This window comes from Azolla caroliniana, unplaced genomic scaffold (assembly GCF_043228905.1).
Source record: "Azolla caroliniana isolate FFs.n. ecotype wild unplaced genomic scaffold, voAzoCaro1.0.p SCAF_1, whole genome shotgun sequence".
In the NCBI taxonomy this organism is placed as follows: domain Eukaryota; kingdom Viridiplantae; phylum Streptophyta; class Polypodiopsida; order Salviniales; family Salviniaceae; genus Azolla; species Azolla caroliniana.
The window spans coordinates 29,184,998-29,255,644 of NW_028230436.1; the positions used below are offsets into that span (position 1 = coordinate 29,184,998).

The following is a 70,647-nucleotide window of genomic DNA, read 5'->3' on the forward strand; positions in this document are numbered from 1 at the left end:
GAAATCTCATCACTTTTGGCTGGTTGATGAGTTGTAAACTATGTTGGAAATCAGTTTCATGTCATCAGTGAGTTCTTGGATAAATATACTTGTATCTTTTTGGGATAGGATCAGGTGAATGCTCAATAGGATCTTATAAGTGCTCCAAGGTGATGATGCTGAAGGAATAAGAAGGGGGGAAATAAAATATATATGCAAAAAAGAACAGAGTTTAAAATTCCAGACCTTATTATGTGAAACCGCTTTGTGAAATGTCCCGACAAATTTAGATGGAAATTTTGAGTCAAGCAACACAAGTCCAAAGCATGCAATGGTTTGAATGTGAGAATCATAATTAGGATATATTAGGGGTAGAAAAAGAACTAACATTGGTTCTTCATACAACAAGATATTGCACTTGCCACATGATAATGCTGTGATTCGCATAACCAGAAAGATGAATTGTGTGGTCATTGACATCAGTCTCTACAACATTATGTAGTTGGTTCCAGTTATCTTCAAATATGATGAAAGCATTATCCAAGAACAAGCTTTCCTAATGAAATCACCTCTAGAATGTGGACTGTAAATTCTCATTTAAAGTAACATGAAAAGTTGACAACAGACAACACTTCTGTATTAGCTTCACTTCTATATACAAAGAGAAAATGCTACAAATAGAGAGAGCCAAAAGATGAAAATCTGCAAAGAGCGAATCCTTCCTATACTTTCCCTAAAGCTACCCACCACCCTGTTCTATATATGTAGTAATATATTACAATGACATTCCTAGTATGATAAGAAGCTCTTGATGGTATGTGATGAACTTTGTACGCAGGGACATCTTGCCAAAAACAAATGATGAACTTTGTATGGAAACATCCTACACCTTGGGGAACTATCATTGCTGAGAAAAAAATGGGATTGATGAAAAGCAGTCCATATCTAGCTAGAGGATCCACTCAGACGAACATTTTCACCACCAGAAGGTAGGATGATCTGTAGGCAATCCCCACAGAGGTGATCTGAAAGGATCTAACCAAAATTTAGGCTCTTTTCTCTTAATCAGCTCATCGTGGAAGTTGAGGAAGGTCTATCCTGGATCTCGATGCATGCCACCATCTCTAACATCTGATACATCGGGACCATGAGTTCAAATCTAGACTAGGTCGTGGCCAAGAGACAATAGAATAGGATATGCCGGGTATGGCATAGCAGCTGGTGCAGAATTCATTGCAGAATACCAAGGAGTCCAATAAATTCAGTGGTTCTAGATTTACTCTCCTCCCAGGTATGACAGGTGTGCTAGAGCTCAGAAACTTTCTTGTGAGAATAGACATTTTACATTACCCTGCTTCTTCAGGATTCAGTCCAGCATTCAAGTCAAAGTCTGCAATACTTCTGGGACAATTGATGGAAAGCTACAGGAAGTTTTCTGGTACCACATCTGGATTATTTGATGTTGGCAGCAAGGGACAAGTGTCCTTATCGCACTCATCAAACAGTGTTCAGATCCATCCAGAGCCAATTCCAGTTTTTCTGATGCCTGAAGCCTATTGTTTGCATTTGAATGATCCATAGCCCGAACTGTGGATACTCACAGACAGATCCCACCGCATGGCTTGGAAGCATACCTGAATCTTCAACCACCCTAATATCAGACACATTTAAGCCTATATCAACAATTGGTTACCACCAGTACTGAGGACAGTGCCTGTAGTAGCACAAATGTTGAGAGATTTTTCAGAAATTGGAGCGACATCTGTTGAAGGTATACTAGCAATCGGAACTACTAATGAGCTTTGCATGGACAGCGAGGGATCTAAGAGTGCATAAACACTGTGGTTGGTTGATAGGGACATCACACAGAGACAAATCCTTCCTTCAGACCCGAAGGTTTGGCCATTGAATATCTTTGATCTCACTCCTCTCAACTGTCAGCTAATGTGGTTTCGTAAACTGGTAAATCTGTTTCTTTAAATGGAGTAACGGAAGCTGCAGTCGGCCCCAGTTGCATCTGTAAATGGAGTGATTGAAACTGCAATAGTCACAGGATTGATCTGTAACTGTAGCATCCAAGAGCTCTTCATCTACCCTGACTTTCTTCATTGCTGAAACAGAATTCAAAGGGGCTTTTATGAAATGCCCCTTACTTTGACTTTAATTTTGATTTTGATTGTACGTGTTTCATCATCACATCGGTGTGAGAAAATCAGCATCGTTATATATTTGTGTACCCCCCAAAAAATTACAATCATGGAGTGGAAGAGTGGTATAATAACGAACTTGATTAGGTCCTGACTCCTAATTATAAGACCCAATTAGCAAAACCCCACCTGCTTAACCATATGATGGCATATACAAAAAAATTTAACAATCGAAGACTTCAAAATAAAGTTGCTTGCCCACCTATTCAAAAGGTGCACCCACCAAAATTTCTCATGCTTCCTCAATGATGGATCCTGCCATTCGACCAATAATTAGTATAATTAATAACTACTCCATATCCTCCCGAGATTGGCTACCCCCCTTCATTACAAGCAACTAAATTCTATTGGTAAGGCCAAGTTCTCCTATTCAGATCCCTTATTCAACAACAACCATCCCCTTGTATAGCCCAACATCTAAGGCACCATGTGGTCTCACGTGTAGTAGATCCTTATGGATTTGATTCAATTCTTATGATAACTGGTTTCCCAAGTTATCGATCCAGTGGTGATATGCCCTCGAGGTGAATTTCATGGAAACTCGTAGAATTTAAATCTTCACAAGTAGGATTAGAAGATTTAATCATCTACTTTCCTAACCAATCCTTCGTTAAGAAGCCAGAAATTTTGATTATTGATGAGCCTGTGGGATGGACAACTATTAGTGAAAAATAAGGTGAAAGGGGGATAACAAGAAGTATGTGATGGCTGGCAATAAATGAATTTAACTAAAAATAGAAACTTATATACCCAAACACCCAATTCAAAATGATTAAGAAAATTAAAGGAGAAAATAAAGAAATGAGAGATGAACTTAGAAGCACGATCGTAATCAATGGCTCAAAAGAAAATAGCAATGTTCTCTAACAAACTTCAATAGAATCATAATCATAATCACAAACATGTAGATTATAGTATTGCCCTTGGAGATCAAATACAGCACATGCGGTGTGTAAGAGGGATGGAGACACAGATTTACATGAAATTCAAAATAAAACATGGATAATTTCTAGTGTGAATTAACTTCAGTCGATTAATTAATTGTGATGTGATATTGGCACGACTCAATTGGATCATTGCGTTTTCTTTGAAGAAAATGCACATATTCCAATTGAGCCAATCCAACATCACACCCAAGCATCTGTGTGTGTGTGTCAATAGTATGACAATTATTCATTTGTCCATTAGAGAGATGCAATAGATAGATTTTAGTATACTCTTGGAGATAAAGGATTATGATCTATGACAGAACCACCATCACGTACATAGATAGAACATTTACCAAGAGACCAATACCATGGTTTGCAGAATGGGCACAAGCCCATGATGTCAATGTTAAGTCCCAAGTTCTCTTGAGACTTTTATGAGAGAGAGAGAGAGAGAGAGAGAGAGAGAGAGAGAGAGTAGTTCCATGAACAACTTATAAACTAATGGAGTAGGTTTAATGTGTGTGAGAGAAAATGAGAGAGTGAGACGTCTTTGTGTGATTTTCTTAAATAGAGAAAGATAAGTATTTCAACAACTTACAAGTTACAATTTAGTGTCCCCCCTTGTGTTGTGTGTGTGCACAGAGTGCATGCGCATTGCACCCAGTTGTGTGTTTGTGAATGCATCTTCTACGATTCAATTGTTTTTTAGGTTTCCCACCGCCAACATATTGTGGTGCTAAAAAAGAAGCATGTGTCTATGTGTGATGATTCCCACCAATATTTTAATATAATGTTCTCATGAAAAGGCTCTCATCCCAGATGTCCTGGAATGCAGTAAATCGGGATGTCGTTCAGTCTCTTGTCCCCAAGAGGATGGGTAATGTGCCTTCATGCAATGGTTGCTCCAATCCGATCTGGCCGGCAAGCAATCCCAGCTGGCAGAAAACAAGACAGCGTACATTGTTCTCTCTGTTAATAGTATGCCAAGAACCAGACTTGAACTGGTGACACGAGGATTTTCAGTCCTCTGCTCTACCAACTGAGCTATCCCGGCCCTTTAAAAGAATATGCTCGAAAAACAGAAGAAGGGAGACTTTTACTAGAATTTCCGTTCCGAACCTATGGGAATCACAACCCCAGCGACCGAGCCCGAAACGGGACAAAATCATGCTACAGTTGATGCCAGCAAATCAGATGTTATCGCTCGTCCCGATACCAGTCCTATTGGCAAAGATTTCTGCGAAGGTTAAGTCCGAAAGAAAGGCCACTGCCTCCGCCGAGCGGTAGAAAACTAGAATTTTCGATGAGAATTCCATCTACAAGGGCTCAATGGACCTTTTTAAGCTGCTATTGACTGAGAAAAGCAAAGATAGTATGAGGGACAAATTGATCGTTCAGTACAAGAAGAATAATAAGGAAATAATATGTGCCTTGTCGGCTCTTGACACCTATACCGTTGAAATATTAATCATCTATGTCTTAGGGCAATTCTCTAACAAACGGGGTATCCGCCTCATAGCCCTTTGGAATAAGCATGTGTAATCAAATGAAATAAAGGTAGGTGTGTGTGTGTGAGAGAGATGAGAGGATAGATAGACTGACTCAGAAATCTTCAACTTACAAAGTAACGTGGTTTCCTCGAGTGTTTAGAGTGGTGGTCAAGTGTTCTCTCCCTCTCTCAAGTAATCATGAATGTCAATTTAGGAGGTGAGGTCCCTCGTCTTATCATCGTCCCTCAACATACATATTCTGAATAAAGCTCATTACAATTACAAAGCTCTTTATAGTGTCTTGGAATGAAAGGCTAAAATTTGAGCCTATTATAATAAAGTCTTAGGGTTTTTTTTATATCTACCCACATGGCAGAGGGACACTTTTTAATATCAACCCTTAATTGAGGACGATATCTTTCCATATCTACCCACCAAGAGACTTTCATTCTTGCATTATGTAGGTGGCAATGCTAATAAAGAACCCATTTACTTCCAATCAAAAGAGCTTATGATCTATGTTTTTAGAGGTAGTTTTGGATATGAATGGAGTTTTATACACAAAAAAATGTCTTGAAAACCTAGTACACACACACACACACATATCAAAAAAACAATGTTTACATATTCGAGATAGGGGTAACTAGTTTGGAATGCTAGTATTATAGTTTCAAAAAGTAAGATTATAATCTACCTATTGTTATTGTTATTGTTAATATGTGTACGACGCTCCACGCGAAACTCTCATAATAACTAATATCCATACAATCAATGATACAACGGTGGGTTGCCTTACCCCATTATAGTCGAACACATCGAGTATCATGTGTATTGCTCCCTTAGATTGCCATAAGAATCAATGTTCAATCAATCCACAAAATCTTAATGATGGTGGTCTACATCACATGTCTTTTGTTTTAAAGTATGAACTCATTGAATACCAATTAAAAAAGACAATCAAAAGGAAACTTTTAAGCTCTTAGATGACGCAACTTCGAAGAAATATTGCGAATTTGGATGCATTACACTTACTTCATTTTGCTTTAGTACATACCTTATGTAATGGGATTATTATTTTTTGATGGCACTGATGAATCCTAAGTCAAGGGAAAAACAACGGATCAAGTTTCATGCCTTATATCACATATATTGAGAACAAAATTGTCGTCTTGTTCTGAAAAAATATCCAACTTCATATGTATTGTCAATATTAAGGTTCCTCGAAGCGGAACTACAAAATAAAGGATCCTCTTTCCCTAATAAACTTTTTAGCTTGATTTACTTATGTCAACTCCACAATCAGTCGACTATGTGCAATGTATTGAAACAATCGACAATCTCATCGTAGGAATTGAAAGTGATTTTTTTACAAGGTCCAATTCACCAATTTGGCTAGAAATTGAGATTTTAAGTAGTAACGTTGGAGCAATTTCTTGCCCCACCTTCTTGAAATGTGTTTTTGTTTATATTGAACATGATTTTAATGCACATGTCTAATTAAGAGAATTCCAAAGGTTGGGGGAATCCAAGCGTGGTCTGGATGAATGGGGCTACATAATGGAAGTTAAGACAAGAAAGTCTCTAGAAAAGGTTATCACTTCTCAACAAATTAGATGTATAAGGGAACTTAGAAGCAAAGATGGCAAAGTACATGTGGAATTTTTCGATTATCTAAGTCGCGATTTTCGGAGAACGAGGACATGCTTGCTCTCTGAAGACTTGATCCTGGATAACTGAAATTAAGTACCAAATTAAGCTCTACTCATCGATCGTGCAACATACATACATACATACTTCTGATAACCTTACAAAAATAACAACAATTCATATACATATTTTGTTGTTAAAACGTTTTTCAACGTTTTGTTTTATGTGATTCTTGAGTAGGTAGGGGCATATATATATATATGTATGTAAATTTGGAGCGAAGAATATTTGTATGTGTGTTGTGTGTATCCTAAATCTTGAAGGTGAAACATGATGAGCGCACGCCCGTGTTCGTGTTCGTGTTCGTGTGTCTTGCAGACCGCAGAGAGAAGATTTTATGAAATCGATGATGCAGAAGAGAAGTGAAAAAGCGCTCGTTTGACAGGTTTAGATCACCCCCCAACAGGTATGCCGCATGGTTCTTCTCTTCTAATTTAAATCTTCAGGAGGAGACCACCCCCACCCCCCATCCCCCGCCAAAAAGAAAAAAAAAAGGAAGTTTTACTATTTTCATGTGTCTGTATGTATAGATACACCTGTCTGTATACATACATACATACGTGTACATGCATATATATACATACACACATATACCCACATACATGTTTATACAACCACTCTTCCCTACGAGGTAGAAAATTGGCACAAAAACGGAGAGACCTTTAATCTTGATGATTTCCAGCATGATAATGAGCAAATCATTGGTATCCCATGATATTATCTGGGCTGGGATGGGAGCAGCTATGGTAGCAACTGAGACATGTATTCAATCAGTGATTAGTATCCAACAAAAATTGGGAGCTCTCAAAGAAAAGGTATACAAGACTGGCAGTGATGTCATCAAAACGGTTGGCGGAGCATGGATATAACCATTATTGGTAGTTTGAAGTGCAAGAATGGTTCCAATCACACGGTATAAGCATAACGCATTACCTCTATTCCAATATGGCTTGGATTGTCCACACTTGGACATGAACAAAGAGGAAAATATTAGCGTTTTCTGATCTGATCTGATATCATTATAGTGGATAGTAAAAATATGTTGATCATCCCCACAATCGGGGTAACTAGTTTGGATTGTCCACACTTGGACATGAACAAAGTGGAAAAGATTAGTGTTTTCTGATCTGATCTGATATCATTATAGTGGATAGTAAAAATATGTTGATCATCCCCACAATTACCCTCGACTAGGAAGATATAGCCCACTATAAGGCGCTCTTTCTACACATATTGCATGATGGATTTGTCAATAGTCTCTCTTATGTGGATACACGTCTATCTCATGCACTCCATTGTGTGATAGGGCAGTTCAATACCCCTACACATCAGCCAGAGATTAAGATAGGTACATATGCACGCAGATTGATGAAAGGACAGATGTACTAAATTTGCAATCAAGTTGTGGAATTAGAGGAACACTATGTTTGTCATTGTACTATTTTTTATGAAACAAGGTGGAGACACCATTACTACATGATGCTAACATGTATTCTAAATTCAAGAAGAATGCTTGCTTAGTTTTCAAATCACCCATATATGCTTGGGTTGAATTTGTCTCCTAATTACATGAAAATTAAAATTAAGCACATGAATACTTGAAAGAAGTATGTATGTGTTTGTGTAGGTTAATTTAGAATGATTAGGAAATCAGTTCACGACTTGATTACTAATTGCTCTCTAATTAGACTGAGCATGAAGCATTATTTGATTATCATGCATCTCATTTGACAGTGGTCATTATTTGCTTGAAATCTAAATTGTCTTTTCTTATTAGGTGTATTATCCGTAGTTATGATTTGTAAGCTCATTAGGTATATGATCTCAATATATATCATGTGTCCTATGTCGATCAAATGTTTTCTTAAAATATTTTTGATTTTAATTTTCACGTTATTAGGAACTCAAGGCTGACCAAGTATGTATAGGCCATTACATGTAAGCATATTTGCACAAATTTCCCTAATTGATTGTCAAAACTTTAATAGTGATTTTCCAGGTTTCTAAGCTTCATGTACATAGTTCCGGTTTAATTAATCTTCTATTTTGTACATGTCAGTGGAAATGGCCCGGAGAAAGCAGAGGCAACCATCTCAAAACATATCAAAAAAGGTGAAATCAGATGTTGAATCTCCCTCCAAGGAGGTCAGTGCAGTCTCTACAGAAGATGTAAACGCCACACATAATGAAGATGGTGCAATACTCTACTCACCGATTGATGCCTTTGATTCTGTAATTGAAATAGCAGAAGTGGGCTTGCAAGCTATTGTGTATGAACATCCCTTGCCATTTAATGAATTCAAGAGGCAGCATGGCAATAAAGATGATTTAGGAGTGAGACTTTGTTTACCAAAGTTAGAGAAGGATTTTATCATGGGTCTCCGTGCTCTTTCACATGAGGATATTAGAGTGCAAGTCTTCCAGAAACAGGGCAACAAGTATCAGTGCTCAGAGTCGGACATGGCAGTAGATGAAATATTTCGAGTTTCAGTGTCAGGCTATTTAGATGGCCCTAAAGATTCTATTTCTGGGATTGCATACTTGTTTAAGGCTGGCTTTGTAAGTATGAAGCCTTACATTGAAGATGACAGTGGAGATAACATGGATAGTAACGTCGTCTGTTTCAGACTACGAATAGGTCTTACTGAGAAAGCTTTTGACAATAATGATGGACTCCTGGATAGTGGGAAGTCATTATGGAGTAAATGCATGTTGAAGATGATGAAGTGGCTGCGGCCGGAGTTGCATACCAATGAAGCCATTTATGGAATTTCAGCGAATAGAGTAAGCTCTGAGAACTCTTTGCAGGACTGTGAAGGTTCTCCTTCTGGTCCAGATTATGCATCCCAGCAGGAATTTGATTCCTCATCTTTGTACGAGGCGATAAAACCAGACCAGTAAGCTCAATGTGTCTTTATTTGAGCAGTTGTATGTCTTTGTGCATGTGTGGCATTTGTTCTTGCATGCAACACACAATTCATCTGCTCATTGCTCATTATACCCATTTCTATGGAGTTTAGGCTTGGTTATGCTTCTGATTTTGACATGGAATGTTAATAAAAAGCCGTTGTTTAAGTCTCAGATACATATTAGTTATCATGATTCATTTATATTGCTTTCATACAGGAATGGGCCAGTTTTGTCTACAGCTCCTGGACAACTGCGTGCAAAACTGAGGCCTTATCAGAGTAGGGCTGCAAATTGGATGATCGGCCGTGAAAACCTAGGTGGCAGTCAGCTTGTTAGTGACACTATGAAATGGCCTTTTTGTTCGCAAGTTGTATCATTAGATAAAAAATCGGTCTTTTACTATAACCCTCTCAGGTTTGTTTATTCTTTATCAGCAGTTTTCTCTTTCATGATTGTCATCTTTCAAATAACGGAGTTTGGAAATTTGCCTACTTCACTCATCTTCAGATGTCATGATTGAATACTATGATTTCTGCTCATCATCCTGCCTCCCTGAGACGCATAATTAGCATTCATATCTCCAAATGACATTAGCGTTCATTATCTCTGGTGAAACTCTAGAAATAGGATATTTACCTTGACCATCCAAAATGGATCACTTATATATGATTGTAAGTGGTAAGTAATCCCATTAGCCATCTAAATTGTATGGTCTAAGTCAACGAAGAATCACAAATAGTGATGTCATTTAGAATTTTGCATCTTTATTCTTTACTCAGAGTTGGGTGATGCCCTTTAAAATTTCTCATCTTTGTTCTTTACCCTGAATTTCTGGAAAAGGAATCCCATTAGCCATTTAAATAGCATGATCAAGTTAACAGAAAATCTCAAATAGTGATGTCATTTAGATTTGTTAGTTAAATATTCAAATGAATAGATGCAGGTTGGTGTAAACTCTCATGTATATATCAACCTACACCTACTCATCTGAATATCAAACTTCAGATTTTTGCCCTCAAATTCCTTGTTCATATAACTGTCTATGTTCATGAAGTATTTGGAATGATTAGGATCTAATATATTGCATCTTGTTCATTTCCTAGTGGTGTTGTTTCACGAACTCCATTTGAGGGCTTTCCTGACATTCGAGGGGGCATCCTTGCAGGTCAATCTCCTTGTTGCCATGTAGTACAAATAGTATTAGATGAATGCTGGCTATGCCGGCAACATTCTGACTTATATAAATGTGTTTTATGAATGTTCCATTGCTTTCAACTCTCTTTTAAGGTTTAGATTCATTCACTTCTTAATTCCTATTTTGGTCTTATAAACACCACTTTATTTAAATGTATGATTCTCCAAGTGGTTTTCCTGTGTACATGCGTTTTTCTCACTTGTTGATATTTTAGACCTGGTATAGGGGGTTTGTCATATCTGTGTATCTTCGTCTTTCCCGTTTGCACCAGGCTCTGAAGTATAGAAAGATACTATCATTATTGGTTCTCTTTATCTTATCACAACTATTCTTGTGATGAAAAAGTTTCCATGGAGGTGATCATCCCCTGATTTATGCGAGTTGTTGAGATGGATTTTCTAATTAGTTTCTGGCTTGCTGTTCTTGGTACACGCATTCATGTATTGGTTGCAGAAAGTAAGAAATCATACAAATAAGAAATTCAGATCTAAATCTGCAGTTTTACTTAAAGTTTTAACTAGTTTGAACAAATCATTACAGACAGCTTCAAATGAGCTTTTTAGTGGGGCGTCAACTAATCCTTATTTCCATTTTAGATGAGATGGGTTTGGGCAAAACTGTTGAACTTCTTGCATGCATTATGTCCAACTCCTACACATCGTTGAACTCTGAGCCAGATCAAGCCGCACAAAATGCTGCCAAAGAGCTGGAGGAAAAACTAAGGAAGCGGAAACAAGAACGAATTGATTGTCCATGTGGAGCATATGATAAAGAATCTTATGATGGGATATGGGTGCAGTGTGATTGCTGTGATGTTTGGCAGCATGCATCTTGTGTTGGATTTGGCATGGAGTTTGAGTATGTAAAGAACTTTGAACGAGAAATTTATTCAAAAGGCCGAAAGTCAAAGTTGCACTCAGCAAGAGAAAAGTCAAAGAGGGTTGCAGAAAGAATGACTTCAACTAGGGAACTAAGGCATTCTGTGAATGAGGATTATGTCTGCGGTTCTTGTTCACGATTAATTGGAAGTGTGGAAGTTCATGGCATTTCTCGTGCTACATTGATTGTATGCCCTCCATCAATTTTGAGACAATGGGAGGAAGAAATTTCTAGGTATGTTCTACAATGGTTTCCCGGAGCTCTGTGGAGGGACCATGGAAATGTAAGAATTTGCAAGGGTTGCTGAGGATTTTATCATCTTTATCACCTTTTTCATTTTGAAAATAATGCTTGAACACCACTTTTGATCACTTGCATGAAACGAAGCTGTGAATACCTTCCTCAAAGAAAATTAATACGGCTGTATTAGTTTTGTTGGTGCAATTTTTTATTTTGCTAGTCAGGTTAATGGTGATCACATTGTTCAAGCAGGATATTGAGCAACTATCAGTGAATCTAATCCTGTGATATAGCAGGCCTCAGCCTAACAGATAGACTGAAAATATCATAACTTGTAGATTTATGAACTTGTCTTATAGCTACATGCACATGCCAGCTTAATCATATTAACAAAAGTTGACTTTAATCACTTTCTTTTTGGATAGACACACAGAAACAGGGCTTTTGAAGTTGATTGTGTATGAAGGTTTTCAAAGAGGTGGCCAATTGTATTCTGGTGGTGAAGTAAAAAGTTCAAAATATGGCCAGGTGGTTGGTGCACATGAGCTCGCTTCAGCAGATATAGTTTTGACAACATACACCACTCTTCAAGCTGATCTTTCACATGATACAGATGGGGACGATACATCACAACGCTCTTTACGGCACACCAAAAGGTATTTTGTATTGAGCATCCTTATATTTTTCAATAGTCCAGCATATGAAAAGGAATGCCAATTTGTGAGATTGGAAAATATTTTATATTTTCTTATTGGTATATGAGGCAGGTTGAGTAGATTTTCATGTAATGAAAAAGGTTGTGTGATTCTAACTTGTTAAAATAATTAAAGAGTGATTAGGATGTGCGTGGTTAGTATGAGATAGACAAAATGAGAAGTATGTGTGCGAGAGATGCATACACAATATGTGAGGATACAAGAATGAGCAAAAGCTACATTTTGTATTGCTCAAAAAGGTGTTTATATAGGTATTGCCACTGTTTATATAGATTTAACATAGGTATTGCTACTGTTTCTCATCACAATCTATGCTTACTGTTTAAGCTTAACCGTCAGAGCCTGTCAAGCTTTGTGTCAGTTTACAGCACCATCAGCATCATGCTTCACTTTGTACACCCACTTGCACTTGATGTTTTCCATGTGGTAGTGACTAAATCTCACATCTGGTTTTCTCCTAATGCTTTCATTTCTTCCTTAATTGCTTTGTCCCATTCATGTTTCCCCTAAGCTTCTTCATCGCCTGTTGGTTCAGTCTTACCTCGATGTTCTATGCAATGTGTATTAATTCAGTCTTACTAACGAGGACTGCTATTGTTGGATATGAAGACCTGGAGTTATAGATGTTTCATTTCATAATTTGAAAAGTGGAGTGGATTTGTATGCACATGTGTCCATAGGTATCCCGTTGTGCCAACTCCACTAAAGTTTGGTTGAAGTGCATTACATTGTAATTTAAAGAGTGGAGCTAATTGTTTCACTTACTAACGAGGACTGCTATTGTTGGATATGAAGACCTGGAGTTATAGATGTTTCATTTCATAATTTGAAAAGTGGAGTGGATTTGTATGCACATGTGTCCATAGGTATCCCGTTGTGCCAACTCCACTAACACGAATGAAGTGGTGGCGAGTGTGCTTGGATGAAGCCCAAATGGTGGAGAACAGTTCAGCACGAGCTACAGAAATGGCCAAACGATTAAATGCTGAAATACGATGGTGTATAACAGGAACACCTATTCAACGTAGTCTTGATGACCTGCATGGGCTTCTTAGATTCTTAAATCTACAACCTTTCAACAATCTCTTCTGGTGGAATAAGATAATAAAGGAACCATATGAGGTTAGTAATTTATCTCACTACATAAACTAGCTCTTATATTTCTGTATAAATATATTTGGCAAAAAATGCATTTTTAAATTTTTGTGGTACATCAACCTTTTTTGGTATGCTTTCATATTATCCATTTATATATAGTGGGTTTATTGTTAATGGCAGTATAATAGCCAAATATTTGATGATAACATTGAATACTTGATTGTGTAATGTGGTTCAATAAGTTTTGCATGATGCTAAGGTGATTAATGCATGTAATTCAACATGCAGAGGCATAAAAGGTAGGTAGGGGTGTAAGTATAAACTTCACTTGGATGATGACATAAAAGGCCGACTCCTTCCACCTTGTATCCTAGTGTGAACCTGTCTAAAGAGTTAGGGCTTAATATATAAGCAATAACTTAACGTTGTAAACAGAAGACTTCTTGTATTTTGAGTCTCAGAGAGAGAGAGAGAAAGAAAGAAAGATATATTAACGTCTTTTAAGAGGCCAAAATGGCCTATAAGACCGAATAAGAGATTACATCTTAAATGTTTTCTCGTCTTTGAGAACAAATCAAAATAAAGTAAATATTACACAATAAATATAAAAGTAAATAAGATGAAGAGAAAAGAGACGAGAGAATCTGGTTTTTGGCACATGCGAGATTCTCAAGTTAGGTGTATTGTAGCCTTTGTCTCCGAAAGATCTCTATTATAGGTCGATCTAGAATGGAAATGTCTCCAAAGCGAGGGAAGCACCTACGATGGCTTTAGATAATGGCTTTTGTTTGTCGATGACAAGGGTGTCGGGGTCGTGGTCCATGGGGCCGGGGCTTACGTGCACGGCAAATTGCCATTGCCCGATCAATCGTAACCCCTTTGTTATATCCTGGTCTGGATCCCATTTCTGTATCCTGGGGTTGATTTCTAGCATTAGGAGTGATGGAGCTAAAGAAAGTTGTGATTGTTCTTTGTGGATGAGCTTGTGTGGCTGTATTCATCAACAACTTTTCCCGATGTCTCTTGAGCTCGAGCAAGAAAAGTCCTAGGCATCTTTGGTCCTCATATTCCATTACCTTGCGTAGTGGGCCAAAGCCTTGTTTAAAGAGGCAATGGTATCTCCCTCTGATTTCATAAAAGACACTACAATGACAAACGTAGTGTTCTTCAGATTCCACTCCTTGATGACACAATTGGCAAATTCTCTCTTCTAGAGGTAGTCGTGTATATCTGCCCACCTCAATCTGTAGCTGATGTGATGAGGTTCGCAGCTGCCCTATCACACTACGCAGCGCATAGGATAGATGTATGTCCATATAAGGTGGCCTTATGACAAATCCATCCTCCGATGTATGTAAGAAGTGTGTCTTATAGTGGGCCATCTTTGTACCAAGTGCTATTTTGGGGCTGATCCATGTTATCTTGTTTTCTAAGTTAATAATATCAGTTCGGATCACTCTATTCTTTTCCACTTTGGTCATATTGAGATGGGGACAGTGCATTTATTGGAACGGGGGTAGTGCATTTATACTCATGCCATGTGACTCGAACCATTGCTGCATTTCAGCATACCAACAATGAGTGTCTCCATTTTCAGCCAATTGTCATGATGACATAAGTGCCAACCTTGGGTACCTTCGTTTAGGGAGCTCCCAAAGACGTTGGATAAATGTCACTGATCGGAACAATGCCTCGGTTATTATAGGTGCTGCTCCCATCTCTGCCCGGATTATATCGTGGGGCACCGATGCTTTGCTCCTTATCATGCGAGCAATCATTGACACTAAAGGTCTCTCTAAATCTTTCCAATGGTTTGCCTTGTTAAGACTCGGTCCCCATGTCTCTACTCCATAGAGAAGAGTTGGTGTGACAAGTGTATCAAATAACCACAGCTTAGTCCGTGGCTCTTGGAACTGCAAATGTGCACATTGTCTTTCGAGAGCACCCAGGGCTGCATATCCACGAGAAAGTCGGGCACAAGCGGCCTCCTGTAAGGAGAACCTAGGTCCTGTAAATGTTACTCCTAGGTATGTGTAGGAGCGTGTGTGTTCCACCTTTTCCTCTCCCAAGAAGAATTCTGGTTCTGATCTTGTTACCCATGCTTGGGTGGTGTTAAACACCATCACTTTAGTTTTATTCATGTTGATTGATAAACCTTTGTCTGTACAAAATAGTTTTAAGGCATTTAGATGTCTTTGTAGTCCTTCCGGAGAGTCAGAGATCAGCACAATATCATCAGCATATAGTAATATCTGTATAGCTATACCTGCTAGGTGTGCTCCGGAACCACCAAATCTCTCTATGTACTGTGATACCTCATCTATATAGAGACCGAAGAGTGTGGGGGATAGTGGGCATCCTTGTTTCACGCCAATTGTGCTGGCCACCGCCTCTGACAAACCCTTAGGAGACCGAACTTTTCCTGAAACAGATTCATAGAGTGCATAGATTCCCCATTGCATATCTATAGGAACACCAATGGCCTCTAGCCGCTGCATAAGCCGAGCACGTGGCACAGTGTCAAAGGCTTTTCGAAAATCCACAAAGCAGCAATAAATCCTCTTATTGTGGGCTCTGCCCTCCTCAATAAGGGCCCGGAGGGTGAATATGTGATCCAAAGTTGTGAAACCCTTCCGAAAGCCTGCCTGTCCAATTGAATGGCAGCCATTTTGCTCTGCCCATATACTCAATTCTGATTCCAGAATCGAGCCATATAGTTTAGCCAAGTAATGGCCAATCATGATTGTCCTATAGTTGCTTGGCATCATGGGGTCTCCACTCTTAAGGATTGGCACAATGGTATGCTGAGTCCATGTAGTAGGAAAACCTTCGCACATGGCTCTATTAAAGATGTGTGCTAACAATGGGAGCAAGGTGTCACGGGCATAGATAAAGTGTTCACCCACCAAGCCATCATGATCTTGGGCCTTCCCGAATTGTAGCCTATCAATGGCATTTCTTACATTTTGTGGTGTAAAGAAGGTTGATTCATGTGGGCGTGAGGCATTCGGGTGGGGAAGAGGAGGTTGCCCCGGGGTATCATATAGGACCTTTGCATATTCGTGCCACACCTGAGGTGAGGTCAGTTGTGTGGTGGGTTGCCTCTCATTAAACATTTTCCATGCTCTTTTACTCTCTCGTCCTAGAAACAAGCGATACAGATGATCTTCAAATTTAGCCAAATACAATCTCTTCTTCCTCCTTACGAGGCATTGGAAGGTTGCTCTCGCTTGGTTGTATGTATAAATGCCCCGAGTTATATCAAGTTGCAAGCATCTCCTTGTATCACGACAATGAATAACGAAAGCTTCCATTAGAGCTGAAACTGTGTCTACGTTTCCATCATTTTCTTTTGTCATATTCTTTGTGTTGTTTACCGGGCACATAACCTACAGTTCCTTTCTTACTTCCACGCATACATTCCTTCAAGTGGTATCAAAGCGACTTGTTCTTCAGCGGCAATGAAAGCAATAGAGGAAACTGAAAAAGAAGACAAGGTCAGAAAAATAAATCTCACTTTTGAAAAAGAACATGGCTTCAACATCCAAAACAAGAGTTGAAATCCGAAAGTTCGATGACAAAATTTTTGCCTTGTGGAAGGAGATGATGCAGGATGTGCTGATCATCAGAAGACAAGTCGAAGCCATTCGACACAACGAAAAACTCGCTTCGATGACAATCGAAGAGTGGAGATCCATAGACGAAATCGCGCACTCCACCATCCGAATGCACCTGGCCGAAAATGTCTACTTCAGCATGGCCAAGGAGACAACAACTTTCTCATTATGGGAGAAGTTGCAAGTAGTGTACGAAAAGAAGTTCTCGTCGAAACTCATATAGATTCGACATCAATTCAATATGAAGATGAGAGAGTCGGATCCTACAACCTCCCACATCAACACCTTTAGCCAGGTGTTGTCTGAACTCTCCTCCCAAGGGATTAAGTTTGAAGAAGTTAAAGCCCTGGCCCTCCTATCGAGCTTGCCGGCGAGTTGGGAGGTATTCTGCACGACATTTGCCAATAGTCGTCCAATCCTAAATCTAGATGAGACGATCGGCCAAGTCCTCACCGAGGATATTCATCGAAAATCGATGGGACTCACCATTGACAAATCGGCAGAAGCCCACCACTCAACTGGGTCGATCGATTGACCGAGTCGATCGAGAGAATAAGCTGACCGAACCGGTCGAAATCATAGTCGATAAAAAACGAGGGGGGACCGACAACGATCGAAGTTGAGAACGAGTTGATCAGGCGAATTCTGCACCCACTGCAAAAAAGCCGGTCACAATGTTTCCGATAGCTGGTCGATCAAGAGGAAAGAGAGTGGTCGGTGATCCGAGCGGAATTGAGGATGATCCAACTTGAATCACTCTCCAGTTGGCAACCAAGTCAATGTTATCGACACCCGATCGGGAGAAGTTCTCTCCTTAGAGAACTCGATGATCGGAGAAGTCCTCTACAGTGCGCAAGACGCGCACACGTGGTGTTGGACTCCGAAGCCACATTTCACGTAACCCCGAACATTGAATGGCTTTCGAACTATTCAGACGACACCAACGGCATAGTCTGACTCGGAAATGGGCAGGAGTGCGTAATCGCAGGGATCGGAGAGGTCTCCATCCAACTGGTGAATGGCAACATGATCACCCTGCACCAAGTTCGGCACGTACCCGATTTGAAAAGGAGTCTGGTCTCCATTGGCATGTTAGCCGAAGACGGGTACCGAAGGACTCTAAATGAGTCGGCATGGATGATCAACCGAGGAAATCTAAGAATTAGAAGTGGACACAAGTACATCAACTTGTACCCAATGATGGCGATCAATCCGGAAGGGCTTGTGAACGTAGCTGAAAAGACTGACCCGAACTTATGGCATGGCCTACTTGGCCATATGTCTCAAGCCGAACTCGATCGGCTGATGGCGGTCGGCTACATCCCGAAACTGCAAGCAAAGACAGACTTCTGCGAGCATTGTCGATACAGGAAACAAACCCGCACCGCAGTCCACACTCTTCATTATGAGACGATACGTCAGTCCCTAGAGTTCGTGCACACAAATATATGTGGGCCGATGCCCAAATTATCTCTAGGTGGATCCCGGTACTTCATCACGTTCGTCGATGATTGTACACGGAAGGTCTGGGCCTATTCGATTAGGTCAAAAGACGAAGCGCTCAAGATCTTTGCTCGATGGTTAATCGAAGCGGAGAACGGTCGGGACATAGAGTGAAGACACTCCGTTCCAACAACAGAGGCAAATGTACCTCCCGAGCCTTCAAGCAAAACCTGTCCGACAAAGGGATCCGGCATCAAAAGACCGTTCCATACACACCCATGGAGAATGGAGTGGCAAAACGAATCAACCGAACGATCCAAGAGAAGGCGACGACAATGCTCCAACAAGCTAGACTGAAGCTGGAGTTCTGGGCTGAAGCATTGCAGACGGCAATATATTTGATAAATCTATCACCATTGAAAGGCAATCAGGCTCGAAGTGCCACAGGCACTATGGTCAGGCAAACAGCCGACCTACGAAAGGCTTCGAATTTTCGGATGCGAAGCTTACGCATTTATCCCTAGGGAGAAAAGGACCAAGGTGGCACCCCATGCAACAAAATACAGATTTCTCGGTTATGGAACCGATGGGGATTTCGGCTATCCCCAATGGGACCCGGAGAATCGGAAATTGATCCGAAGCAGTGACATAGTCTTCAATGAAGACTCTATCCTCTCTAAGCGGAACTAGCAGAAATTAGTGGGCAAAAAGGTCTCTTTCGAAATCGACAGAGAAGTCGTAGAAAGATTGACCCAATGGGCCGAATTAGAGATTTGACAAACAGTAGAACTTGACCAAGCCGACAATACACCTGCCGACTCTGAAGTCAGCTTGTATGTCGATTGAAAAAAAACCTATACGGCTTAAAATAAGCGCCAAGGATGTGGTACCAGAAGTTCAACTCCTACATCCGACAACTCGGCTACAACTGGTTCGATTCCGACCCATGTTTATACACTCGGCAATTGGCTGACGAGTCCTGTATTTATGTGATCCTATATGTCGACTACATGCTGATTGCAGGGAGCAATCAAGCCGAATCGGAAAGCTAAAGCGGAGCCTTCACGACAAGTTTGCGATGAAAGAACTCAGACAAGTCCGACAGATAATGGGCATGAGGATCGAGCGAAATCGGAAGACAAAGACTCTCCAACTCTCCTAGTCTGACTACATCTGAAAGGTGCTGAGGCGCTTCAATATGGAGAACGCGAAGCCAACACCAACTCTGCTTCCAACGTCGATCCGACTATCAAACAAAGACTATCCTTCGACGGACAAGGAGAGAGAGCTCAATGGAAAGATACCCTACACATCGCTAGTATGAAGTATCATGTACGTGATGGTGGCGACCATACCTGATCTTGCATATGCCGTGGGGGTCGTCAGCGGTATATGTTGAATCTAGGACAGAAGCATTGGGAGGCCGTCAAACACATTTTCGGGTACCTAAAAGGAACCGAAGATGCACAACTGACTTTCGGATCGGCAAACCTGGTTGAAGTCGAAGGCTACACCGACTCCTACTACGCCGGGAATTCGGATATTCGGAAGTCGACATCAGGTTACATCTTCACCTACGGTGGCAGCGCTATATCATGGAGGTCAAAGCTCCAACAATGCACTACCTTGTCTACCACAGAGGCCGAGTACATATCAGCATCGGAGTCAGCAAAGGAAGCGATCTGGCTGTACCGACTAATTGCCGACTTTTCGGCTACAAGCTGAATCGATCAACCAGTGCATACCATCTATTGCGACTCACAGAGCGCAATACACCTCATCAACAATCCTGTTTCTCACGTGAAGACAAAACATATTGAGGTGTGGTATCATCACATCCGGGAGCTGATAACCGAAAAGAAGCTCAAACTTTGGAAGATCGACATCGAGGTGAACATCGCTGATTGCCTGACGAAGCCACTCCTAGATCAACGCTTCGGAATACTAAGGACAAAGATGGGACTACGACAAGCAACCGAGTAGAAGAAAGCCGAACAAGGAGTAGAAGGGAAGTCGAAAACTGAACAGAGCAGATTCACGAGAAGAGCGCAATCGACATGTTCGGAAACACAAGAGGCTGAAGAAATAGCACTGAGCGAGGATACAGACCGGAAAGGAAACGATCGAGAGGCGAACGAACTCGGATACAGATCGAGGATCTAGTGAGGAACACAGGAGCAGAAACAAGCGAGCTACGAACAATCGACACAAGGCCGAAGTCGAGAATTGGACACAAGCCGACTTCAATATTCGGACCAATTCGAACGAAAAACAATTCGGACAAGTCGATTCAACCGGCTCGAACCAGCCTTACCTTGAGGCTAGGCAAAGTAGGCTAATACCAAATTTACCCTTACCAACTCGGCTTTATGCTGATTGACTTGTAATATAAATTTAGGTTAATTTTGTAATCTAGGTTTACGGTGGAGATAACCCCAATCACTTGTACATGTAGGAAAGAGTAGTCCTTTTACGGGGGAGTGTGTTGGCATAAAAGGCCGACTCCTTCCACCTTTTATCCCAGTGTGAACCTGCCTAATGAGTTAGGGCTTAATATATAAGTAATAACCTAACGTTGTAAAAAGAAGACTTCTTGTATCTTGAGGCTCTAAGAGAGAGAAAGAAAGAAAGATATATTAACTCCATGGGGCTGGGGCCTACGTGCATGGCAATTTGCTATTGCCCGATCAATTGTAACCCCTTTGTTATTTCCTGGTCTGGGGCCCATTTGTGTATCCCGTGATGGAGTTGTAGCATTAGTAGGAGTGATGGGGCTAACGAAAGCTTCCATTAGAGAGAGAACAGTGAATAACGAAAGCTTCTATTAGAGCTAAAACAGTGTCTATGTTTCCATCATTTTCTTCTGTCATATTCTTTGTGTTGTTTGCCAAGCACATAAACTACAGTTCCTTTCTTACTTCCGCACATACATTCCTTCATTTACAGAAGTGCAAAAAAATAGTCCAACATACCATCAGAGGAGGATAAATAATAGAAATTGCTTGATATGGAGCGACAAAGCTACAAAATGTACTAGATTAGAAGTTGGTATAGAAATATGGAGCAACAAGAATTTGACATTGTACTAGGTAATAATTATAATATAATAAAGCTTGTTTTAATAATGTTTGTATCCTATAGTGATGCTCTCATGTTACAACTTTCAAATATCCCTGCAGCCAATCTTGTTAATGATTTTCACATGCAGTTTGATTCCACATTTAAGGCTTAGATTAATACAGTTTTAGCAAATTAGCACCTCACTTGAAGCCTTCATATGATGCCCACAGAGTTGTATTCTTCTGGGAGTTATTTAGTGAATAAATATTTCGTAATGCATGCTATTTAGAACTCAGTATTTTTTACATACATAGGCCATACATGTGTATTGTCTCTGCGTTTTTGAGGATTCACATCTGTTTTGAAAGAATTGCATGGATGGAGCAATTCTAGTATGTCTAATTATGGTTTTTGGAAACAGAAAAAGGAATTGGGACCAGTATCTTTTACACATAATTATCTGAAACGATTCATGTGGCGAACATCCAAAATCCATGTACTTCATGAACTTGGATTACCACCACAAGAAGAGCTTTTAACCTGGTTACAGTTCTCTCCGATAGAAGCTCACTTTTATCGCCAGCAGCATGAACGCTACTCGAACAAAGCAATGGAGGCAATGGCAGAATCAGCTGCTGAAGAGGACAGAGTTTTGAGCTATACTGAAGCTGCAAAAATCCTTCATCCATTATTAAGTCTACGCCAAGCTTGTTGCCATCCACAAGTGGGGAGTTCAGGGTTGCGGTCTTTGCAAAAATCACCAATGACCATGGATGAGGTTTTGAAGGTTCTACTCATTTCCATTTCCCCCCCCTCTGCTTGAATGGCTTTCCTTGTTAAAAAAAATCATGTAGCTCATTGTCTGTTTGGATTCTGATTGAAAGTGACAGACATGTGCATTTTAATGGGAAGATCTATTTGTGATGGTGATGTAAAGATGTGAATCTATGTACTATTTTGAAAAATGGAAACACCTCTGATCTACACTTAAAACCAAATATATGTGACACATGATGGGTCATAGTCTTTCTGTGTACTTCATTGTTGCATTTATTAAGAAAGGAGGGGAAAAGATATGTTAACATCTCTAAAACACCATAATAGTGTTTTTTCCTTCTTTTGTTCTCTGGTTTTGCTTTTCAGCAGTGCTCGATGTTGGATGGACACCTCTTGATTCTTCTCCTCTAATTTTAGCTGTCTTGCTTTTGCCGAAACCATCTGTAATTTGTGCCACATTCTGCATCCTCTATTTTCATAGAATCGGTCATCTCATTGAGCCTGGCTTTCATCCCAGTGGTCAATGCTTTCCTTGGAGAATGGAATGCATGATATCCCTGCTCCACTCATAGAAAGCAAAGTCTTAATTTTCAAGCATGTTCGGTAATTGAGTATCCTATTTTCTCTTTGCTGCTTGTCTACCTGGTAGCCCCACGTTCACTTGGATTTGTCCACAACATGTTGCAGGGGGGATTTTGATTCACCAGCAAACTCTCATGAATTCCTTTTCCTTGGCTCAGGATTGAGACTTGCATAATTGTGCTGCAGCTCAAAACTTTGCTGATTCATCCAGTTTGGCTCACCCTTGAACTTCAAGGAGTCTTACAGACAATGTTCAGTATAGCTGATCTTTCAATATTCTGTCTTAGTCTCTCATCCCTGAATCTTCTGTTGACTATGAACTTTAGGTTCTTCTTCTATAATTCTAGCTTCTTCTCCATGCTATAGTGCATGTCAACAAATATCGTTTTTCTACCTTAGCTGGGAACCCTCACACTTCTGCCCGTTCTTTCATCCAAGTTGCCAAGTACAACATGTGGAGGGAAAGGTCAGAAACTTGTCTTTCCTTCCAAATAATGCCAGGAAATAAAATTCTTGAACTTCTTGATCCACAATGTTTTGACCATTTTCAAAGTAGAAGATTTCATTGCTTTGCAGGAGTTTCCAAAGGCTAAACAAACTAAAATGTAAAACATTATTAAATGTTCTATATCAAAAGCTTTACAATAGCACTGTGTGTGGGTGAGTCCTATGATGGATAATAATGGCTTTTATGTTTTTGAGATAGTGAGGTTGTGGATGAGGTCCCAAAGGTCGTGGCCATTTTGCATGAGACTATTGTAGGGGTCTCCTGGGTATCTCTTCTAGGGCATGGTGTATTGTGTGTTGAGTTCTTTGGGGACAGATGTGGGTGGAGTGGTATCTATGAAATTTTTTCATTAGGATTTTTTTTGTCTTGTATTGCAAAATGTAGAATGCCATGTGTATAAAAAGCCTCTCTTGCAGCAATTGCACTTGGTTTTATTTTGTTGTAGTTCTTATTTGTACAATGTAGGATTCTATAATCACAAATTACCAAACAGCAGATAAGAATCATCATTCACCTCCTAACTGTCATCCAATATACTTTGTCGCTTTGTCATTATAGAACATCCCTTGCCTCTTGGCTTTATTATGCTATCAAGCTATTGGTAACAGCGGTATGTTCACAGCACAAAGCTGGTAAACCCATCCTTATCATATATCAATAATATGGCTGTTATCCTATTAATGAATTATTATCATATGTTTACGTTTATGTACACATATATTGTTATGCTATCTCATTTTCTTAATTTTTTACTAGGTTCATGTTTTATTATAATCTATAGGTTCTTCTTGAGAAGGCTAAAACAGAGGGTGAGGAAGCCCAAAGAAACTTGATTGGAGCACTGAATGGTTTGGCAGCCCTACTAATGCTAGAGCAAGATGATGCTAGTGCAGTGAAGACTTATCGTGAAGCATTGTCATTAATGGAAGAGAATTCAGAAGAGTTTGATGTGGATCCTTTGCAGAAGCTGCATGTACTTCACAACTTGCATGAGGTTTTAGAAATTCTCAGAAATAAAATTACTTCTGAGTTTTCTGTTATAGATGAGGGACAAAAATCAAACAATGATACTGTTGAAGGTGAATCAGGTCATTTAATTACTGACCCAGAGATGAAAAAGCAAAGACTCGACGATATGTTTGACACAAGTGGAAAAAGTCATGTTCCTAGAACATTAAGAGATGAGCTTTTGCTGCAGCAATGTCGGGAGATTAGCTCAAAGTACATGTTGTCATTTGATGCAAAACTTGCAGCCGCCAGACATGATTATAAGAATGCATACAAACAGGTTTTTTGTTTGTTGAATACTAAGTAAAATTGTTTTGGAGTAAATGATAACTTTGATTCAATGTATGGACTAATTATTGGCAGGTTTGTAAGTTGCGTAAAGAGTTGGAAGATGATCAAGGAGCAATGTGGTGGCTAGATGCTCTAGATTCACTGTCAGATAGCAGTAAACAGGCCGATGACTTTGTGAAAAAGCTTAAAAATACTTTACTAGAAATAGATTACTTGTCATTGTCGAGAACAGGGCATGAAAATGCTTCTAGTTTGGCATTAAGGTAAAGTTCAGCAGCTTTCATGCATATATATCTTGAATGCATTTCTATTGAGATACCATCCAATGAAGAAGCATGTATAGTTTCGTAAGTCATGAGAGTAATTTAGATGAAACATAGTAATTTGACTCCAATTTTATTTGGTTGCTCTCATGAAAAATTTCTTGGTGTGCATAAGTTATGGTAAATGGCATTCTTTCAATTTTTTCTAACTTGAAATTTGCCATCTTCTTATGTTCATCATTTTTCTGTTTTTGATTTTCTATTTTTTGTGAAAGATGACATTACTATGTCATCATGCAATCACCTTACAGGTCTAGAATGGCTGGTGGTGGGAGTCATAATAAAAAAATAGTGTTGTGGCATGGTTATGTATCTTTATTTAAACATCTTTATGTTAGACTCTAGACTGAATGTTTTGACCATCAACTTTCCGTTTACAGGTTCAACGATATAAATGGTCTGAGATATGTTCTTAATAGGGAGATTGATGCCATTTTCTATCATCGAGAGAATCTTCTTTGTATGATGTCTGAGATTGATCAGATGATGGATAATCCAAGTGCTGAAGCCATAACAAGAGCCGGAAATTGCTTGAATTGCAAAAAGCAAAAGAATGGAAGTTTATGTATTCATTGTGAAATGGACAAACTCTATCAGGTTTGTGATCATTTTTACAGTTTTTTAGCATTGCTATCTCTTAGTTATCTCAAGAACGGAATTTTGCACGAGTTTAATGTCATGTGTATTTTCCTTCTCTTCTTTCTTTTTCAATAATGTCGTCCCAATTGGCAATGCAAATGTTTTAGCAGAGGCATATTTAAAAAAATGAAGATATGTATTGCTGAATTCAGATGTATGAAAACCGATTATTTTTGCTGAAATCAAGTGCTGGCAATATTGGTGATGTTGTATCAATTGAAGATGCTTTTAATCTTCAAGAATATAAAAAGCGTAATGCAAGTAATATCTCGGAGGAAGATGGAAAACGCAAGACATCATACACGGGAAATATACAGGTTTTGGTCTAATAGAGAAGGTGTCTTAGAGTGTTGTTTTCATTGAGGATCATGTTAATGCAAGAGTTTTGGGATGCTATAACCTGAATGTGATTGTTATACCTGTGTATGCTTCAGGTTACCCGATATCCATCAGAAGCTGAGGTTATACTCAAATATATAAAAACTAATATGAAACGCAAAATGGGGCCAGAGTTAACTGCTGCTAGTTCCAAACAACTTGAACTGTTTGAAGTAAGATGCATTTGACTATTATTTGCTTTTCTGATTGACGACACTAAATTTAATTTGATGAATTGTAGCTTGTAGATGACACTAAATTTAATTTGATGAATTGATGAAGTAAAATGTGCCCCTCAAAACTTTGGTGTTAAAAATATGGTAATATTCAAAGTTAATTGTCCAGACCTTTGCTTCTCAGATTCCATCACAGCTTATTGTGCATGCCTTGAGAGTAATGGGTACTTGGTAACTGATACACATATTAGTAAGCTCAAGATTTCTATGCTTGTACTTAACCCCTGATGTGGGGTAGTTGTTTACGTGGATCATAACTGAACCCATGTTATGACAACCATTAATGATGCTACTTTCTTTTCAACCTATCTGGTGATGATGTTCTGGCTGCTAGATTGTATATATGCTCCAATTTTCCAATTGATGTAATTAATACAATATCTTTTATAAAAAAGAAAACATGTATGAGATGCTCGTTTGCATACAACAATTGTTGACTCTATGTTAATAACCCCACAAATAGAATGGGGCTCTAAACTACCATCACAAAAATCAAGAGATGGATGATTAAAGACTCACCATCCATGTAATGGCTACTTCCTCTTTGGGATTGTGGGAACTGGTGACTAACTGATCGAATTAGGCCCATTTAATATCACCAGAAAATGATTATGATTTCTAGATTCATCATCATGTGTTATGCAAGGAGTGGAATATCGTGGAAAATATCTTGTGGACGTCAAGTATGAGACTGTTAGTTTTAATCGCACAAACACTTCTGGTCGTGTAAGTGTCAATACTCTTTTTATGTGTTCTGGTATGCTATGTCTTCCATATTCACTTCATGTATGCTTCTAATCTTTACCAGTGATGTATTTTTGTTTTCATTTAGAACCGCATTTTGTTTACTTCATTTAAACCATGGAAGGCTGGAAAAAGAAATATTTAAAAAGCAGATGTATTTTGATATTGAGATATCAACTTGTATTGAATGATATTTGTGAAGTGTAAAAATGGTAATATGGGGGTATCTTTTTAATGATCAGGAAATGCGAAAAGAATATGCTCAAGCTCGTGCACTTGCAGTTTCGCAACACATGGTTTTACTTGCACTTGATGAACTAAATATGGCAAAAACACGTCTGTGTTTGCGCTTTCCTGGTGAAGAAGTTTCCAATGGAATTGAAGACATATTTAAAGTTTACTTGGAGGAAATTCCACAGAAGAATGCTCAGCTCACTGGGGACAAATTTGTATCATTGGACAATTTGCGTCGTGCAAAAGGGCAATTACGGTACCTCAAGGTGAAGTAAACATAACAAGAATAATGTTTCTAGAAAGTGTTTAGATGTTAATGCTTAAAAACAGTTTGGTGATCATAGAACTTGATGTTATTGTCAGGGACTCGCGATGACAAGAGAGAGGCGGAAGGAAACAACACATGAAGATTGCAGCTCTTCCCAATGGAGTGGGAATGAAATACATGTGGCGGGAAAATTTATGAATAAATCTGAAAAGAAGTGCAGATCCTTGAGTGGCAGTGAAGAGGAAAGCTGTCCTGTTTGTCAGGAAACTCTGGGAATGCAGTTCATGATTCTGCCATGTGGTCACATGCTTTGTTGCAGATGTAAGAGAATGCAGTTCTTCTACATAATCTTGACATAGCACCTTTATCCATTCCCAGTATTGCTCAAAGCAGTGCATTTGCGATTAATGACTACAAATTCAACTTCTTTTTGCAAAACATTAATCAGATAATCTGTTACACCTAAGAAAGCATATGTGCAATTGTTCAGAGTGCTCATTCTGAAGATGGAGTGTATAGTTTTCATGCTGAGCATAGATGGTCTCAACGATAATGCACAATGTTAATGTTCATAACATTAAATTGTATTGTCCTTTATCTGATTATGGTTTTTCCATGCTAATAAAAAAGAGAAATCTATGCAGGTTTGCTGATGATTGCAGAAAACAATGCGTCTTCACTCTCAATCCCAGGAACAAAAAGGATATTATGTCCAACTTGCAGATTTCCTACACACATGGAAAATATTGCTTTCATAGACAATGGTGGTTGTAGTACATCTTATTCACTTACCATCAGTAAATTACAAAGTAGAGAATTTGAGACTGAATCTTCGGTATCTGTTAAAGGGTCATACGGAACCAAGGTATGGTTTTATCTTCCCCAAACTAATGTGGCTCAAAGCTATATCTATAATGCTTCTATGTTTTGTTGTTTGTTTGTGTCTTCCCAGAAATGTAAAGAAGGCTCTATTATAATCCTGCAATTAGAAAAATCATTAAAGAATAGAAACATTATGAATAGCTTTGAAATATAAAAGGATATCCATTTCTATCTAGTAACATAATATCTGATAGATAACATTTTGATATTGTTATCCATTTCTCAAATCATCTGCTTGTAACAAAAATCCCATGCACATATTTTTCTCCAAAAACATCATATTTTTGCTCTGTGAAGATGTAAATAAATACTTCATCATTACTTTGGTTTTTTTGAGTTACTCATTTCATACTCCAATCATCATATGGTCATGTCAACTGATCAGTAAAAAATCTTCTTTTGCATTTGACCCCGTAATATACTGACCATCAGAAGGGTTATTAATGTTGACATTCCTGAGAATATGAAAACAGAATATTGATGGCTGATTTCTGTCGCTGTGCCATATTGATATTCTCTCTTGACTTGCTACTTCTACTTATCAAATGTGAATAAATAAACATGAAGGGAGATGAACTAACCCTGTTGACATTGGAAAACTTAGGACTTCGTGATGCAGTTATAAAGTTTTGCTGCCCTCAGCGTTGGGAATTAAAATAAAGACATTCCATGCTTGCTTTCAATTATTCTTTAGTGGTAACCTGAGGATTAGTTGACATAGCTTCAATGAAGGAAAAGTTCTATTTTCATAGCATGTCTTCTTGTCCCAATACTTCGAAAGATTATGTTGCCAATCAAACCTAAAGAATGAAATGAAAAATGATGAATGCATGTTTTGTAATCTGTGTTGATGCAGTCTTTTGGAAATTTTCTTATATTTAGAAAATCATCACATCGTTGGAAGTACTCCAAAACTTTTACATTCCATAACTGTAACAATTTTAAAATGTCCCATATTAGCACAATCAGCGTTTTTTTGTTTGTTGTGGAGTACATGTGGCTTTATTCAACAAATCAAATATTTGTAATAGATTGATTATATATTATTTAAGAGGGGAAGTGCATGACTATATTGTATGTTATCTCTCTCAAGAACTCATGATCCTTAAATTTGATTTATACAGATGGATGCTGTTGTGAAAAGAATTTTGGATGTACAAGAGACTGATGGGAGCTCAAGATTTCTTATATTTTCTACTTGGAATGATGTACTCGATGTGGTGGAGCACTCATTGACAGCCAATAACATCGAGTTTATTCGAGCTAAAGGACGCAGGTATTCTCAGTTTAAATTGCTATAATCTGGAAATTTACTTACCAATATTTTAACCATCACCTGATCACTTTGAGTGATCAATATTCATCCCCATTGTATAATCGTGTTTTTGTAATGTGATTATAATTGTGTAGGAAATTAGACGAAGCAATCAAGAAGTTTAAAGAGGACAATACATCTGCTCGCATCCTCCTTCTCTTGATCCAACAAGGAGCTAATGGGCTTAACCTCACAGAGGCGCAACATGTTATTCTGATTGAGCCATTGCTAAATCTTGGCGCTGAAGCTCAAGCTATTAACCGTGTCCATAGGATTGGACAAAGACGTGCAACATATGTACACAGGTTCCTGGTGAGTGTCTACATTGCTAACAAAATTTCTGTCTTTTTCATCTTTCTTTCCTGCCCTATTGGATTTATCCTTGTGGAAAAATATCAAACATACATGCCCGTACATTGCTGGATAATTATTAAAACAAACATATGCAAACCCCAACTTTTTAAAAATTTCCAGAATACTGCTATGGTAATAACACAGGTGTGTTCTCATAATTTCCCAAGCTTCTGATTCTGAAACTATCCGACAATTGCATTTAGGGGGATGTAATAGACTACAGTAGTTTTGGGGGATGTAATGAAAATTTAAAAGGTAATCTGTACAGAGGTTTGCCTTGATAAACAAAAAATATACTACTAGTCATGTATGATGATTACAATTTTCTATGAGCAACCATGATATTATTATAAAAATAGGCATTGCATATTGACAAGATATATAGTACATACCCAGAATGCAAAAAAACACCTGCCATGAGTTTCTCCAAATACTAAGTTTTCAATCAGATCAAGGACACCGTGGAAGAAAGCATCTACAACTTAAGTCAGGTGAAATCGCAACAGATATCATCTGTTGCACTGAAGAAGAATCAAGAGATATCAGCGTTGACTGTGAAGGATCTCAAGATGCTTTTTAAGAGGAACAACAATGAATATCAGCAGCCCGAGATAACAAACAGTATTGTGGAACAGACATTTGATCATGCAATACTTAACTTGAGGGAGCTTCCACCATCACTTGCAGCAGCTGCAGCTGCTGAGGCTCGATTAAAGAAGACCGCAAGTGAGTAATGTATCATTGCATGTAATGTACAAAAGCACTCTGTTTCTTTTTTCTGAATTTGTTCAAAGTGGCCTAGATAGGATTTTGCTTTTAGCAATAATAATGATTGTTGTTACCAATGAGTCTAATATATATGCAATTGATATTGAGATCAATTGAGCATATGGAAGAATCATATTGATGGGTAGCTTCTCAGGCCTTTCAGTGTATAGGGGTTTGTAGTAATGCATTCTTATCTGTGTTGCGGTTTAACCAATACTAGGTATCAATATGTTTTTTGTAACAAATCCATTTGTACATTATTGTACGACATATCTATTGTTTCAATACATTTTTTGTAACAAAAATTCTGTCAACTTTTTAAATCAGAATGCCTCTTCTTTGAAAGAATATAAATTGCTTTACAGTTATTTGCTCATAGGTATCGTGATCAAAGAATTATTTGTAACAATGTCTTTGTGTGTCCTAAGTACTAAAATTTGCACGCTGGAAAAAGTAGTTTCTTATTCAATGGCAATTCATAAAGTAGTTTCCCTGTCACGTTATATCGTGCAAATGTTTGCTATGGAGTTGCTTCTTTAATGGCCCTAAGTCCACCCGACCCTCAGTTCATCTATTAACTTCTTTGCTCTTTGCTTTGAAAATTCATTGTTGTGAGTTATAATCTCAATACCCTGGTTGTTATTGTGTATATGTAACAATCAGGGTTCCTTCTCAACAATACTCAATAACTTTTTAACTTGAAATTTGGGGAAACGTTACTTCCATCATCTATGTTGGCATGGCATCATTACGATGATGTGTGATCCATCAACAATGCTAAATCATTAGGGATTGAAACCTTACGAGTGGATCAATGAGACTACCCAAATGGCATATTTATTGATGGTATGATTCACTTTACAAATTCTTGTATTTGAGTGTTGTGTCTCATATCATTCAACAAATGTAAGAGTTTCTTGTTCATTTCATATTTTGGTTTGCTTTTTAGGGTAATACCAGTTGAACACTGAAACTACGCTAGCATTGCATGTGTTTGTTATTTTCTTGCTTCTATTTTTTTTATCTCAGCTTCTTTGCTTTCTGATGCAGATCTGTTTTGTTAATTCCTTAAGCATATGATTAATAAGAGAGGGGAGCATGCATTCATGGCCATTTCTTCTGACATTATGGTTCCATCCCATGCTGAAACGAGAATACTATCCAATGGCATGGCGATCACAATCCATCTGCACCTTGCCTTTTCTTATGAAGGTCACATACATCATGGTTCCTTTCATGAATATTTTCATATGATACAATTGAACAACGATAATAGATTACCATCTACATGTCACATGCATGTATATTCCATAAATGTTTCATTAGATTGTAGAAAGATAATAGATTACCACCTGCATTTGACATGCATGTATATGAGAAAACATCAAGTGCATTTCTGAAACCCAAGGATGCAAAAGTGAATGCAACAATGATTTGCTGAACTTTATGTCGAAAACTTCATGCGTAATTATGAATATGAAAACAAGGTTCTTTGAATGTCATGCTCTTATCTAAAAATTCCTCCTTTTTCCTGTAGAGTTATTATGCTATGCAAAAAAATTAAAATAACGCGTCTTTGTAACCATGTAGATGTTTACTGCCTTACTAGCACAACCATACTCATTGTCCTTCCATATCATTAGAAGCCTTTTCTCTCCTGCCACATTTTTGCAGTTCTTTTCTTCTCTAATATGAAGGAATGAAGGACCAACTTCTTTGTTTGACCACATTCTGGATTGGTCCCTCTGGCTTCATTTTGTTCTCTCAAGGAAGAATGAGGCCCATATCTCTAGCACCTCAGTTCAATATTAATATCAGGAGCCAAACGTTCCAGGTTGGGAATATAATAATTGATCAATTCTTGAAAGTTGAGAGCTGGAGGAATCTACATCAAGTTTGAACTTGTGATCAAGAATGTTGCATCATGTACAAGCTGTAGAATAGTTTGAACTCTCAAAGGAGTTTTTCTCTTGTTAGATTGGAATCGATCACATTCTCCTGCTTCAGTACCTCCTGAATCCTCGCATTTGATTGTGGCTCCACAACTAAATTCATAATTAAGCATCTATTGTCAAATATTGAGAGATTGTAATTTGATCTGAATAAACCCCAAGATTGAAATTTGATCAAGAATTTGATGTTACATTCTATGCAAAGGAGAGTTTCTTTTGTAAGATTGGGATCTATTCTGGTCTCCTTTCTTTCAATTGTTTCCATTTAAATCGAGAGATTGTAGTTTGAGTAACCATCAATAGTTGACATGCTCCAATATCAGTAACAGCCGTAGATATTCATGTCTGATGTAAATGTGTGTAATTGGCATGAACTAACAAAGGTCATCCACGATGCACCAGTGGGTTGATAAGGTAGGTTATTTATTAGACACCCTATTTCAAACACTTGCCCAGCGCGGCCAAAAAGATCAATCAAACAATTGAAATGCTCCACGGTGAGCATAATATTGTACATGCTATGCATATATAGAAAATACATATAACCTTGATCCACCATGCCAGTATGACTAAATGCAGATAATATGGAGTGCAATGTACAATCATCTGGAATAAAGACGTCAGAATTCATCTTGTCGAATAATCTGATGACATCTATCACTTGGCCATGATGAGCATAGGCAGACATTATCGAGTTACATGCCATTAAACTAGGACTAGTAATTCTATCAAACATCACTCGAGCATCTTCTAGGGAGCCACATTTGCTATACATGTTTATAAGAGCTACTCTTACACAGGAATCCATCTCAAAATCATGGTTTGCAATGTAATGATGGATGTTTCTGCTCTTCATGAGGCCTGCTTCTGCAGTACAAGAAGGTAACATAACCAAAAATATGAGCTTGTCAGGCACCACGCCTTCAACAAGCATTCTCTCGAATAGATGGAGAGCTTCTTTATCTAGAGCATGATGAGTATATGAAGCTATTAATGAGCTCCATGATACTAAATTGTGATGAGCCATTGAAGAGAATACACTCAGAGCATCTTCCAAAGCCCCACATTTTCCATACATATCAACAAGGCTGTTCCCAATCTCTAAGCTTAAAATAATTCCATGCGAAATTATTTGATCATGCATCAGCACGCCTAGATTCAGCGCAACCTCATCTGCACATATAGACAAGAGTGTTACAAAGGTGACCTTGTTGGGGGTAATATTTTCAGCATGTAATTCATAAAAAAGAAAAAATGCTTCTTTGATGCTCCCATGTTGGGTATATCCAGTAATCATGGCATTCCAAATGCTTATATGTCGGCCATCGAGGGCATCAAACATCATTCTAGCCTCATCAATATGTCCACACTTACTATACATTGTGATGATGGCAGTCTCAACTACAATATCCAGCACATATGGACATCCTATGATACGGGCATGCATGCATCGACCTTCAAAATAGTCTTGTTCAGCACATAATGCAGTCAAAGCACTAGAATAAGTCACTTCATCGGGCAAAATACCTTCCAATTGCATATGAGTGAATAAGCTCATGTGTTGGAAATGAGCACTCCATGTCATGATCATCACATTCCATGTGATCAAGTTCTTCTCGGAAATGCTATGGAAGATTTTATACGCTCCACCAAGGTTCCCACACCTACTGTACATGTTTAGAGCTGCATTTTGTAGTGAAATATCCATCTTGAAAGGGCTGCCAAATGTGGATGCATACACCCTCTTTCCTACATCCAACAACTTCAATCTTGCACAAGTTGATAAAACTGTGACATAAGTGATTTTATCTGGAATCAAACTTTCTCTCAACATCTGATAGAAGGCCTGCAAGCTTTCCTTGCCTAGATCCTGATGCTGGCCATATATGGCTAGCATAGAATTCCAGGTAAATACATTTCGATCTTGCATAGTGTCAAAAGTCCATTGAGCATGATCAAGTCTACCACATTTTCCATTGATGCTACCACATTGTATACTTCCCCAATGGCAATCATGATTACCACACTTATAATAGTTATCACAACATTTTCCATACATATTCACGAGAGCAGTGGCTACCGCAACACTGCATTCAAATCCATAGCACAACACCAAACGATGCAACCACATACCTTGGATCAATGAAGATCCTGATCTATGTTGAATGCATGCAGAAATAGCAGTGGCAAAGGAGACCTCATCAGGACAACATTCTAAGCACATATGTTGGAAGAAGTCCATGGAAGCTCTGACAGAGCCATGTCTTACATAGGCTCCAATCATGAGGTTCCAAGAGAATATGTTGTGCCGAGGCATGTGGTTGAAGACGGAGCGAGCCGATTGAACACATCCACATTCGCCATACATCTGGATGATGAGATTGGAGAGGAGGAGAGAAGTGTCCCCTCCTCTGACAAGTTCGTCGTGAAGGAGCATACCTGCAGACAGGTTCCTCGAGGTCCCATGGCTGCGCAGAAGACGAGCAAAGACATCTTCGAGGGCGCGTCTTCGACTTCTCATGTCATGCCATGATGACAAAGTTGTTAGTTGAAAACCAGAAGAGACGTGAGGTCCTCCCCGCCGTGTGTGTTAATTAATTAACTCACAGTACTCGCGAGAGCTCAGCCAATTATTTCTTCACAAATTCGATTTCGGGTTTGCCTGGCCATTCATTGATTTGTGCATGACCATCTCATGTATGTAGTTGTCGACAACATATATATATATATGTATGTATGTATGTATGTATATATGTATGTATATGTATGTATATATGTATGTATATGAGAAATGGCAAGATAGTTTATGGGGAAACTGGCTAATCCTTTGAGTGTTAATAGAAGAGAGTTTGTATGAGAGGTACGGGTTTACATTATTGCTTCATAAATTTCAAGGAAGTTTTTGATATGCTACCTCATGAGGTTCCATGTCCATATGAGGGTATGTGCTAATGATGCCCTCGTGTATGCACATCTCATTTGAGGGTGTATGTATGCTACATGGATATGAGGAGGATCTCTTGAAATCATGTTCATTAAAGAGTCTACATGCCACATCCACAGGACTGTCGCAGGAGAGGAGTGAGATGTATGGTTTGTGTGAGTTAAGTGTCCATTTCCTCATAGATGATCAACCATGATTGAAGGGTAAAGGGCAACATTGTTTAGGGTCTCCACAAAGGCCTTTACCCTTGGCGTAATAAAATCTCCATCAAATCCAAAGAATTTGTTTGGTATAGGTTGGTGGGTGGGCTTCTCCTTTCATCCTGTTACCCTCTCAAGACACAACATTGGAAATAGCCCTTGGCTCTTGTTTCTCTTGTATACAATAAAGGGGACTCAGTAGAACAATGCACAGTCTCTCCTATCGAAGATGTGGCGTTTGGTTAAGGGAATCATGCATCCATGTGATTATATTTTTGGAAAGATAAGTGTATCAACATCAAAAAGGCAAGTTGGATAGTGACAATTTGAATGTGGGTTGTTTCTCTTGCCTTCAGGATATAATCAAGTGTGCTCTCTCAACCTCCTATTGGGAATTTGGAAACATTTAAGGCCATTAGAATCTCATCATATGCTTATATTGTTGGCAATAACTATTTGGTGTAGAGACCACAAATTGAATAGACGTTTTCCATATCTTGTGTTGTCTCGTCCCAAGTTGGTTGAGCTCCTATATGTTGCCAAGTCCTCCAAAGTTATCTAGTGCATCATCCTTGGCCCTTCCAAGTCAAAAGTATCACATTGGCTCTTTACCATATTAAAGTCTCATATGAGGAATAATTTACCTAGACTTGAGTAATGCATAATGCTAGAGCAATGTGCACTCATCATAAGAGAAGTGTGATCATGCTCAACCCTTGTGCTAGTGGCTTGCTGATATGCAGCTTCAAATTGGAAGTTTTGTAGTGAGGTAGACCTTAAATATTGGGGCTTTAGCATGTCTTCGTAATGAGGACCATGTCTCATCCCAAGTTACAATGAATATTAATGTGCCAATTCTATTTATTCAAACAAGTTGATTTTTGTTTCCTCGGTGTTCTTATGATCTATTGGTGCTTTAATGTGTCTCCTTACCTACATTGCAACATCAATAAATTAGTCGTCATAACATTAAAGTGTTTTGTACACATAATTAATGTAATTTTGTTTCCACCCAAAAAAAGAGACATCATTGCGGTTGTATGTCAACATCCACGACGTCCAACGTGACTCATGGATCCAAATATCATTACAAAGAAATCTCCTTAACCATGCATACGCGGGGGTCTTAAATCTCATTACAAAGTTATCTCCACAATCGTGTATCAAGGGGGGGGGTGCTAAACTAGTTGAAATAAATCAAATTAAAATGCTCAGAAGATCATGCATGAGTATCTCCAAAATTACATGAATATCCTTGTTATAACAAAGACAAAGGGATAGACACAGATTGAGAATGCAGATAAATTAAATTTAGTTTGAGACATGTCATGTCAATGGGATTGAGAAGAAGAATTTGATTATGTCATGTGGAAATCTTACAAGTCCGCCCATATCTTGTGATCTAAAGAAGCACAAAAAACTCCTTCCCCTTCATGAATCTCTCAAGAAACCACCTCCATAAACTTACCAAAAAATATGCAAATGATGTGTCTATCCCACCACCACACAGTGACAGGGTTGACAAATGATTGCCATGGAGTTCACCCCAATTTGTGTTTATTACGATGTCAAGATACGCATTGAAAATGGCTTTGTCCATCATCGTCCTTCATCTCAATGAATTGCTGGAAAATAGAAATAAACAAATAAGTGCACAATTCAGGTAGGGAAAGTGGGTATCATCACCATCATGAGCATAACAATTACCAAAGCATAAACAGTATGGCATGATGTTGATTGATTCAACTTTGATGCCATTTTTTTTGTCATGCTTCAAAACTACGGAATAATGAAAAGAAAAAGACAGATACATACATTAACAACTAGAATAGATTTAATACTTAAAACATTGGTTAATCTCACATCTCCTTCTTTTCCCATGACTTCAATAAGGTCAATGTGAACAAAGATGGCCCACAACAAAACATTCGTGCATCAGAAAACCAAAGTGAAATGAAGAAAATAAATGGGCACAACACACCAGACAAATCAAAAGATTGATTTATTACTCTCCCTTCAGCCACTTCAATGACATTCCGTTTGCACAGTCTTTTCTCTGCCATTTTCTTGGTTTATTAGTTTATCCAAACATTGTCTTTAGAATATGTAACCGTAAGTTGTAATCAAGTGACTTGTTAGGATGAGAGCTCACGTTGTTTTGCTACTTCCATGTCTAGTTCTGTGGTGACTTCTCGCAGTCTTTAAACAGATGAAATTAAGCCAGCAAAGAGTCCACCCTCATTATTGTCTGATTGTTGCAATGGTTATTCTTTCCTTAAACCAATTTGCAAGGCCTGCAAAAGCTGTTTTATGGACATCAATAAGTCACAAGCAGAATGCTCGCATGGAAACTGCACAAAACATTTGCTCAATTATAAACTCAAAAATTATAAACATTTCTACATAAGAAGGACGCCAACCTGATTTTGACAGTTATCCAAAGATCCTAGTCTTTTATCTTGTTCTGTCCTTTGAGAATCTGCACTTAAAAAAGAAAGTTAAGGGGATCAGGAGGTAAAATAACATGTCAGACAAATGTAGTTGAGCTGCTAAAAATTACTTACTAGTTAATATTAGACCTCTCTTAGAGCATTAACATTGTTTACACTGATGCGTCAAGCTATTGTGTTTTTCCAATGAAGGGTTTGCAAACCCAGAATATCCGTTGCAGTGTCCCCAACAGGATGACAATGTGGAAGTGAAGCTGACAATGGTAACTGCACTGATCATCATTACTCACGCTATTTGAGCATGCCAATTATGCATCAGCCAGCCTCTAGGCTGCAATTAGAAAAGACAAGGAAATACCTGAAATTGTCGCAACATGTAAGCCTGTGTAAGGATCACTTTGCAAGTAGAACACTGCTAGCACAAAAGCACCTACAATGTTGAGCAGACCAGAAGCCAAGTACCAAGACTTTGGACAAATGTTTTCCAATACCATGTTTGAGAAGCTTTCCACACATGTTACCAGTACCATATTTGAGAAGTCTTCCCTGCTAGCAAAAACATTTCTAATATCAGCAGTACGCCATGAACATTCCTGTGGTAGTGCACTTTTCTCCTATCCCAGACCATTCACTAACATTCTCAAACATATTCAGACTTGCCCCAGGCTGCTCCATTCCTGATGTGATTCTCATAGCATCAATCATCTTCGCATCCTCCCACATATGGGCACCTGCATATATTCTAGACATTGAAATGAACAGGGCATAATGCTTCTCATCTGATTTATAGGCACTTTCAAAGGCTTGTCTTGCAAGCTCTATATCACCGCCTTTTCGACAAGCACCTAATAAGGTACTCCATGTCACTAGATTAGGTTGAAAAGGCATGTCATACAAAATGGCCACAGCCTCCTCCAGCCGACCTGCACGACCTAAGAGATCAACCATGCAATTGTAGTGCTCAATAGTCAAAGGGAGGTCATATTCTTCACCCATCATGTCAAAATACTTTTGGCCGTTAAGCACAAGGCCTGCATGACTACACACAGTGAGGATGCTAAGGAATGTGATTGAATTTGGAAAGACATCTAGCAACTTCATACGCTCAAACAAATATAATACAACCTCGTTATGCCCTTGGCAAGCATACCCTGCAAGGAGTGCATTCCAAACAACTACATCTTGACCTGGCATGTCATCAAACACATCATGTGCTTCTGCAAGTGCACCACATTTTGCATACATGTCTACCAAGGTACCTCTAATAAATGAATCTCTTTCATATCCATCTACACTGATCTCGGCATGCAACTTTTGGCCCTTATCTACAGCTCCTATGCTGCTGCAAGCTTTTAAACCGCATACGTATGTGAGCACATCTGGCATTACACCCTCTAATTGCATATGTTCAAGGCATTGCAGTACATCTTCATCAAACCCATGTTCATCATACCGTGAGCTCAATGCATTCCATGACACAACATCTCTTGTTTGCAATTCATCGAACAATTCTCTCGCTTCTATAAGTGAGCCACACCGAGCATACATATCAACTAGCGTGTTACCAACGAAAAGATCATCCTCAAAACACTCTACCACCAAGTCTGCATGTATTTGACGCCCTTTATCAAGTGCTCCTATCAGACCACACGCTTTCAAACTGCAAACGTATGTGACATCATTTGGTGATACACCATCGAATTCCATCTCTTTAAGACGGGTGAGAGCTTCAGAACCGAGTCCATTCTCAACATAACCTGAAATAAGTGCAGTCCACGAAATTACATTTTTTTTCGACAGTTTATCAAATATCATCTGCGCTTCAGCAAGGGAGCCACATTTAGTGTACACATCTACTAAGGCACTGCCAACAAGGGGGTCTCTTTCAAGACCTTCTTTGGTAACATCAGTATATATGTCTTGAACTAAGTGTATATCTTTTGAGCTATCATGACCTTTCAAACTAGAGATAAAGGTTAAATCATTGGGGGAAACACCCTCCTTATGCATCCTTTCTAGGCACAATCGAGCTTTCTCACCCTCCCCATGTTCAGCATACGCTGCAATGAGTACGTTCCATAAAACCACATCTCTGAATAATAATCCTTCAAACACCTTTTCAGCTTCTACAAGAGACCCATGTTTCGCATGCATATCGACAAGAATACTTCCAACAAAAGGTTCTCCTTCTAGTCCTACTTTTACAATATCAAGATGTATTTCTTGAGCTTTACCGATAGCCTCTATACTACTACATGCCTTGAGGACACAAACGTAAGTCACTGCATCTGGAGAGGAGCCCTCCATTTTCATTTTCTCAAAACATTGCAATCCTTTCACATAAAGACCATTGTCAACATAGCCTGCAATGAGAGCCGTCCAGGATACAGTATCTTGGATTGCCAACTCTTCAAACACCTCTTGTGCTTCTATGAGTAAACCACATTTAACATAAATATCTACCAAGCTACTAGCAACAAAACGATTACTCTCAAATGCCTCTCTAATTATTTCAGCATGGATCTCTTGGACTTTCTTTATGTTCTTCAGCCTCCCAGAAGCTCTGAGCATTAACTGAAGAGTGTACCTGTTCGGATGTACATTGTCTCTTCTCATTCGTTCATAAAGCTCAAGAGCAAGGTCAAACTCTCCACGATCAAAATATCCTTGAATAAGAGAAGTCCAAGAATGCTCATTTCTAAGAGATAACTTGTCAAAAATATATTGAGCTTCTGACACAGACCCACAATCAACAAGCATTGGGACAAGATAATTTCCAATCTTCGTGTCTTCTTCGAGTCCATGATCACGGATGTACATGTGAACACGTCTTGCATATTCAAGATTTCTCTCTTTTCTGCATCTTTGCAAGTGGAGGATTAGATCATTCTTCAGCAGAGACTTCTCAAAAGGTGATCTTTCTGTAGAAATTATTGTTTCCTCTAAGTTTACAAGAGCCTTTGAAGGATCTTTAATCCATAACACATCCTCAGCTCCTCTGCTTACACATGCTTCTTTTATATTAGATACATTCTCTGCTCCTCTGCTAATTCGGACTATATCACCCTTTTTGAGCGACTTTTCAAAAGAAACATTTACTACATTTGCCGTTTCTCTTCCAAAGCCGATTGTATCACACTTTCTTGATGATTCTTCTAAAGAAAGGATCTCCTTCTCTGAGATTGCTAGATTTTTAGCATAAACTTTCGAATCTAGCACACTCTCTTCTTGTGTCATCGGTCGTCTTTGCAAAAGATGATGATGAAAATGAAGAGAGATGTGGATCCATGAACATACCTTTTCGATGCTTCGCTTGCAATGACAAAAGAGCATGACTCTGTCTTACGCTGCAGACATGCTTCCAGAAACCGAAATCCAAATAACTCTGAGGGACATGGATTCAGAAATCCTAATTCCCACATTGGCACTGAAGAGGAGGGGAGGGGAATCAGGCTTCAGCGGCAGCCTAGCATTTTCCAAAACTACCAAAATACCCCTCTATCTCGAAGTCAAAATAGTGGAGGGAAGAAAGACGTCGTAGAAAGAGAAAGAAAGATAGATATATTAAGTGTCTTCTACGACCAAAATTGGGCCATGGGACACAAATGATACAATAAGGGGACGTGTACCCAATCATCGAAATTCAATTAAGCGTGTCAATTATAATCATGAGAGATCAATATAGATTTCATTATTGTCTTGGGAGGTCAAATATGACCCATGAGACCAAGAACATACCATTTTCACGTAATGCATGCGAAAGCGTGTTGCAGCAACTCTCTCTTATTTTTTTTGGGTGAAAACACACAATTATATTAGTAAATATGTGTGAAAAACACTACTTACAATGGGTGTCACAATGGAGTATGGTCACACACTTAACTACACCCATCCTTAACCTCATTGTTTCCCATTTTTGTTCATGCATTTTACAATGGGCATCTCGTTGTGACAAGGTATGCTCTTCATTCACAAAGCAGTGTGTTGTTGTAGATCTACCGCTTTGTATTGTCAATAATTGTGCATACAATGGGCCTTTCTCGCGAACAAGCAACACTATGTTCACCAACTATATGCCCCAATACACATTCACATATGACATGCCATAATGCATACTAACGACTTCTCCAATGAGCTTTTCGAGGGTTGCGAGTGTTTCCATACTCTCCTTGTTAATCCAATAGACAATAATGATCTTCAATCTCCATTCACATTCTTACAATACTCGGACAACTATGTTTTCTACATTCTTTCCCTCATTCATCACTTGGCATAGTGAGTTAGAGACAACATCACGATCACATACACCAAGCCAACAACTTTGTTATGCACACATTTTTCTTTTCACTCACATCCCACCTCATTGTGTCCATTTTTTCATCTTTCAAGGCTTCATTTAGCTCAATTGTGTTTAAACACTCATTTGTTTATAGCCATTATTGCTTGCATTCTCAAGGTTTGCAACCAAATTCTTGTGATATCATTCTCAACAACTATAAACTTGTAGTTTTGCATTCTCCCTCACAAGTCTCCAACCTCTTTAACTTGTTTGTTTATGGTTTCTTGTAAACAAAACTAGCGAAATCATAAGAAATGACTCTATTGTGGCTGAATTTGTTACATTGAGATTGAGAATCTTTGGTGTTCTTAGCTCACTATATATCATAGTTCTAGCCTTTGTGGCTCCCTTGCCACAGTTTGCCTTTCCAAAATGTGTAACTCCTAGTTCATCAATTTAAGCAATAGCTTTTCAAGGCCAACCCTCATATGCCAAGTTATGGCTAAGAGGGAGTGATATTAACATTGTTTCGAGAGACTAAAATAGTCGGTGAGAAGACCAAACAAAAGATTACATATGAAAATATCATATCATACATATCTTTGATATTTTGTCTTAACATAGAAAAAATTACCATGAGAGCTCACCTTCAGAATCAAACAAGAATGTCACAAGGCAATGCGCAATAAGCGATTAGTCAAATATTGATGCATTAGTTGAGTTAGACCCCGCATTGGGGACCAAAAAGGAATGGCACAAGACAATACGAGAAAAGTGATTAGTCAATGAGTTAATCCATTAGTTGAGTTAGTCATTGGGGTGACCTTACATATTAAAACTACCTTATCTAAGAGAACGAAAGTTATCAGTCACTTCAAGCCATTTTGTTGTATCTATCCATTTATGCTTTTGTGAGAGCACATGAGATTGCATATAAGTTGCACCCTCTCCTTGTTGGAATCTCACTTTCAACATTCTACAATAATATTTTACTTTTTGCTTCCATTGTGTCTTTATGTCATTAGGTTGGTTTGTGTAAGTCTTATTTCATGCTTGAACCAATACGAGGAGTTGGGAAAGTTGCACACCATGTAAAAGTGGTTATAGGCCTTTTGCACATATAAACATGGTTGAATCCCAACAAGAAAATTGATATAATAGTCATCTACGTGCATGTACTTATTGACTTATTTGGTGGAACATCAAGAAAATGGGAACTAAATTAGGGGCGAGGATCAAGGCATGTGTGAAGAAATAAAGGATAGAGATGGAGATCAAAGACCATGTGAAGAGGGCGTTAAGCTATGAGAAACATGAGAACAAATGAATCACATATCTTTTAGAGAGGAAATATCAGGTTCAATTGTTTTCTGGCAAAGGGATGCTAGGGTATGGGATGTTTTGAATGCTCAAAGAAGGTAAAAACATGAAATTAATTTTGTGATGTGGAGAAACATTATAAATAGAATATATGCATACATGTATGTGTGTGTGAAAATATTGTTTGGTAATAGTTTAAGAAATTGTGTAGTTTTCCACATTGGTTGTTTTTAGAAAGACACTTGGATTGTGTGAAGCGTTTCTCATGAACATTACCTTATAGTTGTTTTGGTTTGCCCAATGGGCACTTGGATGAGGTGGTTGCTCAAACAATAACAATTTCTACCGAATATACTTGGAAAGATTTCAACTCATTTAGAGTTTTATGATGTAAGGATTTAATATGTCCTCATCTAGCCCTTAATAGTTATTATTCTCTCCCATGCACTTGTTACAACTGTTGATACCTCTGACTAATCCTTAGTGTAGACTCTAGAGAATGTTTGGATCACAATTAGAGAATATGCCAAAGTTAAGAAGAAGTGTTTTGTTGAGTTTAAACTTGTTTTATTTATTTATTTACGTTTTGTATTATGTTTGTTGAGTTATTTGATTAAATAGATTCTTGTCTTGTCCAAATATGTATGAGAAGGGTATTATTCTACATAAATTTCCCTTAGATTATCCACCCTCCCCTAGAACAAACAACCTTTAGGCCCTACTTGGCTAACCATTGTCTAGAATCTAGATGGTAGAAAATCAATAATAATGAAATTCTTTTTGTCTCTTTAATGATTGCAATTTAACCTAGAAGGGGTTAAATTTCATGTTTTGAGTGAACAAGTTATGCTGAACTACAATATTTTGTTAATATATGATAACAACATACATTTTGAATGGCAACAAGTTACACCTAGTTTCTATTGGTAAACTATGGCTATACAAATTTACTTTTGCGTATGTCAATGGCAAATGCATAATGTTTTTTTAAGTTGAATAATTTGAAATGTATCTCATTGATGGAAGTGAATGAATGCGCCCACCCTCACCAACCATATTTTGAAATATTTCTCTATTGAATATGGGAGATGGAATTTATTAAATTGCGTTCCAACAAAAAGGCCCTTTAAATGCTACAATAGTAACACACTTTCGAAACCTTCAAAAGCTCCTTACAAGTGCAATGGCACCTTGAACAAACGGATGCTTTTGTCAGATAACTCGTGACCCGAAGCAACTTCAAATTAAAAGTAGCTTCAATGAGTAGCTTCAAATTAAAAGTAGCCATAGTGCGAAAATCTCAAATATTGAAATGAACAAGCTTAGAAAAAACACACAGACTTATCTAGTTCGAAAAACATGGAAATATCTAAATAAGTTTGAGATGGTAAGTATTGTGGTATGTCCAACGGGACGAAATAGTAATACTCATTGTACCATGAGTTGTGTCTCGAAGATGTGATTTGATACAAAGCGACGAGCGCACAGACTAATAAAGGCACTTACACGTGTGTGTGTCGAGTGTTTGAATAACGATATGGGAAAATGCACAACGTCTAGGTTGTGTCGGATATGCGAGCGATAATGAGAGACAAGAGGGATAATTGTATAGATTGGATTGGATTGGATTAGATGGACATTAGACGTGCATGGGGAGAGCGTTTACATTGGGATGTATGAGAGATGGACGAGACCTAGGCTCTTACAAGCTTGAGCCTATGCCCCCGCTCCAACCATGATGATCCAACCCAACTCTTGGGTTCTCCCAATTCCATGACTTTTGTTTGACGTGGCCAGGGTCCATACGTAATATACATATATTTATATTATATATATATATATATATACATAACACTCCTATATATTATATTATTATGTATATATACTTACATACATACATATACATATACAGAAAACATTTTTATACATAATATACATATACATATATAAGTGATTATATATGTATATGTGTGTGTAATTTATGTATCGCTAGGGACAAAAGGAGTTGGGCGGTGGGGATGTGAAGGGGATTGGAAAAAAAGCAAACGCAAAAGCATGACTCACTCCATTTTCATGCCAATCTCCATCTCTATCTCCATCTCCTTCTCCATCTTCATCTTCATCTTCTCCGGCTTTAATAGTCTGACCGAAGGGCATCGTCTCTTCTGCACCCACAAAACAGGTTTCTCTCTCTCCCTCTCCCTCTCATTTCACTGATTGGTCATTTCTCGGTTTCAAATTCCTTTCTAAGAAACCCCATAGCTTTAGTCTCAACAAGAAAAGCCTCTGCAACAAGTTGATGTAAGATCCTCTCTGGAACATGTACATATATATGCTTATGATTTGATGTCCCCTATTTTTTTTGGTTTTTTTTTAATACGGATAAATACCACAAAACAGTTGAAATGTATGCGCATAATGTCTGCCTATCTATCTATTTTTGTTAGTTGGAGCTTGATTCCACGGGTTGGAAGTTGTGTGATACCATTCGATATTGTCATGGAAAATAAAGTATTTTTTAATCCATTCATATCATATATCGGGGTCATATTGTTTCTTCTTTCTGTCTTCTTTTGTAAAACAAAAACTGTTTTGTTTTTCCGGAGATATTTCGTGGACATTTTGGCGTTGGCTTCCATCATATCAAACAAAAGGGCACAATATTGGCATAGATTATAGCTTCAACTAGATTTATGCACTATAAAGCTCGCAGAAATTATATATGTTTTCCTGACGAGGAAACTAATGAGTAACATGCTGTACGTAATACTACTACTTTATATCATATTAATGGACAAAACTACTTGGTTTTTCATGATAAAATAAACATTTACTCAGTTTCCACATCAAATCAAGATTTTTGCCAAATGTGTACAAATGTTTTTTTCTGAAGGAATTGATTTTCACATGAAAAAAGGTAATCTTCGTGCATTTACTGTATATATCGCTAAACTGTCTTCTCATTTATGTCTTTTGTACAATATTTGGATTTTGTTGAGATTGAATGCATATTTGTCTGAAGTGTGAATCCATTCATGCAATTGTATGATCATCTACCCTTGGGTTATGGGTAGTGAATTTGTAAAACTAGTTATTGTGCATTGCATTATTTTGTGTTGAATTTTAATGCAACACAATATCAGACTCATTGCTCGAGTCTTGGACCCACAATCTCATGGCGTCAAATTGGAAATCTTTAAACACTAAAGAATTGTAACATAACAAGGTAGGCTCTCCAGTCTCGAGTCTATAAGCAGAACTTGGGGGGGGACTTTGAAGTGAATGCTTTCAGCTTGTGCTTTACAATATTACATCTTCGCTATCTTATTTGACCTATGAGGACAAGAATTCTATTTATCTCTCAATACTTTACCATTAGCATATAAAATGAGTGTGAATATAATAAAAATTTGAAGTTTTTCAGGAAATCTCCAATCTTATATGTCATTCATTGGACACAATCACATACAAAGTAGCATCTGGAACAACAAGAATGGCACTCAACCCCAATGCAGCAGAATTTATTCCTTCAGCTCTTAGGCCATCCAGAAATGTGGAACCTTCAGGAAGAGTAGTAAATCAATCTATTTCCTTGAGTTTGGGTGCCTCAGATGATGATGACTTCACACGCTATTGGAGGGATCATCTTCCCGATGATATCATTCCAGATTTTGGGACTGTGACCAGCACTAGAGATGACAGGTCCAGAAGCATATGGTCATTTAGGAACAACAAAGCCAAGTTTTTTTCAGTATAGATTATATGCCGAAGCTGTAGATATTCTTTGTTGATGTGGATTCAGGTCTTTGGAGCAACGATATATGGAAGAAGCTACAAGCGGTTTTAGGCCTGAGATGGTAAGAGAACGAGATGTCATTGATCCTGTGGCACTTCTTGCACAGAAGTTCCCGGGGATTGCCATCCAAAGTTTGGCAGATGTTTTACAAGCAAACGGTGGGGAACTGAGCCTCACAATTGAGATGCTGACGTATTTTGAGGTTGGAAGATTCTTCTGTGCTTGACTATTACCCCACAGAAGCTCGTGTTATGTGTGAGATTTCCACGAACAATAAACATTTATGCATAGCAAAGTAATTAGGAGTTAAAGAAGGCTAGAGTAAGTCCATTATATATTGGATGACCTTTATCTATGAATTGGACATATATTTTAGGGTTTGGAAGTGCTTGAAGGGTTAGCTAACCCTATATCTCTGTTATACCGTGCTATATATGAATTTTTTATGGACATATATGCATAAGTAATTGGGTGCTAATGAAGGAAACAGGAGGTAGGTTCATTAGTTAGTGGACAGTTTTTGGCTGTGCAGAAGGCTATGGTGTAGACGTGTAGATTAAGTTTTGCAGCAGCTTCCTTTATAAAGAGATAACTACACTTTGCCCTACACAGTGCTGTGTTGAACGTGAATTACAATAAGGCATTCTATTCAGAAGAAAACCATTTGCAAATGAAGGCTTTTCTCCTGAATGTGAATTATTGAAAGGCCAACTGCAAAACTCTAGTAAATGTAACCATCTTATTGAGAAGAAAAGCATTTGTTATTTTCTTGCCAATGCAAAAAATAAATGCTTTTCTTCTCAAAAAGATGGTCATATATCATAGAACATGGTGGAATAGCATCACTGTCTGCTGCTTGGGGATTTCTTCCTGACCGTCAAGATAATGATGGCCTTCTTTGTACGATTTCATTGTGTGAGGTATCCAATCCTTTGTGCTTTGTTTCGACCAAGGGATGTTGAAGCCCTTTGGCAGGTTTTTGCTCTCTAACTAATGGAAGGATGTTTTTTTCCGCAGAAAAGAAGTATTATACAGGAGTATAAATATATCATAAGTTTCTTTGCTTCTGTTTGTCATTCTTGTAGCTTCAAGATGACATTAGGTCAATTGGGCAGTTACAGAGTAGGCTTCCAAACCTAACAACAATCGATTTTCCGGCCTTATCTGGACCTGAGCTTTCTGAAAATGGATCCCGATCGTTTGAAGACTTCCTTCCGAGTGTGATATACAACTCTGATATGGGTAGGGGAGACACTGCATCAGACTTCGTTGCCGCAGTTCGAAAGATTAATGCATCTCAACGACAAATGGAAAGGAATGAACCCATTGATCACCTTTATTCTCCACATGGTGGTTTTGGGGCAAAACTTGGTGCTTGGCAGCAATCACATGTCTGGCTCGGGACGGGAGAAGCAGTTTGTAAGCATTTTGATAGTGCGTAACACATTTTGTGAAGACAAAGAGATTTCACGACTGTAGTTTCTATATGAATATTGTATCATTTCAATAATTGAATACATTGTTTTGAAGAAATGTTGAGATTTCAGAACTTTGAATGTACTGTATCCAATGAAATCTGAATGTATAGCAAATATGCATGAGGGCTATGGGAGGAGACAAAAGTTCATGCTAAAGTCTGCAAGGCTCATTTTGGGAAGGTCTAATTTGGTGCGGTATAGATCAGTGTATATTACAATCTCTTAACCATGCATTAGGGGGTCAAATTATGGTTAAAGATAAGGTCAATTAGAAACTGAGCACTGATAATCTAGACAACTATGGGTGGTCAAAGGCTTCTCATTTGTTGATTACATCTATCTCTGACAAAAGAGTCCAGAACTCTTGCCCATTTCCCATGGCCGTGGAGATGTTTTTGGTCAAAGATGAACATCTCCCTTTCACCAAACAACTGGGCATGCTCAGAGTTATTCTGGGTTCATGAGTATCTAGATGGAGATATCAATAACATTCGCCTCATCCAATGCGTTGGAGCTGGGCATCAGATAAAAGAGTCCAGAACTCTTGCCCATCTTCCCATGGCTATGGAGATGATTTTGGTCAAAGATGAACATCTCCCTTTCACTAAACAACTGGCCATGCTCAGAGTTATTATGGTATCATGAGGGTATCAAGATGGAGATGAATAACTTTCACACTTGTGCTAAAATGTATATAATATTTGTGACGTCCCAATTTTCTTTTCAGTGATAGGCCATCATAACATCTCACAGCAAATGATTTCTATGCATATGACATGATTGCAACAGTGCCAACTGATGCACTGCCACGACGTTTTACACGTCAGTGAGATGTGTTCTCAACCATTGGCCTAATGTTGAAATTACCAAATAAGGCGGTCTTAATGAGGACTTCATGGTATTTAATAAGTGTATGTTGAATTCCCATTTGTGAATGCTTCAAAACCTATGACGAAACAGGGGTGCAGAATATGTTAAACATGGAGTAGAATGTGATTAAAAGTAAAAACCTACTGTAATGCTAAGCCACATAGCATGATAAACATCATGTACATAACTGATGAGGCAGAGCTTGCATGGATTACCCATTTACATGAAGATGAGTATATAATTGATGAGATAGATCTGAACGAGGTTACCATTTGCATGAAGAATGTAGATATAGTAATGCTAAAAGAAGCTTCACACTGATCAGGAAGACACTATGATGTTTCAGAAAGCTTAAAGAGTATTCATTTACAGGCTACCGATTACCTACAAATCCATAGCTAGCATTAAATACACATTGAATCATCATAGCTACAACCTTGGGAAACAAACAACACCCAATTCTTTTATAATGAGAAAAAAATGGACAAGATTTTTCATTCCTATTTCTATCACAACAAACTCTCTTTTGCCTTGCATAAAGCAATGCCAAACACATTATAGTATTGAATACAGACAAAGTTGCATATCAGAGAAATCTAATGACTGTATGTCCAATAAAGAATTTAGATTACTAAATTGTAAATTACATCCAAACAAGACTTTTCCAGCATCTTTGACAACATTATGGTTCTTCACCAAGATACTTTAATGTTAAAACCTCACAATGAAAACTACAAAAATACATAATGCACACAAATTGCTTAGTGAATTCCATCTTAGTTTATACATTTGGTTGACGGTTGGGACATTCGGTCTTAATTGTAAAAACCTTAGATATCAACGGAAGAGGTCATTGTCCCTTCAGAGAAGGATTTGGATAACTTTGTTGGGTGGAGTACAAGGATAAAACGTTCAGACATGGAGGTCTCCTGAGGGAGAGGTTGATGTTCACTCATACACCTAGACAGATATTATGACTGATTTCTTCCACATACTAGGACACATGACCCACATACTAATTCTGTTTATTGTAAAAGACAACTTGGCAACGTATTCTCAATATCCTCAAAACTCACATTTACTTCGATAAGTGACATCAAAATCTGGTTTCTACACTCACCATGTAAATTCTAAAGGTAACCAAACAAAAGTGCCATGTAGTTTTGGATTTATACATGTGTGTGCATGTATTTCCACAAGAGGCTTTCCTTGTGCCAATACATACATGTCAAAACATTTGATGCATGTTACCTTGGAGTATCATTTCAGGTTTCACCACACTTCTTTAGATTTTTGGTCATTTCCATTTCCATTATCATTTGGAATGGTAGTCTGTGCTTCGAAATGCAATTCGACTTGATCCTCATCTTCATCTTCATCATCCTCATCTAAACTCCAAATGAGCTCTTCATTCTCTTCTTTTCTATCACTGCCATCTGATTTCCATTGTAAACCCCACATTGATTTTTCGTTCTCTTTAGCATGTTCATCCTCTTCTTCATCACTGGCATCATCATTATCACCATCGGCATCTTCACCATCATCAAGGCTAGCATCTTCATCACTATCATCTAATATTAGCTGCAAATCCAAGTCGGAGTAGTCTTCATCTTCTTCACGTCCATCAACTTCAGATATATATTCTTCTGATTCTGATTCTTCTTCATCTGAGCCTCTACCCTTGTTGAACACTCTATGATTTTCAATTTCAACCAGATCATCATCCAAGTCTTCTTCTACCTCTAATGCAGCTCTCAATTCTGGCGATATACTATCCAAAGATGCTGGCATTTCATCGCCCTCAGGCCAACCACGGTACATGATTATCTTATTACTCTCTTGAGAAACAAGAACTCCTCCTGTTAGATTCTGTGAGAGCACACAATCGAAACCCATTTCATGAGAAACCATGCAGCTTTGTATAGCTTACATCAGCATTGAACATTCATGCTCATTAGAAATTGAGGCATCTTTATTTATTTACCCTTTCATGGTTTAAAAACAAAGGAATAATCACCTCCAAAGTTTGCACCAAATCCTGAATCGATGTTCCTTGGCCTCGACCTTTCACCACGACTTTTACAAGGGCATGATGAAGGAAATAGATTCGAATGCCTCTTGCCAATCCTTCCAAATCATTGCTCTTTCCTAAAAGAAAAGAGAGAAACAAAGAAGAACAAATAAATATTTATTAACATATTTTAAGAGGGCCAAAAGGCCTTTAGGACTGCACAAGAAATCACACACCAAAACATAACAAGACGAGAATACTGAAGAATCTACTTATCAAAGCACTTCAAATTTCTGACATTAGAGAGACTAAACTTCTGCCTTCGAAAAATCTCCAACCTGAACCACTCCAGAGGTGAGAGGAGACATTTTTTCTTTTATAAAAAGCACACAAACATTATGAACCACCAAAACACACCAAAACATTATTAATTTATTTTAAAATGTTGTCTCATCTTTGAGGACATAGGATACTAAAGAGTCTACTTATCTAAGCACTTCAAATTTCTGACATTAGAGAGACTAAAACTTCTGCCTTCAAAAAATCTCCAACACGGACCACTCCAGAGGTGAGAGAAGACTTTTTTTCTTTTACAAAAAGCAGATGAACATTATTAACCGCCTTTATCAATAGCCATTGAACACATGCCATGGACAAATTATAGCCAATAACAATCAAAGCATTAATGTACAACAATCTTTCATTTGTAATTATTCTCAGCTATACATTATTAGAGGGACAGTTTGCTTTAACTTACCCACAAAGAACTGTGAAGCCTTGTTCAAAGAAAGAGCCTTTTTCCTGAGCCTGAGTCTTTCTGTATTTTTCAAGGGGTCAGCTCTATGTATTGCACCTAATGCCACGAGCCTTTCAAGCTTCTTGATTCTGTCGCGAAACATTTTATGATCAACCTCCTCTTTAGCCTCATCTTCAATAGTTGAGGGTTCCGAATCACTCTACAATGGACCCATTACTCATGTCAAGCACATTAAGGTTTTAGGCATAATGTGAGATGAAACTATTCAAAGTTCAAAGCCACAACTTCTATATGGGTAGTTAAACAGAGGGTGATGGATGTAAAAGCTTTAAAATCACTATCACTGATATTAATAATATGCTTTTCTAATAAATATACTGTAAAGCATGATTCATACACTGGGATTTGAATGTTGCTGTCATGAATAAGTATTAAATAGTTATTTTAAGTTCTTTCAAGGATCCACATCCAATTATATGAGGTGGGCGGGGTTTCATTTTAATTTTCATCTTTGAAAACTTTGAACTATCTTTGTGGCACAGTGCTAAACAGGCCATATTTGCCTTGCTTGGAACATGATTGAATCGCATTGTGCGTTATTACATATGGGCTACATCTTAGGAGACCGTCAGCTTATTTTCTCATGGCCAATTAACCTTTTCTGGATGTAAAATTTCAGTTTACTGTCTCCAATTTCTTAAGGTTGTTTATTTTAGTTTATATAAGATTCCCCTGGTGGTGAAATCTTAGCTAAATTGGCGGTTCAATTGGTGATTTCCCATCCTTTGGAAGTTCCACAGGCCAGTTTCAATGTTCAAAATTTTCTCAAGAGGATGGAATATCTATTTGTATATCCTTGGCCAAATGCTCAAGGGATAACCACGTTGTCTCAGGGAGTTTTACTAGTTTATATTTACTTTGGTTTGTTAACATCCAAGATGAGACAACATTTTCGGATATAATCTCTTGTTTGATCTCATACACTACTTAAGAATCATAAGAAGACGTACCATTCCATTCTTTCATTCATTTGTTCATTCGTCATTCTGCTCCTGCCTTACCTATGTAACCTGCCCTACAGGACTCCGTGGACAATATTATTCTACTGATAGAAATTGACTATATGCAAGGTTTTGTTCTAGTCATCCTCATCTATTTTATAGCTTCCCTCATCTATTCTCTAACTACTGCTCGTATCCTTCAAAAATATCCAAGTTAGTGAATGTGAGCATATGGCCAAGCTCAGCCAAACATGGGCGTCCCTATGAATCCCTAAGGCATTTCATAAGATATGTGCAAATGCCAGATCCATTCTCAAATAGTGTCGATGTGAGTGGTCGTGGTATATGGCACTAAAGGTCCAACCACAAAAACATACCACGTTCACTTCCAAGTGCATCACATGTAGCTAACATTGTATTCATGAAATGAGTACAATATAAATGAGAAAATCCAAAAAACCTCAACACAATATTTACCTCTTAATTGCAGTTCAACGACAAATCATCATATCCATATTCCATAGCCTAAACAAAAGCCAAGTTATCCCTACTCATATCATCAATTCCCAAGGTTACTAACTAGGTGTAACACTCGAAGCTCACAAAAAGAACCAGTGGCTCAAGTCTCTTCTCATCTTCATGTAGAGGCACAAGACTAATGATAAACTCCTTTCGCAGTAAAGAAAGGTTCATGATGAATGATGTAATTACCTCTAGGTCTCTTTGTACACATCACTTATCCTTTCTTATATTCATAATTCTTCTCTCATTTCCAATGAAAAAACAATTCATGAAGAAAAGCATCAAACAAAAGCCTGCAGACATTCAGAGTAAGTTCAACATTATTCCAACTTTCACTTATTGCAGATGTTTCATACCACATTTTAAGTCATCTTGTTACATTCAGTATCTAAATTTTAGCCTTTGAAGATGCAGAGAACTTCATGTAGAATGTGTTAAGATAGGCCATGAATTCTCATTTTACACATTAGAGTTACCTCAGCTCCTGAAGTATGTTTGTTGTCAAAACTCTCTCCCGTTTCAACCTCCAGTTTACTCTGAAACAAAGAACAATGTATTAAAATTATAACAAGATTTATTGTCAATAATCAGAATGCAAATGTGCATTACAAATAAATTTCAGAGCTGTATACCAGATGAGACTTTATTTTCAGTATCTCAGCTTCTAGAGCTTGCGTATTCTGGATCAATGACTGTAACATGATAAATATATCACTCTATCTTAGTGACAAAACATCAACTAAAATATTTTTAAAAATCAAGCAACTGCTGCTATAAGTTTCTTTGAGAAAACACCCGATACCAAGTTTCTATACAAAGAAAATATCTCTATACTCGTACATACCGCACGCCTCTGCATCTCTATGGATCTCTTAAATGCCTTCTGCTTGTTAAGCAGATTCCGTGGCCTTAGCTCATTTGGTCGTTGATAATTCTTACCACGATACATTATAATTTCCTGTCCTTTGGATGAAGGTATTATAGCCACCAAAATTCCACCACTTTCATACTCTAACATTCTGGCAGATTCTTGCAATTGCACTGGGTCTGGTTCATTCACCACAAGCTTAACTAGCTCCCGGTGTTTCCAATGAAAATGCATGTTCTCCACAACACCATCAAATATTCCACGTCTCCCTATTATAGAGACATATTTTTAACTTCTTAACCACAGAAAGAAAAGGAAAGCTATTAGAGAATAATCAGATATGAAGATTAACCTAAGAGCAGGGTAGATTTCATCTTCATTCCAAGTCTTCGGTACATGAATCGTTCTTCCTCTGTTATTGTTTCTACATCAGCAGGGGCTTCTATGGGAGTCATAAACGCCTCAATCTTTTGAAGACCTTGTTCCGTCTTCTCTTTCTTCTTTAATGCCTATGGAAATTCAAAATTTGGGGTGGCCAGATGGAAAAGAGTTTAATACACATACAAAAATGCTCATCCATTGGATGAACAAGTTACTCAGTTATTGATTTGACTTACACGATCAAGCCTTTTCTCTAATTGACGAGCGAGTGTAACTTGGTGAAGTTTAGCTACCTCTTGCTTTAGCCTTTTTTGTTCTTGAATATCCATAGTATGTACCCAAGTTGGTTTAGCATCTGGTACTTCTGAACGAATAACGTCCAGACTCGATTGAATAGAGGGAGGCCGCTTGACAGGAATGTTTCTTTCATCACGTGCTTTTTCCTCTTTTTCCTGAAGATCTCGGGCTATCAATTCTCTCTCTGTGAGTGTAGTAGCCACCTTTTGGGGAACAAAATCTTTCCCTCTGTAGAAAGTTATGAAAAATTTATCTCGTGAAAGAAGAACTCCGCCAGTAAGCCGCTGTGCGAAAGATCAAATAACCCAACTGTTAGCTGATATCAGATGCAAATTTGGACACACATAACAACTTCGTCATGTGAAGACCCTTCATTTGTTGCCAGGTGTTCATCTATGGCTGATACGAATGTTTGTGCAAGCCCGAGAAAGATACATATAAGAAACATTCTCACCCATATTTGATCAGCCATCATCTCATTGTTTGTGTTTTGCACGCGCTTCTTAACAGCAATCTTCACGATTTCCGTTTTCTCCCATAATTTCAACATCGCAACAGCAAGCCCCTGCTGACCCTTGTTTCTACCTTCCAAAATCAACAAACACAATCAAATAAGCTAAACATCCATGAAAGCATATCTTCATATAAACGAAAATGACATTGATCGCCTTTATAAAATCTTTCTTAACATAAATTTGAAGACCAAAATATTGTTAATAAGGTAACGATTTATTACCTAATATAAAATGTGGACCAAGAGGCCGTGCAAGTCGACGAAGATTCGTGAGCTCTTCATCACTTAATCGGGGCTTTTCTCCAAAAGGCAAAAGTCTGAAGGGAGGTTTGTAATTAGGAACTTCAGGAGGTAGCAAATCTGCATCAATAGGAATAGGTCTCAACCCTGTCCATTTCTCATATCTGGGTCCCAAACCTTCCAAGAGTCTTTCCATTTCCGTCGCTGTTTCCTTTTCCTCCTCGAAATTAGATACATGATTTCCATTTATAGTACCCAAACCATCCTCTTCCATGCCTTTGTCCATCACAGTAGCTCTCCCATTCACTACATTGTAGTCATTACCTCTGTAAATTACTATTGCATTCTTATCTCTCCATACCACTAAGCCTCCAGTCTTTTGCTGTTGATATCAAAGTAAACACAACAACATCCATGACTACTTATTTCCATGGGTTGTAGGTCCAAAAAATGCTAGCGACATCCAAATGTTTATGTTTTTCACAGTAATTATTAAATTCACATTGCCGAACCAATAAAAAAGCGAGATTCACCTCTAGGTCGGTTAATGTATTCTTGATGTTATTTGCAGCTGGCCCCTGGCACCTAACCTTTACAAGCTCTGATGTGTTCCATTGTTGATGTATGCTTATAACAATGTTGGTTGTAACCCCCAGCTTTCCAATCTTAAGTCTTTCTTCCAATGCAACTGATTCCATGCGAAGCCTCTTCAATTCAAGCAGCGGGATCAAAAGATCAGCACGAGTAGGATTCCGGATCCTTCTTGGAATCAAACTTCCATCTTCTGAAGAAGCAGCATTAGCTGATCGTGACAAGATTGCCCCATTCTCATGATGAGAAGAGACAGTAGAATCGACCATAAGCGAGGGTTCCAATGCTCCAGAGGGCTGAAATCTTTCCACAACTTTGGTCACCAGTTCTTCTCTTTGACTGGTTCTCGACTCTCCTTTCGAACCCAAAATATCTCTTTTTCTAGCTCCAGATATTCCATCTCTTCTTCCAGTTCCCGAACCTTCTTTCCGAGCCGAAAAATCTCTTTGTCTGGTTCTTGATCCTTCATTTTGAGGCCCCCTTTGTCTGGTTTTCGATTCTACCTTCCAAACTGAAACATCTCTATCTGTACCTCCATCACCATCTCCATATCTATCTTCATCTCTGTCTATGTCTCTATCTCTATCTCTACCTCTTTCTTCAGAATATCTCACTCCTTTCCGAATTGAATCATGAGGCTTTCCATCATCTTTCGAACCTTTTGTCTGCCACGGTGCTGGGCAGAAGCTAACACTACTATTACCATCACCATTGCTAGTTTTACCACGCCTGGGGAGCTTATCTGGATTTCCCTCTTGTGTAGATTTCTGCCATGGCGGAGAAGAAGAAGAAACTGGCTGATAATTCACAGGAGGGGGGCGTCTCGAAGAATAGCTCCCAAGATGTTTCTGCGGCGGTTCATGGAAGCTCGATCGTTGATCCTCAACTTCCGTCACTGACCTGGGAGACAAACGAGTGGACCTGAAGCTCTGGCTATGGAGGGCAGAATGTAGAGAGAGAGGGAATGAAGGTGTGGAAGAGGAGGAGAGGCTATGGTGGTGGTGGTGGTGTTTATCTGGGAGGAGGAATAGGGGAGGAGAAAGCAATGCCATGTATATGTATCTCTCTCTCCCTCTCCAACTCTATCGCTCTGTTTCTGACCCTCTGTGTCTGTGTCTGTGCAGGGCTCAGCTACCCATCATCTTCCTCTTCCTACTCTTCCTCTGCTTCTTCTTCTTCTTCTTCTTCTTCTTCTTCTTCTCCCCTTATCCATTTCTTCTGCCTTCAAAACCCCTCTCTACATTTAGAGGGGTATATAATTATTAGCAGGAAGGGTATAGCGTGAAATTATCAAAACCCACTGGAAAACACCCTCTCTACTTTTAGAGGGATATATAATCCTTAGGGGCAGCAAAAACCACTGAATATACACCCCTCTCTACTTCTATCGGCAATGCCGACAAAATGACGCATGCCCCTTTCATCTCTCATTCTTCCAACTCCCCCATCCTACAACTTCTTGTCATCTTACACCCTCTGTATATATATGTATGTATGTATGTATGTATGTATATACTAATTGCATTGCACTACGTAGCATTTTATCTAGTTCCTCCGCTCAACAAAGTAGCTTCACTAACCCAGAGGTAACCATTATGAAGTCTACAATTATGTTTCCAGAATTAATTGCAATGATTAAGTGTCACAATCTTCACTCCCAACAGTGTACCTTTCTAGAAGGATAACAATGGTTTCACATGTAGAAAAGCATGATTGGGATCATTTGATTGACTGTATGTTAACTTCAAAAGGTATTCCAAGATACACAAATCTTAGCTTTGGTGAATGCACTCGATAATTAGATCATAAAACTTCTCGATCTCAAATGTTTGGCAAAATATTCATGGCACTTCATCGAATCCACCAATAGCTTCAAGTGTCTACCATAATGGAAATAGCATGGTTTTGTAATGCATCATCGATAATATATTCAAATTTTCTCTTTATAAAGCCTTTGCATAATAATAATGAACTTTATATATTGATCAAAACACTCTTCGAACACGTAAAGTTCAACCATACCTAAGTCAATATTTCGAAATGGCATATATTTATGCAAAGATGGTTAAAAGAGGCAATGCTAGGGTGCAAGCACAAGCTTTCAACAAGTTACTTGAAGTACCTGTCTAATGAAGGCACAAGTACTTTTATGTGATGCATGCCTCATGAAGGCACAAAAATGTTAAGTGCTTTGATGGGGAATGCCAAGCTGCCCAAACATTAAGACATATCAAAAGCTTTAAAAAAACTATGAGAAATATCTACATACATACAAGGCTTATTTAAAATAAAATGAGAATATAGAAAGGAATGCCTATTCTCACCAACTTCCTTTACACCAAATCTTATGAATCTCTTCAAAAAGTTTCAATAGCTCAAAACAAATGTTATGTGTGATAACTCATGATAAGGATGCACCATGCTTTGCACAACAAATGAACCACTTGATACAATGGAATTCCTCATTGAGGCGATCTGAACACAAGGAAAGTCATCGCTATCTTATCAAGCAAGTGCCATATGACAATAACAAGATTATTTATTTTAATTATAAACAATACAAGTAGACAACACATTAAGACATTACTATCATATTTTCCAATCTCCTCCTTGATGCTTACTCTCTTTCATCAATGTTTTAATTACAAAACATCTCAACAAAGCTTGTGAATGTCATTCACATTGGCAGCAGATGCAAGGGTGTTATCCTCGAGCTTCTTCCACCAATCAAAGAGGAAATTATCGACGACAAGACGAAACCACGGAGAGAGTTTCACGCCTCCCTCACCAGCATCGGCCTTTCTTAAGAGCTCCTTTAATTGCTCTTTGTTAACATACATCACGTCTGCAACTTCATCTGGATTTGGTTGTAAACTCACATCTCGCACAAGAAACAACAAGTAGTCTACTGCAAGTGCCCAAAGTAAACAACACTCAATTTAATAAATACACTTCCAGCATTCCATATTTGAGCCTCTCTACTTCAATAACTATTATTCTGTATGTTAATTGTTCAGGAAATTTACTAAAGATACCATTTTGTTTCTCAGAAGATTCCCCAAAATATCCCACAGTTTTAAAAATTGTCAATATACTTTTTCCCTCACTCACTCTCTCAAGGCTTGCTCCAGAGCTTCATAAGCTCAGGTAATCAACCTTATAGTAGCAGAGGAATACTTCATTGATTTCTTCCAAAATATGCTTGTACCTCCATTGACAATGTGCCAAAGAGTCACCATTGAGTGAGCAGAGGAATACCGATAACAATCGAGCAGGGAATTACAAGGCACACAAGCCATACCATGTCTGAGCTGTTTGAAGACACCTAAATGCAATCTGTGTACTCCTTACCTCTCTTTACACCACACTCCACTTACCTCTCTTTACACCACCAACATCGGATACCATGCCCCCCTTACCATCACTCATCCCCTAAACAGTAGTTTTGCACTTATGCTTGTAGACCTATCTCATGAATCATTGCTGGTTGTAAAGCCACCTCATCCATTAAGACCAGTATCAAGTATTTTTAGGAAACCTAGCACCTTTATTATTTTACTTGATATGCATAGCCTTATGTTATTCATATTTTTAATCACAATTTCTATCATACGCCAATTTTGGCCTCTATTAGACAGTAATATGTCTTTCTTTCTTTCTCTCTACAATTTCTATCCTGCTCTAGAAATTGTAAAGAAACTTGTCGCAATAGATGGATGTTATTATCATCATCCTTGAAAATTAAACATGACCTATGGAACCAAAGCAAAACATTTTCACATAGTGTCTATGTGGAATTGGTAAGTCACCCTCAATGTTCAAGACCTCTTCTGTTGAACATTGCAATTGAGAGTGCACACTGCATGGTTATAAGTTGGGTTATTTTGGAAGTTCCGTGAAAACATAGAGATCTTTTTGGTAAATTTGCTTAGAAATATTTGGGGAGAAAAGACCTATAAGATTGTTCATAAATCTCAGCTACTTACGTTCATGCTCTCCCCATTTCCCATCGGACGGAGCTTTATACAAAATGCGTCCAAGAAATGTGAAATCATCAACCGGTGCATCTGCTGCCACGATTCCAAGTTCATCATAAAGTTTCCTTTGTGCTGCATTCTTGACACCTGATTGAAAATACAAAATAAAGCAAGAAAACAGAATGATGTAGAGAAACTTATTATTTGGGATGAAGTATTTGACAAGGGCTTTCAGATCATCATACCCAAAAAGTTATCTTCTATTAACTCTGATTCCCTATACAAAGGGTGACTGCAGCATGTATTTGTCCAAACTAGAGGGAAGGTAACTTTGGTCGAAGACCGTTTCTGCTGGTCATAAGAATCCCTTCATCAAATTGAAAATCACTACTAAATTATATATAAAGCAGTTAAGGAAAGTTGAAAAAAATAGGACCTGTAACAATAATTCATGTTTCTCGTTAAATAAGAATACGCTAAACGCTCGATGCAATGCTTTACCAGCATCGATATTCTCCATCAGGTGACCTGAACCCATAAATGAATATACAACACACTTTCGTTTTAGGAATGTGTGTGTGTCGAACATTTCTATAATCAACTCTGGAACATTTTACATATGAATATAACTCACAGTTGTACTTAGAATCATGCCCCACGACTTTGTCATTCTCATCTACCAATATGCATCTGCCACAAGAATGAATCTCTCTCCTTACCTACCTCTCTCTTCCTCATTCCCTCCCTCCCTCAATTAGTGGACACTTTATATTGATGCTGGCATATCACCATATTTCTCTCGCTATATCCCAATGATATAGTACACACATCATCATCGAATACATATAAAGGTTTGTGTAAGGTACTCAGCATATCTGGGAGTAGAAGCATTTAGAAGACAAAATGGAAATGATTCTAGAAAAACAAGCTTGAAGCATCGGTACATCAGAGTGCAAGTGACTATGCCATGTGCATCGTTGCTATCACTTGGTATATGACTAAGCAGTTGCTAATGGGTATATGCAGAATATTGCGGATGTCAAGAATATGCACTATTGAAAATCGAGCTTTTTCTAAGGGATATATGAAGATTAATTGCAGAAGTGACTGGATGTTTTGATTTAATTAAAACATCGAACTTTTTTTAAGGGGTGTATGAGAACTATTGTCAAAGTCGTTAAATGTGAACACCAAGCTTTTCCTATGCGGTCTGTGAGGAGTATTGCTGAAGTCAAGAATGGGATAATATATCATAGAGATAGGTAGATTCTATAATTGTCCTTAGATGTCAAATCTGAGCTATTGGGAACCAAAAATGAACATTTTCTTGTATTTTGTATAGAGTTGAGTAATGGACGTCGCAATTAAAAGTGCACGCTATGACTATGAGAGAAATATATCTAGGCATTGGAGCAGATTGACTATATCTGAAAAGCAAAATGGAACATGATTGAAGGTGAATCATTATATCAAAGTGTAATTCTCATACTCACGAACATGCTCGGGGAGAAATATGCAGTCATCTAGTCTCCTCGCATGTGCCACAACTAAGGGAATGGGATGTAATTCGTATGGAACCGATGGGTGCGGATGGTGAACCAAGGGATGGTTCTCTAGCATGTTTCACAAAATGTGATTTTCCCCCAGAGAGAGAGAGAGAGAGAGAGAAAGAGACTTACTCATCCTCAAACATAAGGCGCTTCTGCACAGGATCCATGGTTTCTGCGAGACTATTACTACTTCTCATGAGAATAGTAGAATTGTGAAGGGACCCTCTCGTCCTCCAGGTGGAGAAGAGAGAAGCACTCTGATGATGATGATCTGTTGTTGCTGATGGAATGAGATGAAGAGATCTAAAGGAGCGAGTTGGAGAGAAGATAAAGGCTTCTGATGATGACGATGATGATAGTGGTGGTGATGAAGACGATGAGGCGATGATGAGGATGGAGCGAGTTGTGTGAGCTGCTCTGCACAACGCCATAGCTTGCTTGGGTGCTGCGTGCTGAGCAGTGAGCTCGAATCGAAGGGAAAAAATCGCCCACAAACAAATAAATAAATAAAATCAACAGAAGAAAGAGACCCAAAAAATAGAAAAGGAACAAAACGCTTGATTGAAAATTGAGATCGATGGGTTTACTCTTCTTCATCTCTCCTCTCTCAGTTTTTCTGTCTTTTTAAACCATTTCACACTTCATTCGTTCATCTCACGAGTCACCCCCCACGCAGGAGGCAGCAAGGAAGAAAATCAGCTCCCTCTCTCTCTCTCTCTCTCTCTATTACTTCATACATATCTCTTAATTCACAAATTGCAAGTTGCAACTTTGGGATGTAGGGGTTGAACCCATGACCTCCTGTTCTCTCTCTCTCTCTCTCTCTCTCTCTCTCTCTCTCTCTCTCTCTCTCTCTCTCTCATTTTTGTTGTAAACCAATTTCTTTCTTTCTTTCTCACATACATGCTCTGGTAAGACTCTCCATGTTCCATTCACTTCCTCGTGAAGTAAACTTAACGAAAACCTCTTTTGTATTTGGGTTTCCCGACTCCCCCTGCCCATTCCCCTCCCTTTGTCCCCGCAACACACCACCATCGTGATATGTTAACCCCATACACACATGTGGGTGCGTTTGCCATACCTCACTATGTCTCTTGCTTTACTTTTTTTCCCTCTTTCGGTGTGTTTCTTTTTCACGTGTGTATCGCTATATTAGCCCCATGCATGTTGCACATGTTGGTCCTTGCCTCACTATGTCTCTCGTGTGACTTGTTTGCCCGTTTCAATGTGTTGCTTTTTCACATGTGTAGCATTCAACATGCTTATGAACAACACATCAATGTGTACATGCATCCCTTTCAACACACATGTGGCTTCTTTGCCCTTTATTGTTGTTACTTTAGATACATGGCTCTAACAAACACTAACATGGATTGAGACCAATAGAACTTTTCAATGTGGACACATGTGCCCAAATATATGCTCAACTTCTTTGCTTACATTGTTATTTTTTGTATACCTAACACGAAACATGCTTACAAACTATGATCTCATATTGCTTGCTATCCTTTATCGATGTCTTGGACCTTATTATATGAAATGAAATTGCTCTTTGTGTTGTTTTATGCGGCAGGCATCCCAAATTCCAAATTCCATGCGGTGATATTCTTATTTCAATATTTACTTATATACAGACTAAAGCACGCCAAACTCTATTGACCTTCATTCACCTTCTTAAAGCAATCCAGAGTCAAGGGGCTTATATGCCAACCCTTAAATGACAATAAACAAATTTATTTTCTAGTTTATGTATCTCATTTCCATGAGCTTTTTGAGATATTGTCTCTTCAAACTTCACTTCCAAAGTAAGAAATAACTTATAAACGTTTGGATAAAATAAAACTAAAAAGAACCCACACACAATACTTGACTCATTTAGGTTAAAGTTCATGACAAAAAGACATCAAATTCGCACTTTACCCCTCAAACATCAATTGATTTCACAAACACTGAGTAATTTATAGCTTATTTGCAGTTACATAAGTATGTTGTGTTGAGTTTATATGTGATAATCAACGTACGTACTAATTTTACTAATTCACATTGTAATAATTAGTACACATCGTGGAGGAGGAAGGGAGTTATTGAATGCATGGAAAATCCATGGCTGAAAATGTAAAGGAAATAAGTTTGAATGTGATTGTTACGATGAAAGATTTACCATTGTGAAGTTTATACTAGTGAGCTTCTTCATTAAAAAAAGCATTATAGTCAATGACTTGTCTCATCTAACATCAAATACAATGTGACCAAGTACTATGGAAAAAATGGTGTATATTGTACATAAGGTTCATGTAAAACTACATACATAGAACCAATGCTTATACTTCGACAATAAATAACATATTTTACAATCGATAGATGTATTGTCATAGAAGAAAGTGATGGGGAAGTCGCTTGTTACTTGGGACATGTGTACATGATAACATACAAGCGGTCCGAAAATTCCTAGCCATAGGAAAAATTAATGATATTGAGCATAAATGTTGTGGAGCAGATGATGTTTGTAATGATGAAAAAAAACAAATGATTGACTTGGTGCAAGTTCTTGCGGAATGTATTCAAATTGTGCATTATGCATGCTACAAATAACTAACAATACTAACTTATCATGAATCACATTATCACAATCAATTAATTGTTCAATGGTAGTATAGCCATGTTATTTAGGAGGCTTCACTCTCTTTTGTACTTGCAAACCATAATATATGTCTTAATCAACTAGAAAAATCTATAAGCAAGAAATCAAGTTTGCGAAAGGCCCATAATGCATCTATACACTCCACAATTCGTTCCCAACCACACAAACATGATGAGGAACCTTTAACGTAGTAATTTCATATGGTTAGAGAACACATAACAATTTATTACAATTAGAAGGTCTCATATTTCCCAACATATAAAAGTATTAGTAGTCATTACATTGCAACAAAAACAGCTCAACGCGAGAAGCTAGAAGAAAGTGGCATTGTAAGGCAAGTGAAAAAAATGTGCACGATTTTAAGGCAACTGAACAATTTGGCATTGTTAGTGCTAGTAAGAATTTGAAGGTTCTAATATCAGTAGTGTACAATATCATTAAGAATCAATTTTGTATTTATGACCATCATTTCTATGCGTCAATGTGAGATCAATATTTGAATAATGATCCAAATCAAGAGACCAATAATGGTGTGAAATATCAATAGGTTATGTAATATCTTCTTCTGTTAGGTAATTGGCTAACTTGCTAAATGGTTGGCAACAAAAGTTCATATATGGAGCAACATAAATTGAAGGACTAGAATCTTGAACTTCATACTCAAATGGAGAAATAAACAATGTGGAGCCTATATCCTAAGATGGGTTTCTAATTGAAGCACGCTATTTAAGATTATGTAATTTATAAAAGATTTATACGCAAATACATTGGTATCATGATATGAACTATCTTTGATTAATGTAAAAATACAAGCCACAAGAGGATTGCATACAATGAGGATGCACAAGAGAATGGATTTACAATGAAATGGAACAGGATTCAATCAAACGACTCAAGCTCAAGACAATAATATAGTAGATATACAAAAAAGGGGACAATAACTCAAGATTCTATCTCATAACCTTAGACGGTGGTGATATATCACTAGAGAGTGCACTAGTGGTTAGTAATAAGCATAATCAACTGTAGTGTCTCGAAGTCCAATGTATCATGTCACAAGAGTGACAATAGTTTAGTTAGGGCAACGTAGATAGGGAGGTAACATTGATTGGTTGCTATGCCAAGGAACCACACATCTACCTTTCATCAATATAGGAAAGCTAGATTATTAGATGTTAATTGGACAATGCTAATAGCACTGTATTAACAAGCCAAGTTACTTGGCTTGACGATTTGTGCAATAAACTAACAATAAATAGTTGCAAACATTTGATTCTCATCCATTGCATGTATTTTCCAGTGCAAGAAGGTAGAAAGGCCTTAATTGAGATGGTTAAAGATATATGGCATGTAGTTAAAGAGATATGTTAGACGGTGTAGCAAAGATGAGTGAAAAACTGTGAAGCCACAACCTTGAGTTGATGGCCACTATTTACCATCTTGATAAAAGTGATCTTCCATGATTCAATAAATACACACCCACTAAATCAAGGGCATTTTCTGTAGCTTTTACACAATCTAATAAATAAATGCTATCCATGGATTTCCGTGTTGTTATGCATTGGTCTTTTTTAATGTCCTTATGAAATCCAAAAAGAAAAAAGAAAATTAATAATTACACCATAATTGATTTAATTTCAAAGCTACTCTGCCACATCCAACGATTTGTCTAGGACCTTCCCGAATAACTCGGGAAGAGACCATACTCTGGCAGATTTAACACTACTTCTGGCCAGTTAATGCACAATCTGATCATCATTCTTGTTGCAATATACCCAATATACATCTAGAAAAGAGATTTGCTAGCTATTGCATAGAAACAGAATATATTTATGTATAAAACAAGCATGAATTTGCTCATTTGTAATGTTTTAAACTTGTACTCCCCTCAAGGCAGATATTAGGCAAAACATCGATGTTTCTGACACCTATTCTTGCTTCTGTTCCACAAGAGTGGAAAGTTAAACAGGTAGTTTAAAACAATCTCTGCATAATTTTTAGACCTCATTAGCTAATGCTAGACATATAATATTGATTCCAAGTAAATTAGGCAATTATAATGATAGTTTCATGAAATTCTGTGGTAACAGCTTCATCACAACTTAATACCTTTCTACGCAATTCTTTGCATTGATTATATTGTGTCTGCAAACGTGTTGTCACCTGTTAGTATATGACATCTCAGGATATGTAAACTTGCAAGTCAATTATAGAAAATAGAAGAAAATTACCAATTTCAACTCCTGGTTTATGAAAAGCATGGATATTATACATAAGGGTAAACGCTACAAGTGCTCATCAGGATGGTTTAAATCCATCTCCACTTGCCTAATCGTCCATTGGATGCCTTCAAGTTTCTGTAGAAAATCATAGCGCACATGAATTTAGAAATAGTTATAGAATCTATACCCCCAAGCCAAAGAAAAAGGCCTAAATTTGTGCTTATATTGCGAAAGGGTAATTTGATAATCTAGTACAAGACATTCAGATAAAACTGGGAAAATGAAAAGCCTTCAAGCTGAATAAGTGGAAGCGCACACACTTGAACGAGATCATGGTAACGCCTTGCGATAGCATCGAAATGTGGATCCACTCCTTGGTATTCTCGCAACCGTGTTACCTGAAGATGAAAAAAGACTTTGCAAATAATCAGGCATTCAAACAAAGAGCATGAGCTTCCGCATAAGGATATTTCAATATACTTACAGCTCTATTATATGCTGATGTTGCATCTTCTTTAGCCTCCACTAAATGTCCCCTAGAACAATAGAATTTTTATCAGCTCTCCTTCACACATGCCCACATGTAGAATCATGTGTATATCCATATTTTTGGTATATAAGCCATGAAAAATATCTCCACATTTTCACACCTGATTTTATGTAATGCAGGTATTGAGTCTTGAGTGTAGGTATCCCTAAGAAGGAGGTGCTCGAGAACCCTATTTAGGTAGGGATTTTTTTAGTAGGAATGAAGTAAACATATTAACACTTACACAAATAATGAATGGTCATTAAGTTTTTCTTAAGAGCCAAATCAGAAAACAGACCGCAACTTAGCATTCATAGTTTGGCATCGTTTACAAAGCCATGATTTCCTAAGTCCGTCCTGGAGATAAACTAGAGTCAGTCCAAACAATGATGGAAAAGGTTAAATCATTCCATAAGAAAAAAAAAAGTTACATATTGATGTTGGTGTTGCAACTTGAAGTCCTTTACAATTCTTAGCAGTACTCCAAGTATTTGTTCCAGAACCTACATGCCAAGACAATCAGGTTGGTTTTTTATGTAGAGAAATGATTTTTGTTTTATCATGTGACATTTTCTTAAATTCTTGCAGATGATTATGTTTTGAGTGAAGGTGTATTATGTTTTGATTGAAGTATTTGTTCCAGAACCTACATGCCAAGACAATCAGGTTGGTTTTTTATGTAGAGAAATGATCTTTGTTTTATCATGTGACATTTTCTTAAATTCTTGCAGATGATTATGTTTTGAGTGAAGGTGTATTATGTTTTGATTGAAGTATTTGTTCCAGAACCTACATGCCAAGACAATCAGGTTGGTTTTTTATGTAGAGAAATGATCTTTGTTTTATCATGTGACATTTTCTTAAATTCTTGCAGATAATTATGTTTTGATTGAAGGTGTATTATGACTTATGCTTTTATCCTAAGTTCTTGTACAGAAGCACCAATACAGCAATGAAAGCCATACATTGTAGTACTCGGCAAATTTTCTGTCAGCAGAATACAGGTCCTCAAGTAATGCTTCCTCATCCAGTTCTATCTCTTCAATTACAGACTTGATCCTGAATGTGTTGTCAAAAAGAAACCTATAACTAGTTATTAAAACGTCAAAAAAAAACATGCCAATTGCACTTACCTTTCTGGAAGACGCAAATTTTTCACTGTATTCACTCCAAAGGATTCTGTTATAAGCATGCAGTTTTGATGTTGTCAAACATAAGTAAGATAATTGTATTTCCCAATTAGAACACTGTAGTTTCATGTAAGAAAACTCGATGTACCTGTTTCATCCAGAATAAAAGATGATGCAATCAACTCGCTCTTTGCTTTTAACCGAGCCTCCAGCTCAGGAACTAATGCCATTTGATAGATTGTGGCGTCCTGAAAATGCTAAAAAGCCTTTTCACACCCTCTAAGAGACCAAAAGTTGCCTAGTTCTAAAATATCAAGATGCCAATTGAACAGGAGCATTCTGAGCATAAACTATAATTGAAAAATATACATAGATATTAGGTCTCTACTGAAGCACTTCCAGAAAGCATGTTTCTTGAAACTTTTCCCTTCAGAATATTTAACACGCTAGGTTGACTGGCATTAGAAGTGCTTGTTGATGACCTCGACACCGCGGAGATAATTTAGTTTAGGAATCAGGAATCAGGGTGATTCCTATCAATCTAGAGACATTAGAACATGCAGACCCCTTTATTTTCTATGATAGAGAATCTCCTCCATTTCACAAACAATTAAAATGGATAAGAATGTTTTGAAACAAAGAAACATACACAAGAATACTTGACCATCCTTCAATGGTGTATACATGGAACTAATGGGTTAAGTGTTATGTCACATTGAACTACTATAATGTGATGATGTAATGTTTGAGGTCGATTGTTAAGGACTACAATCACTTTGTTCCTCCCTCTTCCATATGGTTTTCCGTTTCCTTGCAACTTCAACTCATTGCGGTTGTTTTAGTGCTCAAGAATTGTTTGAAACACTCATATGTATGCCTCCATCAAAGTGAAAACACAAAGGTTTTGGAAGCTATTTGTGCACAAAAAGCCGATGATTATACATTGGCTTTCACGAATGTTTGCCAAATAGGTTTGTGGATGTGAAGATATACAAATGAGAGTGCATGAGATAAGAGAGGTGACGAGGTGGTGGGTGGATGAGCGAGGGCAAAACCACTTGGAATATAACAATTGAAATAAATAAGAATGTTTTGAATCAAAGAAACAACACAAAAACATGAAATAATATTCACCATCTATAGAAAGAAACAAAAAAACATAAGTATTGAAAACCATGCCTCTGCAAATGATGCCTTTGACAAATGAACTTGACGAAGCCAAGCAGGAGTGATACCAAGAAATCTGTTGATGACACCTCCCACACCAGCTTCCCCAGACTCTAGACTCCCCGTTCCTGTCGCTGATGAACTTAAGAGGGAATTACTTCCATTTGAACTTATCGAACTTGC

General features: G+C 38.0%; 7 protein-coding genes and 1 non-coding gene across 14 annotated transcripts in view; 2 read left to right on the forward strand and 6 right to left on the reverse strand.

The window, feature by feature from the left end:
- Positions 1-4,096: 4,096 nt before the first annotated feature.
- Positions 4,097-4,169, reverse strand: TRNAF-GAA (transfer RNA phenylalanine (anticodon GAA)). Its single transcript has one exon. It is a non-coding gene; the product is annotated as a tRNA-Phe (tRNA).
- Positions 4,170-8,345: 4,176 nt separating this feature from the next.
- LOC147869518 (RING-finger, DEAD-like helicase, PHD and SNF2 domain-containing protein) lies at positions 8,346-31,045 on the forward strand. Of its 2 annotated transcripts, XM_087330385.1 has the most exons (19): positions 8,346-8,457; positions 8,561-9,209; positions 9,439-9,636; positions 10,326-10,387; positions 11,014-11,530; positions 11,962-12,192; positions 13,119-13,374; positions 21,892-22,257; positions 24,119-24,625; positions 24,709-24,899; positions 25,340-25,556; positions 25,751-25,915; positions 26,033-26,149; positions 27,199-27,456; positions 27,554-27,779; positions 28,103-28,323; positions 29,465-29,616; positions 29,751-29,967; positions 30,459-31,045. In XM_087330385.1, exons 2-19 carry the CDS (start codon positions 8,686-8,688, stop codon positions 30,741-30,743), a joined length of 4,710 nt encoding a protein of 1,569 aa, XP_087186511.1. In that variant the 5' UTR covers positions 8,346-8,457; positions 8,561-8,685; the 3' UTR covers positions 30,744-31,045. The 2 variants fall into 2 exon arrangements, with proteins under 2 accessions (XP_087186511.1, XP_087186503.1); XM_087330377.1 differs by having other exon boundaries at positions 8,346-9,209.
- A 1,617-nt stretch (positions 31,046-32,662) lies between these two features.
- LOC147869519 (pentatricopeptide repeat-containing protein At2g33680-like) lies at positions 32,663-34,971 on the reverse strand. Its single transcript, XM_087325390.1, has 2 exons — positions 33,182-34,971; positions 32,663-32,822 (listed from the first exon to the last, which is right to left on the reverse strand). Exons 1-2 carry the CDS (start codon positions 34,969-34,971, stop codon positions 32,663-32,665), a joined length of 1,950 nt encoding a protein of 649 aa, XP_087181516.1.
- Positions 34,972-37,163: 2,192 nt separating this feature from the next.
- LOC147869520 (pentatricopeptide repeat-containing protein At2g33680-like) lies at positions 37,164-41,736 on the reverse strand. Its single transcript, XM_087330395.1, has 2 exons — positions 38,438-41,736; positions 37,164-38,352 (listed from the first exon to the last, which is right to left on the reverse strand). The coding sequence occupies exon 1, from the start codon at positions 41,654-41,656 to the stop codon at positions 38,894-38,896; it is 2,763 nt and encodes a 920-aa protein (XP_087186521.1). The 5' UTR covers positions 41,657-41,736; the 3' UTR covers positions 37,164-38,352; positions 38,438-38,893.
- A 4,274-nt stretch (positions 41,737-46,010) lies between these two features.
- On the forward strand, positions 46,011-49,251 carry LOC147869521 (polyadenylate-binding protein-interacting protein 7-like). Of its 3 annotated transcripts, none has more exons than XM_087330412.1 (4): positions 46,011-46,104; positions 47,347-47,624; positions 47,725-47,920; positions 48,804-49,251. In XM_087330412.1, exons 2-4 carry the CDS (start codon positions 47,416-47,418, stop codon positions 49,158-49,160), a joined length of 762 nt encoding a protein of 253 aa, XP_087186538.1. In that variant the 5' UTR covers positions 46,011-46,104; positions 47,347-47,415; the 3' UTR covers positions 49,161-49,251. The 3 variants fall into 3 exon arrangements, with proteins under 3 accessions (XP_087186538.1, XP_087186544.1, XP_087186531.1); XM_087330418.1 differs by lacking the exon at positions 46,011-46,104 and adding an exon at positions 46,120-46,223; XM_087330405.1 differs by lacking the exon at positions 46,011-46,104 and having other exon boundaries at positions 47,248-47,624.
- A 1,555-nt stretch (positions 49,252-50,806) lies between these two features.
- Positions 50,807-58,441, reverse strand: LOC147869522 (CRM-domain containing factor CFM2, chloroplastic-like). Of its 2 annotated transcripts, XM_087330437.1 has the most exons (12): positions 57,191-58,441; positions 56,640-57,039; positions 56,358-56,488; positions 55,843-56,187; positions 55,578-55,734; positions 55,202-55,494; positions 54,990-55,049; positions 54,834-54,893; positions 52,835-53,033; positions 52,084-52,214; positions 51,497-51,935; positions 50,807-51,454 (listed from the first exon to the last, which is right to left on the reverse strand). In XM_087330437.1, the coding sequence occupies exons 1-12, from the start codon at positions 58,298-58,300 to the stop codon at positions 51,339-51,341; spliced, it is 3,441 nt and encodes a 1,146-aa protein (XP_087186563.1). In that variant the 5' UTR covers positions 58,301-58,441; the 3' UTR covers positions 50,807-51,338. The 2 variants fall into 2 exon arrangements, with proteins under 2 accessions (XP_087186563.1, XP_087186553.1); XM_087330427.1 differs by having other exon boundaries at positions 50,807-51,935.
- A 1,330-nt stretch (positions 58,442-59,771) lies between these two features.
- On the reverse strand, positions 59,772-63,240 carry LOC147869523 (isopentenyl-diphosphate Delta-isomerase I-like). Its single transcript, XM_087330445.1, has 6 exons — positions 62,905-63,240; positions 61,860-61,915; positions 61,662-61,753; positions 61,471-61,573; positions 61,235-61,372; positions 59,772-60,156 (listed from the first exon to the last, which is right to left on the reverse strand). Exons 1-6 carry the CDS (start codon positions 63,204-63,206, stop codon positions 59,903-59,905), a joined length of 945 nt encoding a protein of 314 aa, XP_087186571.1. The 5' UTR covers positions 63,207-63,240; the 3' UTR covers positions 59,772-59,902.
- Positions 63,241-67,225: 3,985 nt separating this feature from the next.
- AUG4 (HAUS augmin-like complex subunit) overlaps positions 67,226-70,647 on the reverse strand; it is a 6,868-nt gene continuing 3,446 nt past the window's right edge. For 2 of the 3 annotated variants that reach the window (XM_087330455.1, XM_087330472.1), the window contains 11 exons: positions 70,477-70,647; positions 69,446-69,545; positions 69,301-69,346; positions 69,133-69,226; positions 68,599-68,670; positions 68,466-68,524; positions 68,289-68,357; positions 68,123-68,174; positions 67,959-68,036; positions 67,648-67,773; positions 67,226-67,561 (listed from right to left, as the gene is read on the reverse strand). The exon at positions 70,477-70,647 is cut by the window's right edge and continues 159 nt beyond it. In XM_087330455.1, coding sequence (XP_087186581.1) covers positions 67,702-67,773; positions 67,959-68,036; positions 68,123-68,174; positions 68,289-68,357; positions 68,466-68,524; positions 68,599-68,670; positions 69,133-69,226; positions 69,301-69,346; positions 69,446-69,545; positions 70,477-70,647 — 813 coding nt within the window. In that variant the 3' untranslated portion in view covers positions 67,226-67,561; positions 67,648-67,701. Of the gene's footprint in view, positions 67,580-67,647; positions 67,774-67,958; positions 68,037-68,122; positions 68,175-68,288; positions 68,358-68,465; positions 68,525-68,598; positions 68,671-69,132; positions 69,227-69,300; positions 69,347-69,445; positions 69,546-70,476 lie in introns of all 3 variants that reach the window. The other variant, XM_087330464.1, reaches the window with a different exon arrangement.

Excerpts from the sequence above, each read along its gene's own strand:
- LOC147869519 (XM_087325390.1), bottom strand. The coding sequence starts at position 34,971 with ATGGACTTCTTCCAACATATGTGCTTAGAATGTTGTCCTGATGAGGTC. Across the intron at positions 32,823-33,181 it reads GATCTTTTTGGCCGCGCTGG|TTGTGGAGCCACAATCAAAT; the intron begins GCAAGTGTTTGA and ends TTATGAATTTAG.
- LOC147869518 (XM_087330377.1), top strand. The coding sequence starts at position 8,365 with ATGTCAGTGGAAATGGCCCGGAGAAAGCAGAGGCAACCATCTCAAAAC. Across the intron at positions 10,388-11,013 it reads TCGAGGGGGCATCCTTGCAG|ATGAGATGGGTTTGGGCAAA; the intron begins GTCAATCTCCTT and ends TTTCCATTTTAG. Across the intron at positions 24,626-24,708 it reads ATAAGAATGCATACAAACAG|GTTTGTAAGTTGCGTAAAGA; the intron begins GTTTTTTGTTTG and ends AATTATTGGCAG.
- LOC147869522 (XM_087330427.1), bottom strand. The coding sequence starts at position 58,300 with ATGGCATTGCTTTCTCCTCCCCTATTCCTCCTCCCAGATAAACACCAC. Across the intron at positions 55,050-55,201 it reads TAGAGATGCAGAGGCGTGCG|TCATTGATCCAGAATACGCA; the intron begins GTATGTACGAGT and ends ATCATGTTACAG. Across the intron at positions 53,034-54,833 it reads AACATACTTCAGGAGCTGAG|AGTGATTCGGAACCCTCAAC; the intron begins GTAACTCTAATG and ends GGTCCATTGTAG.
- LOC147869523 (XM_087330445.1), bottom strand. The coding sequence starts at position 63,206 with ATGGCGTTGTGCAGAGCAGCTCACACAACTCGCTCCATCCTCATCATC. Across the intron at positions 61,916-62,904 it reads CGCCTTATGTTTGAGGATGA|ATGCATATTGGTAGATGAGA; the intron begins GTAAGTCTCTTT and ends TTCTTGTGGCAG. Across the intron at positions 61,754-61,859 it reads GCATGATTCTAAGTACAACT|GTCACCTGATGGAGAATATC; the intron begins GTGAGTTATATT and ends TTATGGGTTCAG.
- LOC147869520 (XM_087330395.1), bottom strand. The coding sequence starts at position 41,656 with ATGCTCTTTTGTCATTGCAAGCGAAGCATCGAAAAGGTATGTTCATGG.
- LOC147869521 (XM_087330412.1), top strand. The coding sequence starts at position 47,416 with ATGGCACTCAACCCCAATGCAGCAGAATTTATTCCTTCAGCTCTTAGG. Across the intron at positions 47,625-47,724 it reads ACCAGCACTAGAGATGACAG|GTCTTTGGAGCAACGATATA; the intron begins GTCCAGAAGCAT and ends ATGTGGATTCAG. Across the intron at positions 47,921-48,803 it reads AGATGCTGACGTATTTTGAG|CTTCAAGATGACATTAGGTC; the intron begins GTTGGAAGATTC and ends TCATTCTTGTAG.